Below are 60,948 nucleotides of genomic sequence, written 5' to 3'. Positions count from 1 at the left end.
CGGATACCGGAAGGTTCACTCTTTTTTCCCTCTTGGGTAAGCTAGTTGGGTTGTATAATAAAGTTTAATTGTTAAGAAACAGAGCCTACAGTGACCAAGTCTTTTTCATATGGATCCTATGGAGATATTTAAGATTGGAAGCACCAGCTGGGTGGTGGTGCACACCTTTAATCCCAGCACTGGGGAGGCAGAGGCAGGCGGATCTCTAAGTTCTAGGGAAACCTCATCTATAGAGTGAGTTCCAGGACAGCCAGGAAACAGAGAAACCCTGTCTTAAAAACCAAACCAAACCAAACTATAATCAATAATTTACTAATCTTAGTTTTTAGATAAGGTGCTTAAAACCACAGGACACATTTAATTTAATATATTGGGCCAAACATACCTTTCTCTGAAGGTGTACCAATATTATTAAGAAGCTTAAAAACATTTGTCTGTGGGCTGGAGAGGTAGTTCTGTGCGTAAAGTGACCTCTGCACAAGATGAGGACATGAGTTCATATTCCCAGCATCAATGGTATGGTAGTAAATGTATGTAACCCTACTGTGTGTGTGGGTGGCAATAAGGCAGATCAGTGGAGTTTGCTGGTCAGGCAGATCAAACTCTTGTGTCCTGGCTTTAGTGACAGAACCTGGCTCAAAAAAAAAAAAAAAAAAAAAAAAAAAAGTGGAGGGGACACCTGAAGTCAGCTTCTGGCTTCCACAAGCACACACACAAATATCTGAGAAAACATTCAATTACAGGAACCTTTTTAGACCATTAGCTGCACAAGGAGTGCACAGTGGTTTTATGTTTTCTGCAAATCCAAGTCTCTCTATCTCTCTGTGCTTTTTCTTCACATTGTACCTTGGAATCGAAAAGCAAATATGAAGCTAGGAGTGGCAGCGGATGCTTGTGATCCCTATATTTGTGAGGCTGGATAATTGTGAGTTCAAGGCCAATTTAGCCTATACAGCAAGATAAAAAGGAGAGGAGGGCTAGAGGGAGGGGGAAAAGGGGTGGCGGGGAAGAGAGAGGTTAGGGGGAAGGAACTATTGCTTAAGAAACAATTCTCGGGCTGGAGAGATGGCTCAGAGGTTAAGAGCACTGGCTGCTCTTCCAGAAGTCCTGAGTTCAATTCCCAGCAACCACATGGTGGCTCACTATCATCTATAATGTGATCTAATGTCCTCTTCTGGCATGCAAGGTGTTCATGTAGATGGAGCACTGTATACATAATAAATAAAATAAAATCTTTTAAAAAAAAAAAAGAAACAATTCTCTTGGCTGGATTTTTTTTTTTCATGACAGGGTTTCTCTGTGTAGCCTTGGCTGTCCTAGACTCACTTTGTAGACCAAGCTGGCCTCGAACTCACAGCAATCCGCCTGCCTCTGCCTCCCACGTGCTGGGATTAAAGGCCTGCGCCACCATGCCCAGCTCCTTGGCTGGATGGATATTTGGAAAGTAATCCAGCCACGGTTTCTGGTAATAGAACAGAAACCCAGCCTAGACACCGGAGGTCAGCAGGCACAAGATGGCAGGTATGTGACTCTTGAGTCTCGCTAACTGCATTTCAAAGCCACATTGCAAAGTATATTAGCTCATATTTTCCTTTTTGTATTAGGAGTGCCTTTTGCTATTCATCCAGGAGGTCTTAAGGTACAGAAGTGACATCCTAGTAAGGAGGCCGTCCCAGAGGGCAATCTGAACTTCTGCTTAGGATATTTACTCTTGCAGCCTTCCTTCCTCCTGATTTGTCATTCAGGAGGCTGAGAGGAGACACGGTGAGGCTTCTTGGATGGAACGAACAACCAAGAGCTGGGATACCACCTTCTGTGAAAAGGTTTGCTATCAAATTTTCTTTTCATTTGCTTATGCTGTGATGTGATTTCTTCCTGTGCTTCCTAAATGCAAATAACACCTCCATGAGCAGTTTGTGATTATAGAGTAGTTTGAATGTGAGGGTAAATTTTTTTCTAGGTGTGCTTCTCAGGCATAGAATAAAATTTGCTAGGCTTTTTAACCTCTCAGTTGGCCCCAAATTCTTCAGATCCTATCAGATGTATCTTTGCTTTTTGTTTATGTGATATATTTTGAGGTCTTGGAGCTGTGGTTAGGCAGTTTTCTGTATCCTTTGTCTTCAGAAATGAAATATGCATGTTATGCACGCCTGTTGTTTGCACATCTCCCTTTTACTTAAAAAAAGATGGAAGCTCTGGTTTGTTACAGAAGAACTTTATTGGAACTCAAAGAGCTGACGTTCTCTCTACTATAGTTTCTTTTAAGCATGTTGGACCAGCACTTCTAGAAAGTTGAACTCTATTTAGTAAGATATAGTCTTTGTTTTTATACTCAACAGGGAGATTTCAGGGAATATACCAGAATGAGAGAATATAAAGTATATCCTCATCTCTAGCCTTGAATTTTGTGTGTGTGTGTGTTATATTCAATGCACGTTAGGAACAAAAACTCTTATTAAGGAAAGAGGGCAAGCTGAGATTCTTTAGCATCTAGAATGTTTGTGGGTAAGAAATATTTCTCATTTGTGGGTCACTGTCATAAATGAAAATATCTTTAGTATGAAATTAACAAAAAGACGAATTAGCTTTAAACCAACATTAATGTAAAGAATCTCTGACGCTGTCAAATGAAAAGAATGTTCCAACAAACAAACCTAGGAAGGTGTGCATAGCAGGCCAAGGAAAAATATGTCACTTTCTAGTTGTAGCCGAGTAGCAAGCAGGAAGTTGAGACACAGGAACTCCTCCTGGCCCTACAATTTGGAAACATTAGGCTTCTTCCTGCTATAAATGATCAAAGAAACATCCGGCTAAGTCTCCCAGAGCTGAACGACTTTAAGGGTGCTGGGTCTAACTTCTGTCAGCTTAAGGAAACATGACAACCAGGGGCTAACTTGTGGCCTTCCTTGGTGAACAGGGTGCTATTTTCCATCGCCTTTCGAGTGGTCCAGCAGCAGCAGCTTCCAACAAAGGCAGCACTTTCACTTAGGAGGGCTTTGTAATTGTGTGACAGCAGCTCTTCGGGCTGGGGAATGCTGAGGCCAGGAGCCTTTCCCCTAGATTCTCTGCTTTGCAGCTACTGGGTAGCTTCTGGGGTAGGGAGTCAGGCTTATCGGCCCCAGAGATTATTAGCTAGATAGTCAAGACCGCAGTAAGGGCAGCGCTGGTCTGTCGGATAAATCTGGGTCCGAGTGTGTGTGTACTTGGAAAAGAAAGGGATCACTTTTCTTCTTCCTCGAGTCAACCTGAACGATTAGGTCAAAGTCCCACCGCCAGGATGTAGTGGAGGGGCCCACAGGCAGCTACTAAGGCAAGGAAAGACCGGAAGTCCTGCAGGCCCCACCTCGGAGCGGCGAGACTCCAGTTAACCCCTTTCGCAAGACTCCCCCAAATCTTCCGCCATTACACGCCCGACGGCCACCGCAGGAAACGTGCACGCCCTTTCTCCCGCCTCCCCAGCCGGCCTGTCCCCACTCATTGGGCAGGGAGAACGCCCCTCCTGCGTCCTGTACGTGCTCCGGGTGGAAACCGGAGCTGGAGCAGGCGTTGGCGTTCCGGGACGGGAAGGGCCCCGCGGGGGGACGTGAGAAGGCCGCACGCCCGCCGCTCCTCCCACCCCCCCGCCTCGGCCCCGAAGGGGGCTGCTCGGGCGAGTTGGCGGCGATGGCTCGAGCTCGGGCGGCGGCGGCGGCGGCGGCTGGAGGCGGCGGCGGCTCCTCCTCCTGCTCCTGGGCCCGGCGGTGATCCGAACTGGCGGCCGCGGCCCCCCGATGAGACTGTTGGCGGGCTGGCTGTGCCTGAGCCTGGCGTCCGTGTGGCTGGCGCGGAGGATGTGGACGCTGCGGAGCCCGCTCTCCCGCTCCCTGTACGTGAACATGACGAGCGGCCCCGGCGGGCCGGCGGCGGCCGCGGGCGGCGGGAAGGACACGCACCAGGTACTGGGCCGCGGAGCCCTGCGGAACGGGGGCGTGGCGCTCGGCCTTCCCGCGCTCGGCCGGGCCCATTGTGCGGGGCGGCGCGCGCGGGCCTCGGCCCCCCGGGCCTCTCACAAACTTTTCCCGGCCGGGGCGCGCTGGCCCCGCGGCGCCTTTTGTTCCGCGGCGCGGGCGGGGGGTGGGGGGCGGCCTTCGCTGCCGGGGCTCCCCAGACCCCAGCGTGGGCGCCCAGGAGCCCCGCATTGTTCCCGGGCGTCCGCGCCCGGCCCTGGAGCAACTTTGGGGGTGGGCCGCACAACTGGCACTGGAGCCCGAGCCAGAAAACAGCCCCCAGCCATCACCTGGGGCCAACCTCCCTCTCCGCACCCCCGAGGAACAAAACCGAAAGCCGGTCTCTCTTTTTGTCTAGCCGAATCTCCGAAAATACAAAGGGGTATAAAGAAATGTAACCGGGCCTTGTGAACGGTTCGGCTGACATTTTCCCGAAGCACTTAACAACAACAAAAAAAATGTGTTTGACAGGTCTGGGCTCCAAGCCTAGGAACCCTCCTCCCCTTCTGCCTAAGAGACGTGTCCTTTAAACTTGCGTTTAGTTAGCTGGCCAGAAAGGTTGGCATGAGGAGGAAGATGATGCAAGCTTTAAAGGGAGAGGTTTTTTAAAGTCTGAACTGTGCAGCTGTGAATTCTTGTTGTAGTTAATGGATTCTACTAGTTGAGTGGTCTTTTTCAGTAGCTGTTTGACCACTTAGAGAAGTATGCGTGGTTCAGCTGTTGAATTAAGAGGGAGGCATTTCATATTTGACCGTAAGTAGTTGGTGGTTAACCTTGCAGTCACTGAAGAGAAGCCTTTGAATTTAGACGAACTTTGGGTTTCTAAAAAGCAGAGTTTAAGACATCTTGCTTTTACAGAGAGAGAAGTAAGGGGTTACTCCTCATGCTATTTTGGACCTCACCTTTTCATGTATAAAAGTAACATTAAGTTTTTATTTGCTAATTACTGGCATGTGTTGCTTTTTTATGATGTTGGGGTGGAACTCAGGTCCTGGAAACTGTTCTGTTGTTGATACTCAGGTCCCCTTTTCTACTTTGGAAGGATTCCTAGATTTACATAAAAAAAAAATCACCTAAGTGATTGTGATGTTTTAATGGCCACTCACATGGTCTTGTTAGGAGTATACAATCTTAAATTGTATAGCCATATTTATCGCCATGGTGTTTTTTTTTTTTTTTTTTTTTTTTTGTTTTTTTTTTTTTTGCTGGCTCAGTGTCATAGAGACAACTCTGAAGTGCTGTACTGTTGATTATACAGGTATCAGAGTGCCTCATGCCCATGTGGAGCAGGGACTTGAAAGTGCCGCCTTTAACAAGGAGTGGATAGGAAAAAAAAATTATTCCCTCTGATGAGGAATTATGGCTGGGTCTTCCAGTTGTTGGTATTTATAATAACACTTGTGATTGCTGCAGTGGCTTGATTTAAATGCTCATAAAAGTGGTGCTTATGGGATGGCTCAGTGGTTAAGAGAATGTGCTGTTCAGTTTCCAGCGCCCACATCAGACGGCTCACAGCCCTGTAACTCCAGCTCCAGCAGGATTGGAGATCTCTGGCCTTCTTGAGCACACACGCGCAATCACACAGAATGTTTTAAAATAGAGTTAAAATTGTAAAAACCTGAAAAACTGGGGGCTGGAAAGATGGCTCAGCAGTTAAGAGCACTTGGCTGATCTTCCAGAGGACCGGAGTTCAATTCCCAGCACCCACGTACCTGCGCACAGCTGCCTGTAATGCCAGTTCCAGGGGATCTCACACAGACAGACATGCAGGCAAAACACCAATGCACATAAAATAAAATAAATATAAAAAAAACAACAAAAAACCCCCTGAAAAACTGCCTTCTGTAGAGCCCAGGGAGAATGAGAGCAGTGGACACTATCTTAGCATTTCCTAGTAGAGAGCATTTTCTAATTGTATACATTCATTTATTTCTATGGTGTTGAGGATCAAACCCAGGACTTGTACATACTAGGCAAGTAATGTATACCACTGAGCCACATCCATAGCGTGTGTGTGTGTGTGTGTGTGTGTGTGTGTGTGTGTGTGTGTATGTATTTAATTTTGATACAGGGCATTGTAGCTCTGGCTGGCCTAGTCTTTCTTTGTAGTCCAGGCTGGCTTTGAACTCAAAGCAATCTTTCTGCCTCAGCTCCCAGAATGCTAGGATTACAGGTGTTCCACTACCATGCCTGGTTTGCCCCTCTTCCTTTTTCTTCTTTTTCTTTCTTTTTTTGCTTTTTGAGATTGGGTTTAACCCTGGTTGTCCTGGAACTGTAGACAAGGCTAGCCTTGAATTCAGAGTATGTGCTGGGATTAAAGGCCTGCGCCATCACTACCACCACCTGGCTGACCTTAGTTTGTTTTTTTGTTTTTTGTTTTTTTGAGACAAGGTTTATGTAGCTCAGGATGACCTTAAATTCACAATACTCCTACCCTAGCCTCCTGAGTACTGGGATTATTGTAAGTGTGCATTACTGTACCCCTCCAGACATTATTTTTGAGGTGAATACATCTGTGCTATGAGAATAAAAAGGTGAAAATGACCAGGAAGAAAGTGTATGTGCCTAGAAACCACCATGAGTGAACACAGAGTGGGAGACTGTCCTCTTTGTACCCCGGCAGGGTGTATGGTTTATTTCTTTTATATTCCAGAATCCTGGTTTGCTGCATAACTTTGTTGCTTGTGAAGTAACTTTAATGGCTTCCCCCCTTCAAATTAATAGTTTTATAGAGGTTTTCTGGTGTTTATGTGGTTGTGTGGGTTCCGTGGCCAGCCACATCTGGTTCTTCTGGTGTTCATGTGGCTGTGTGGGTTCCGTGGCCAGCCACATCTGGTTCTTCTGGAGTTGCATGAGTGAAGAGTTATGGGCTAAATCATACTTAGCACAGGTTTTCTTGGTAGTGTTTTATGCAGGATTTATGGTGCAGGCTTCTTTGGTTAAGAGAAAGATCTGGGGTAAATTTTTTCTCATTAAAAATTGCTGTTTAGTAGTTTGAGCTGGAGATGCAAGGCCCCACTGGTTTAGCTAGAACACAAAGTGCCTCCGTCCAGTGTACTCCAGAGCTGGGTTATGCTGTACATTGACGAGAAGGAAGGGTTTCTTTTGGAGACGGACGTGACCAGCAGATTCAGCTGTTCTCATTGACCTGGGTAGCCTGTGAAATAAGAATAGTCTTATGGTTTTAAATCATTAGCAATGGGGGTGGAAACTAATATTTTGTAGCTTGAGAATTTCACATATGAAATTCAAATGTCAGAGGCTTCAAATCACGTTTTGTTAAAACAGCCACCATGTTGGTTTGGCTATAGACTGTGAGTGTATCCAGAGTAAAAGACACAGAGTTGAATAATCACTGTCCAGCAGTATTTTTTCTGGTCTTTTATAAGTAAATACCTTAAAAAGTCTGGTTTTTTCCCCTCTCAACAGAAACATCCCAGCTTAGTTCATCAACAGTATATTCTCAGGCATTGGCTGGGAAGGTGGACAGACTCACTGGGAGAAATAGAGTTAGATGTCACTCACTGTCAGCGCACTCAGACAGAAGAAGAAAGCAAAACCCCTCTGGCTGTCTCTTTTTGGTGCATTCTACCTAGTGCTTAAAGTTAAAGAGCTATTAGGGAGCTATTGAAAGTTGAATGGCTGCTCAGGGCCCCAGGAACTAGATTCTCAGTAATAACAGTCACTCATAGCCTCGCAATTGATGGATCGAAAGGTTTTTATAAAAAAAGTTGGCACTAAACCATGGCAGTTTTTTCAGGTGAAAAACTTCAGTTTTTTTCATATATAACATTTAATACCTGGAATTATTTGGGGTCACTTAAAATTACAAGTTACATGTATAACTAGTGCTTAATATTTTTACCTTCATATATAAGATCAGAACTGCTGTGCCAGCCGCTACAATAAATTGAAGGTAGAATTGGAATATATATTTCCAAGTGAAAGGATACTTGAATGTCACAGTCAGAGTCAAATGTGCTAAAGGACAGGTTGAGTTTCCTGTCCCTTTATTCCTCATTTACCTTGTGAGGTTGGCAGAAGTGAGGTGTGAGTTAAGCATGCTTCAGAGTGCTGGCGAGCTAGGCAGACAGACTGTAATGGATGGGTGTCTCTCTCTGCCTTCCAGTCTGGAAGCCTTTGCAGCCGAATACTAAAGACTCGGGCGAAGGTTCCTTTCCTATTTGCACCCAGTGCTGAAGCCCTTACACAAGTGCTTGCCTCTGTCCCGTGGAGTTATCAGGTCACTCTTTGGACGAGCCCTAGAGGACTGTTGTTTGGCTCATCAGAAGTTTTGTTGAAATGTTAGGGTTATAACATACTAACCATGAGGGATATTTGGAATGAGGACTGCTATAACAACTTGATCTAATCTACATAAATGGTTCTCCTGTGAATATGAGGGCACTTTTCCTTGTGTGCATTGAAATTGTTACTGGAATCTACAGTTTATGCTGCTGAATGCTCTACAGAAAATGAGCATATAGAAATTGATAGAAAGCCTACAAGAAGACCATTAAGGCTGGCAGACTGGATCCAGGTGGGTCAGCTCAAACTGCTGTACCAACCAAGGACTGTGGGTGCAGTAAACCTAGAACCCCTGTCCAGATCTAGTCAGTGGACAGCACACTCTCCACAGCTGTGTGGAGAGCAGGGACTGACTCAGACATGAACTCTGGTGCCCCATATTTGACCACTTCCCCTTGGTGGGGAGACCTGGTGACACTCAGAGGAAGAGTAAGCAGGCTACCAGGAAGAGACCTGATAGGCTGTAATCTTATGGGGTGGGAGGGGGGGTCGGAGACAAGGTCCCTTTCTGTCACAGATCTAGGGCAGGGGAATAGGATGAAACAGGGAGGGAGTTGGGAAGTAGGAGATAACAATTGAGATATAATCTGAATAAATTACTTAAATTAAAAAAAAAAAGAAATTGATGGAAAGACATAGATTTACTTACAAGTTTTGGCCAGTACTGGAGAGAGAAAAATTCTCAGTCAGTCTTGTCCTTGCCAAGTACTTTAATTTATAGAAAATTTGCACCAAAAGCCAGGAAACATGCATGTATCTATTTAATTATGGGCCTAAATTACCAGAATTGGGTGCTAAGTCCCTCTCCTGGTCCATGGGCCAGGGCTTTGGGGGCTAGCTTTCTTCCTTCACTCATTGTTGATCTATCTTGGAGGAATCCTAATTCCCAGGGCCCGATTACACATCTCAAGTAAAGAGATACTTACTTGTTACAAATTTCTAGAAAGATGGTGAGTGGTTTGTGGATTTACTCCTGAGCTGTCTTTAGGTACAAGAACGTGGCAGTCATGACATTTGAAGACTGATTACATTGCGCTGTGGAATATGGGGATGAAACTTTTGAGTTCTTAACTTTTATTTATTTATTTATTTTTGGTTTTTTGAGACAAGGTCTCTCTGTGTTAGCCTTGGCTGTCCTGGAGTCACTTTGTAGACCAGGCTGGCCTCGAATTCACAGTGATCCGCCTGCCTCTGCCTCCCGAGTGCTGGGATTACAGGCGTGCACCACCACGTCTGGCTGAGTCCTTAACTTTAAGGAATATAGTTCATGGGCTTTTTCTGCTACCTCTTTAATTGGAAAGACTGTGTTGATTCATTAAATTTATAAGCTACCTCTCCTTTATTGGGGTCAGGGGCCCCCAGGAGGAGAATGACTTGGGTGCCCAGACTGGTAGTGTAGCCTTTCCTTGAACTGTTTTTGCCCCCCAGACCAGCCAGCAGTTTCTTTCAGACGAATGAGCAGTTATTAGACTTTTATTGTGTACCTGGTACCTTTGAGTAAGTTACGCTTTATAACCCTTACAACAGCTCTTCTTCACACCCGGTGCCACTTAAATGGAAGATTGAGAGCAGAGAAGAGAGTCAGTTATTGGGTAGAGTTGGGATTTGAATCTAGCTTTGTTTTAGTAAAAGGCCCAAACATTCTCCATTACTTCATATAATTCCTTCTAGAACCATGTGTTCTCTGAAGGTTGTGTGAAAATGGGCTTGCCTTAATAAACTGCATCCACTCCCATGGGCCTCTGTGGAGGTGCTAAAATTAGGGCAGTGTGTATAAACTGGCTGGAGATTTGTGGCTTGTGGTTACACAGTGGTAGGACTGCCAATTGATGCTCAGCCTTTGTCCCGTTCGACCATGCTTTGGTAAAACTTAAAGCCTCAAGACAGGGGCAGAAGTCAGATCACAGGGCTTAGTCCCACCAGACTGCCACTCACTTTAGAGGCGCAAGTTCCAGGCCCCAGGCTGCCGTTGTCTTTCATCAGCTTGGCTATATGTTCAGAGGTTCCTGCAACCTCACCCCCCAAGTTTCATAATTTGCTGTAATGATTCCCAGCTTTAGGCATAATGGATTGAATCACTGATCATGGATGGCCAACTTCAGTCTTAAGCATTTTTCTGTTCTTGGGGTTGTAGGATAGGGCGGAATGTTCCAGCTTCCTAGTCATAACTTTTCCTCCTTCCTGTTCCGGGGATCATCTTATTCATGAACAAAAGACATTTTTCTTAACTAAAAAAAAGATTTACTTATTTTTATTTTATATGTATGAGTATTTTTTTTTCGAGACAGGGTTTCTCTGTGTAGCCATGGCTGTCCTGGACTCACTTTGTAGACCAGGCTGGTCTCAAACTCACAGCGATTTGCCTGCCTCTGCCTCCCGAGTGCTGGATTAAAGGCATGCGCCACCACGCCCGGCCTGTGTGTAAGTATTTTGACTGCATGTATGTCTAGGCACCATGTGCATGCCTAATTCCCAAGGAGGCCAGAAGAAGGCATTGGATACCCTGGAACTGGAGTTACAGAAGGTGATGAGCCACCTTGTAGGTTTAGCTGCTGAGCCATCTCTCTGGTCCCCAGAAAACAGTATTATCACCATGAAGCTTCCCAGAAGTTTTAGGAGTCTGTACCAGGAATATTTATTTTTTTTTATGTCACACTATGTGAAGTCAATAAACTGAGGGTTTTTTGTTGTTGTTGTTTTGTTTTTCTTTTTTCTTTATTCTTTCTTTCCCTTCCTTCCTTCCTTTTTTTTTTTTTTTTTTTTTTTGTAAAGACAAGATTTCTCTATGTAGCCCTGGCTGTCTTGGACTTGCTTTGTAGACCAGGCTGGCTTTGAACTCACAGAGATCTGCCTGACTCTGCCTCCCTGAGTGCTGGGATTAAAGGCATGTGCCACCGTCTGGCTAATAAACTATGTTTTATAATTTTCAAGTTCTTCTGTTATATTTGTATTTTGAAAGAAAAGATTGTTCTTTGTATAGTGTATGTTTGGCTGGTAGAAAGTTCTAAAAAATAATTTTAGAGAAACTTAACTGTGTCCCTTAGCCTTTGACAATCAGCTGTGATTTCATAGAAAATTGCATTTCTTTAACTCTAAAAGTGACCGATGAACCAAGATTATAAAAGTATTAGGAAATGTTTATGTGTCTAATGAAGTTTAATTTGTGTATGTGTATGGTGTGTGCATTCAGTGGGCAGGTGCACGGGCTAGAGCAGGACATTGGGTACATTCATTCCTCTGTTACTCTGTCTTATCCTCTTGAGACAGACAGGCTCTTTCACTGATCCACAGCCTCATGGTTTTGGCTAGGCTGCCTGGAATCCACTTGTTCCCACCTTCTGACCCTAGGATCACATCTCACACAGGCATGCCTGGCTTTTCATGTGTGTGCTTGGGATTTCAGTTGAGATTCTTATGTTTTCAGAGCAAATGCTGTTACCCACGGAGCCATCTTTCCAGCCCATGAAGAAGTTTGGAAAGACAGTATGCCTTCATATCCCATTTCCTTGATTTAGTAATACTGTCAGAAACACCACCATGGTACTGTCACCTACCCAATGCAAGTAACCATAATATTGCTAGCCACTATAGTTTTAAAAGGTGTTTTTGCAGCCTACTGTGCTTAGCATTGGTAGGTTGTTGGGTTTCAAAGTTTACTTGATTAATAAGCTCGCAGACCTTTAAAGGAGAATGATAACGAAATGCCCCTTTAGACACTGCAGCTGAGGAGTTGCACCCTATGTCGTGCTGGCACACAGCCCTTCCACCATGACATTTAATGTGTAGTATTTTGTTCTTGCCAGTGCACCTTTGTCTCTGTAACCTTTGAGGAACATTCATTCAAAGACGTTATCATGTTGGAAAATGCCCATGAACCTATAGGCAGTCACTCAGTGCTGTGAGCTCTGTAGCGCTTAGCCATGTAAGCCTGGTTGTCTGGAGAGCAGTGACTACAGGGCTACCACTAACTGCGCGGAGCTTGTGCACTGTCTCTGGTGGCTTCTGAGCAAGGTTTGTTTATTGAGGGCTCTGCGAGTTGGAACCCAGATCATAGTCTCATTACTACTTGTTTCTTTTGGTTTCAGATTTTATTTTCCCCTCTGGAATTCAAATTCCCTCAACCTAATGAGTCCCTCCTTTAATTTAATCAGTAGCAGTCTTAGACCACAGCTAGGCCAAGACTGGAAACACTACTGGCTAAATCCAGTTCTCATATAGGTTTTCAGGCAGTGGCCGCTGCTCGTTCGTTGGGGACATTCTGTGCCCTTGGGGTGGTGCTACTAGCATCTGATGTGTGAAAGTAATCTATAACAAAGGATTATCAGGCGCAAATGTCAGTGCCAAGATTGAGAAACCCTGGCCCATAGGAATACACTGTCCAGACTGGTTTTTGGTTTTTGTTTTCAAACTTGTCCAGACCAGCTTCATTGGAGCTACTTTGTTTTCAAGCCATACTGGATACAGTGAAGCAAGAAGAACCTTCCCCCCCCCCCCCAAGACAGGGTGTCTCTGTGTAGCCTTGGCTGGCTTCGAACTCACAGTGATCCGCCTGCCTCAGCCTTCCGAGTGCTGGGATTAAAGGCGTACAACACCATGCCTGACTAAGAAAAACCTTAAAACAAAAAAAAAGATGCTCTTGGTATATAGTCCCATGAACGGAATCTAGAACAGCTGCAGGTGCTCTGGGACTCTCAGTTTCCTGTGTGTTCACAATATAGGTGGTTTAACGCACGTGGAGTAGCTCATGACTGTAATTCTAGTACTTGGGAGGCCAAGGTAGGGTGTTGGCCTCTAGTCTGAGCTACATAGTGAGCTCCAGTCCACCCTGTCTACAAACAAACAAACAAACAAACAAACAGGTTTAAGACTTTGTCTAAAAACCAACCAGCCAACCAAGAAGTTAAGTGGTGTAATTGCAACATAAAGATTTGATAGTCTATCTGGTGCTATCTCAGAAAACTGGGAATAGAGCTTCCTTGGGATATACTCAGAAGATGCTCCAGCACACAACAAGAACATATGCTCAACCATGTTCATAGCAGCCTTATTCATAATAGCCAGATCATGGAAACAGCCCAAGTGTCCCTCAGTAGAAGAATGGATAAAGAAACTGTGGCACATTAAACGATGGAATACTACTCAGCTATTAAAAACAAGAAATTCCCAAAATTTGTGGACAAATGGATTGAACTAGAAATGATCATAATGAGTGAGTTAATGCAGAAGCAGAAAGACTCAAATGGTATATACTCACTTATATTTGCACACCATCCCAAGGGGCATGTCCCATGAAAGTCTTCACTTACCAGGAAACTGGGACAGAGGGGAGGACATCCTATTGGGACTCTAGATGAGAGAAGCATGGGAGATTGGCAAAGTAGAAGAATCCAGAGGGTCCCAGAAACCTACAAGTAGAACATTATGATGGTCAGATTTGGACCCAGGGGTCCTGCTCAAACTATAGCACCAGCCAAGGACAATATGTGCAGTAAACTTCAACCCCCTACTCAGATCTACCCACAGGACAGGACATTCTCCATAATTGAGTGGAGAGAGGGGTCTGACTTTCACAGGAACTCTGGTCATAAGGGAGGGGGGAATAAGGGGAAAATGGGAGGGAGGGAGGAATGGGAGGATACAAGGGATGGGATAACCATTGAGATGTAATAATAAATTAATAAAATATATTAAAAAAAGATTTGATAGGAGTCTAGTGGGTGCTCACTGTCTCTCTTCCATGTTTGCTTGTGCATGGTAATGCAGTTTTGTGATCGCTAGGTAGATAGCTTTAACCACTGTTGGCAAAGTTGTGGTTAAGCAAGGCCTTCTAGAAACCCTGGAGTTTGAGAAACAACCCAGTGACAGGATGTCTCTGTGGTTATCCTTGTTAAAGATGGAAGAGTCTACCCATTTAAACTTGCTGTGGGTGAACGCTTTGACAGATACATCATTTGTCTCTGTCTACCAAGCTGAAGGCAGCTATTGTCCCAGTCTTTATGGTTCTTTTAGTCTGTGAGGATAGATACCAAGCATGCAGTTGTTAGAATCGCTATTCAGCTAATACATGTTGCCAAGGAGACATGGGATGTATCAGAGAGGGTTAGTACAGAAAACGCTGTTCCAGCTACTCTGGAAGTTCATGGACATTGAGGGAATGCTGAGGCTAGGCTGTACTAACAAGGAGGGGGAGCATAGCGGGGAGAACAAATGGCATGTGAAATAGCTGTGGGAAACGAGCCCTTAGAGAGCTCAGAACACTGACAGTGAGGGCCCAGTGTCATGGTAGTACATGCTGCGAGGTGAGCCTGTGGACAAGAGAGGACAGTAACCTTGTAAGGCCTTAGAAACCATGGTGAGCTCTGTGATGGTTATTGATGTTATATATTATTAAATTTTACATGCTAAGAGGTTTGCGAGGTCGTATGTGTTTTCAGAGTACTTACTTTCTATAGGATCAAACTGCCCACCTACAAGTAAGTGTGTTTGCTCTGAAAACAGTGCAGATGACTACGAATATGTGTGCATGTTTGTGAATGTGGGTGGCACTCAGCATAACCTTAGATGTCATTCCTCAGGAACTATCCACAAGGTTCTCTTTGAGATGGCCTATCACTGGCCTGGAACTTGCCAGGTAGGCATGGCAAGGCTGGCTGGCCAGCAAGCCCCAGGACTTTATCTGTCTCCATCTTCCAAGCACATAAAGTTAATACCACATGCCTGGTTTCTTCATTTACATGGTTCTGGGCATCGAACTAAGGTTTGTAAGGCAAGCAGAGGTATCCATAGTCTCCATAAAACATTTAAAATGTATAATTTGATAGTTTTAAATATTTTCAGAGTTGTGCAACCATCACTAATGTCTAATTTTGGAAAAAAATTACTTCCTCAAAAAGAACACTATGTCCATTAGAAGCCACTCGCTTCTGTTTTGTTGCCCAAGGCCTAGGCCATATAATGTGCTCTTTGTCTTTTGATTCCCATAGCATGGATGGATGTTATAAGCAGACTAATTACACAGCGGGTGGCCTCTTGTGACTGACTTATCTTACTTTTTGTTGTCAAAGCTCATCATCTGGAGCATCAGCCTGTACTCTGTTCTTTTTATGGTTGAATGGTGCTGTCTTGTATTTATCCACTACACTTTTTACTCATCAGTTGATGGACAGTTGAGTTGTTTCTGCTTTTTGGTAATGATGATTGATGCTGTTGTGGACTTGAGGCTTGTATCACATAACTTGTCAGGAGGGACATGGAAAGAGAAGAGCTTTACTCCTTTTTATTCTGCAGCAAATTCCATTGACTAATAACTTCTAACACTTTTATTTCTGTGAAGAGATAGTACCACCAAGCAACTCTTATAGAATAAAGTATTTAATTGAGGGCTTGCTTACCGTTTCAGAGGTTAGGTCATTATCATGGCAGAGAGTGTGGTGGCACACAGGCAGGTACGTGAGCAGTAGCTGAGAGCTGCATCCTGATCTGCAGGCCGAGAGAGGGGCTCTGGCCTTGGCATGGGCCTTTGAAACCTCAAAACTTACCTCCAGTGACACTCTTCCTCCAACAAGGCCACATCTTCTAATCCTTCAACATAGTGCCACTCCCGGGTGACTAAGCATTCAAATAGATGAGCCTATGGGGGCCATTCTTATTCAAACACCACAAAAACTTCTGTGGCAGCAAAGGTTCAACCACATGGGTTATTATTTATGAATGGAGAAATATGCTATTAAAATTTGGTTTTTCCCCCTTGGAGTTTTAAAGCAATAATAGCAGTTAATGATGCCACTTCTTGCTTACTTCTGAAAGCCAGAATCCATTGCTGTTCTTGTTGTTCATTTACAAAAGGGTGCTGAGAAATTCTTAGCAGTTGGATGACTTCTTGCCCACATTAATAGAATGTTCCTGACTACCTCTTAGCAAGGTATTGGTTTTCAACTCGATTAGTCATTTCAAAGTAAAATAATAACCAAAAGTCAGAGTAACTCAGAGTTGAGAGTTCAGAATGTGCACAAGGTCATGAGTACAATAAAAATGGTTTATGAGCTGTACTGGGGAATAGCTTTGGGCTCTGTAAGTTTTAAGGATTAGTAAATGATTAAGCAAGAACATTGCCAGACCAGGAAGAGAAGTGTAGGCTGTGAATTTAAGCGGCTTTATAGCTTGTCACTATAGGGTAGAGACAACAAGGAGTTTTAGGTAAAGCCCAAACTGTTTTGGTAATAGTGGTTAAATAGTAAGTTAGTACAAAGTAGACAATAATGAGAAAGGTTTGATTTATTCAGTTTGGTATATATAGGGTGTATAAAGGATGAATCATTGACATTTAGTGTGACCTTTTGCATGTTTTTGCTGGCTTACAATTGTTTTTTTAAATGTGTCAGGAAGACTTACTGCACTCAGCATTTAGTGAGCATAGAATGACTGTAAAATTGCTCCATTAGCTGTGCAGGAAGTTAGGGGACACTTACTGCTGGTAAATGTTCAGATTTGTCAGGGTTTAATAAGTCACTTTTGGCTAGTAGACTCCTTGTTTGGAAAAATTAGTATTTTCCTAACAAATAATGCATTACAAGTGTTTCCACTGTGTTTAATGGGCTTGTTGCTATCTATGTTAGAAGAATCATTACTACTACTTTCACAGGGGTCTGATAGTATGCTTTGTGCTGTACTGAGGACTTGCCTGCATTGTACCCTACCGAGGTAAATACTAGTGGCATCACATTTGTCTGCTAAGGAAGGAGAGTCTGAGCTTTCACTTGTCTGAGCTCACATAGGAGCTATAGACCCATTTGCTTATGGGTCTGACACTGAAGCTGCCATGCAATCTACTTTCTCGCTTTTCTGCTACACAAATTCTAGGGAGATGGGAAATGTTTGTTTTGGAAGGCTAGCTAAAGAAAGGAAAGAAGGAAATTATTTATGCATGTGACTGTGTTGCTTGTGTGTACATACATGCATCATGTACATGCTGTGCTCATGGAGGTCAGAAGAAGGCATTGGATCTCCTAAAACTGGAGTTAGAGGTGGCCACGAGCTGCCCTGCTGGTGCCGGGGAACTGCATCTGGGTCCTTTGCAAGGTCAGCCAGTGCTCTTAACCACTGAGCTATGTGTCTAGCCCTGGAAGGTTAATTTTATCTATAGTTGTGGACTTTTGTTTTAACAAATATGTTCTGGCTAGAGCCTATTCCTAAACATTTTTGAGTGAGTCATCGCTTGATCTTCTTGACTGCAGAGGGAACTCAGGTGGCGTCTTCAGTTTCTCTTGCAGTCTCTTGAGAACTGCTCATGGGGTTGCTGCTAAAGCACATCCCAGGATGCCCAAAGGTCTGAAGAAAATAGGGAACTGGATCTGTTTTCCAGAGTATTGATTAATCCTTGCCTACTCTGCTGCTGATTTAGATGGCGGCCTTGAGGTGGTCATTGAGTTGTGTGATGCTGAGTGAGTCTCAGCCAAGGAAGGTCTTCTGCCTTGACTCAAGCGTGACTGAAGCATGGGTCAGGGTTCTAAGACCTGGGCTGATGGTCTGCGGCCGGCTGTGCTACATGACCTGAAAACCCGCTCTCAGTCTTCCTACCCACCTAGAGTATGAGAATGAAGTGAGAGGTCATGCCTGAAGAAGAATTTTGTACTTTGTGGGTCATGTGGGCAGAAGCAAGGATGAGTGGCCTCAGAGTCCTGAGATTATATTTGAAGATCTTAGACTAGATTTTGTCTTTCTGGTTTTTGTTGTTGGATTTCTCAGGTATAACATCAATTATATTTAATCTTTTCTTTTTTTTCTTTCCTAGTGGTATGTGTGCAACAGAGAGAAATTATGTGAATCTCTTCAGTCTGTCTTTGTTCAGAGTTATCTTGATCAAGGAACACAGATCTTCCTAAACAACAGCATTGAGAAATCTGGCTGGCTATTTATCCAACTCTATCATTCCTTTGTATCATCTGTTTTTAGCCTGTTTATGTCTAGAACATCGATCAATGGGTAAGTGAATATTAGAATCCCCACCTCCTCCCCACCCCTTCCATTCTTAGGCTTAAAAAAGGAAAGAGGAAAGAAACCTTGTTCTAGATCTACTTCAGCTACAGCTTTGTGGACTTTGACTTTTAAAATGTATTGTAACTTTGTAAGTAGCCTTATTAGCCTAGATTTCTGTGATGGCAGACTTCACTTAGTGCATTTCTTGCTCCTAATGTATGTGGAACCACCAGGAGATGGCGTTAAAAGGTAGGTTATGAGTAGGTTGGTTCTGAGAGTCTGTGTTTTTTCTCGTTTTGTCTTTTGAGACAGGGTTTCACTGTATAGACCAGGCTGGCCTCAAACTTAGAGACCCACCTGCCTCTTCCCCCACATGCTGGGACTGAAAGAGTCCACTGCTGCACCAGCTGAGGGTCCCCTCCCCAGCTTTTCAAGACAGGGTTAGGCTGGCCTCTAACTTATAGAGATCCATCTGCCTCTGCCTCCCGAGTGCTGGGACCAAAGGTGTGCACCACCACCGCAGCCAAAGGTGTGCGTTTTAAACAGCCTCCTGGCAGTAGGCTACGAACTGTGGTCTTTGGAGTAGCAGACGGTTATGCTGAAGGGGAAGGTCTTTGCCTTAAGCCCACATCCTACTGGTAGATTTTTTCCCCCGGTATCTTATTATTTAGCTCAACAGTAGGGAAACACTGTGTTTTGAAAGATCTGACACTTGTCCTTAACATAATGCCTAGGCTCACCACAAACTTTGTCACCTTAGTGTAGCATTCTCTGCCCACAGACCGGTTTCTTCATATATCCACTTTATGTATATAGACTTTATGTATAAATGCTATTTATCACTTCTTAGTTGAACTTTTAAACATGACTATGGCCCTAGAATGGAGAAAGCTAAATTTTACCAACCAGTCATGATGCTTAACAGGCCTTGTTGTGCCTTCTTTTCTTTTCCCTTGAGGTTTGGATCAAGTGTTTGCTAACCATCTGGATCCCCAGTCTATCATCTGGTCCTTAAATATGTTTTCAGGCTCTGCAAGCCATCCCTCAGGAGTTCTTACTTGATTTTCACCCTTGTTTATATGAGCTTGGCTTATGTTTGCTTCAGCAGACATTTGTTATTTTGTATTGGGAGTTGAATTTATACAACCTAGCCTGATGTTTTGTTCCTAAAATTGAATGTATTGAATTTCTGTCCTATGCCATTTATTCTTTTGATGGAATTCAGATGAGTCACCATTGCAGAGATTCTTTATGGGGATTCTCTATCTCTTGAGTGGTAAAAGGTGGAGTCTTTTCTTTAGAAAGTGCTTACACTCAGTACTTTATATGATTCTGTCAGTTTCAAACTAAATTATTTCCCTTTTCCTTTACCTTTTGGACCCCATTTAAAATTGCTTGTTCCAGAATCTGGTAGTTTGATCAAAGAGGCAATATAATTAGTAAGTACCTTTGGCTTCCTTTATCTTTAACTCTTCTGCCTTCACCTTTCTGTTTCGATGGAGCCTTGATATGTTGTCCAGATTGGCCTTAAACTCCTGTTTTCTTGAGCTCAATGATATATCTCTTGTATACTGTCTGTCTTGCTCATTTTACTTTTTAAAAAAATCTTTTTAAAAAAATACATTTGTTCATATTACATCTTAATTATTATCCCATCTCTTGTATCCTCCCATTCCTCCCTCCCTCGCATTTTCCCCTTACTCCCCTCCCCTATGTCTGTGACTGAGGGGAACCTCCTCCCCTTGTTTATGCTCATAGGCTATCAAGTCTCTTCTTGGTAGCCTGCTATCCTTCTTCTGAGTGCCACCAGGCCTCCCCATGCAGGGGATGTGGTCAAATATGGGGCAGCAGAGTTCGTGTGAAAGTCAGTCTCCACTCTCCACTCAACTGTGGAGAATGTTCTATCCATTGGCTAGATCTGGGTAGGGGTTCAAAGTTTACTGCATGTATTGTCCTTGGCTGGTGCCATAGTTTGAGCAGAACCCCTGGGCCCAGATCTGCCTATAATAATGCTCTTCTTGTCTTTGTGTGTATGTGTTTGTGCTCGTGCACACACATGCATGTATATGTGCCAGTGCCGGAACTGTTTTCTCCTGTCATGTGGACCTGGGCATTGGATTTAGGTAGTCAGGTTTGGCACCTTTGTCCACTGAGCCATCTCACTGCCCCTCCTCCCCTGTTAGATGTAGTGCGCTAGTGTCTCTGTCTTTCTTCCTTCTTGCTTTGTCTCCTGTTCTCAAGTCAGAACTCAAATTTGAACCCACTGATATTTTCCATTATGCAGTGGTACTCTACAATAGAAATAACTACATAGTTATGGTGAAACCCTCCTGAGCCAAGATACTTACCAAATTTCTTCATGGTAGAAAGAAGGCCAAGTAATGAGAGAGTTTTGGTTTTGGTTTTGCTATGTGTTTCTGGCTGCTCTTGAGTTTGTGGCAGCCTTCCTGCCTCTATCTCCTGATTGCTGGCATAACAGGCATGTGCTTCCATCCCTAGTTGAAGAGTATTTCTTTTCTTTTTAAGAAATTGGTGGTACTGGGGATTTTACTGCTTGGTACAGTTGAGTCAAGGACTCTACCACTAAGCTGTATTCATGGAGAGAGATGATAGGGCCAGCACAGTGGGGGCCTTCTCTCTCTCTAGTGTGTTTCCCAGAGGCCTTGACATCATACTAGGACAGGTGTACTTGGTAATCCAGTTGTGTAAGCTAGACATTGTAGGAAGGTTAGCTTTTCAGGTCTTGTTGAACTTCTTGAAGGATGGATTTGGTTCTGCTTAAGTAACTGGGCTTGTGGATTTTGACTCTTTTTGACATTGTCTTTTTTTTTTTTTTAATGGAGCCTCCATTCCTTGTCTATGTTCTTTGCAGATAAGGTGGTATTTCCCTTTTATTTTTAAATGTTTTTCTTAAATGTAGAATTGGCAAGTTAACTTTGTGAGTTCTGCCTTCAGATGACTCTGAACCCCAATAATTTTAGAGTGTCATGTCAGGGTTCTCCACATCCCAAGTATATAGCTTGGGAAATATGTTTTATAGCTGGGAAAGTTTTAGGCAAAATATTTTGTGACTTATTTGGTTCGGTGGCACGAAGTCAGCATCAGGGTCTCTGCTTGTCTGGATGCTGTGTGGATTTGGTGCAGTAATTTCAGCAAGTACAGCCCCTTTTCTCACGTGTGCTTGTTTTCCACCAGCAGTGAAAACAATGGGGATTGCTTATGCCTCCACCAGATATGGCTTCCTTTGGTGAGAAGTGCTTAGCAGCATGCTTCGGGGTCTTCGGGGTCTTCTTGGCTCCTACTCGCAGTCTTTCAGCATTTGTGTGAGGCAGAAGATTTATTGTAAATACATTATTAGATTTTGTTAAACTCTCTTATGGCCTTAGTGGCAAAAGAAGAGAAGGCGTTTATTCCATTAGCTCCATGCCTTTTATTACTGTTGCTGAAGCTGGTCCTACTGCAAGCACCGTGTCGCAAGCATCTTGATGGTCATTGAACAGGAAACCTATTTTACATTCTGATTATTTCCAGGAAGTGACAGGAAGGTGCAGATTTCTCTGCTTCTTGTACCAGTGGTTTTCAGTCTGTTTTCCAGGATCTGAGGAGGAGTTGCCTCAGAAGCTGCTTCAGGCTGCAAAGGAAATCTTAAAAGTGGCTGCCAGCAGCTGCAGGCTCTCAGCCTCACTGCAGTGCTAAAAGCCCCTTGGATTTTGTACTGCTTGAGTTTCACTTCATTTGAAGAAAAGGTTGTTTTGCTTAATAGGGAATTCCTGCCTCAGACAAACCAGGATTTGGGAGCAAGAAGGGAGTACGGAGTGCATGTGGAGGCTGGCTAGGGCCGCGCCTGCTTTTCTGAGGGAGGGCTCCTTTGGTCTTCATTGAACCTCTGTCAGCCTCGTCTTATTGCTTCAGTCAATATTATCAGTTTGAAGTTTTCTTTTCTTTCTTTCTTTCTTTTTTCTTTTCTTTTCTTTCTTTCTTTTTTTTTTTTTTGGACCTTTAATAAGTTATAGGTCTTATCTAACTGTAAAACAAACTAACCTGAGTATGGACCCCACTTCCTTAATGCCAGTTGGCTGATCTCACACGGGAGGTTCTTTTCCTCTTTTAAAACATTTAAAATGTATTTTTAGGGTATCTTAAAGCTCTTTTATACAAAGCTATTATTTCCTGTCACCCATTGTTGAGTCCATCTTTCTGAGAGGCCAGTTTGACTCCTGCCTAGTGCTGTGGTCTGGCTCTGTTAGCCTGGCGTCTCTGCCATTCCTTCCACCTTCTCTTTCTACTCTGACTTCGGTTCTCACTTCTATTATTTAATTTCTCCTGGGCTTCCCCTTCCTTTCCTCTACCATCTCTTTGTATTTTGGGGTATCATTTGCCACTAAAAAGAAATCATATCTTTACATGATGCTTTAGTGAATTTGCTTTTTAGCCGTAAATGATAAGCTATTTTATTTTATTTTTGATAAGCTATTTTAATCACATAATAATTTTATAAAGTCAGAAACTTTTGGTGCTTTTTCATTGTGTATACAAAGAAACCCTTAATATTTGTAGATTTTAACTTTTGTCCTTTTTTCTTTAGGTTGCTAGGAAGAGGATCCATGTTTGTGTTTTCACCAGACCAGTTTCAGAGACTGCTTAAAATTAACCCGGACTGGAAAACCCATAGACTTCTTGATTTAGGTGCTGGAGATGGAGAAGTCACAAAAATCATGAGCCCTCATTTTGAAGAAATTTATGCCACCGAGCTTTCTGAAACAATGATCTGGCAGCTCCAGAAGAAGAAATACAGGTACCAGCTCTAGAGGTGTGCTGGGTGTGCTGGGCATGCTGGGTGTGCTGGGCGTGCTGGGCGTGCTGGGCGTGCTGGGCATTTCCTGGCTTTAGATGGATTTCTTCTTGACAGTGTGTGTATGTGTATTTACATACTTTCCCTCTTCCTTCCTTCCTTCCCTCCCTCCCTCCCTCCCTCCCTCCCTCCCTTCCTCCTTCCTTCCTTTTTGGTGGCACTGGGGATTCTCTGCAGGGCCTTGTGCTTGTTCAGCAAGCACTCTACCTGTACCGAGTCCTAGTGATAAGAATCAGGAACAGTTTTCCATGGTTAAGAATTAAACACAAATCATTGGCAAACCAGAGGAAGGGAATTTCCGGTGGTAGCAGTATTCTGAAGCACAGGACTTGCTATCACAGGGAAGACAGAATGAGTGAGAGACAGCTGGGATCAGGCAGCTATATAGGAGGACATGTGCTCTTGATAGGACCTTGCCATGCCCACATATTTTGTACACTTAAAAACTTTTTTGGTAAAATATATTTTATTCTAAAATTTACCATTTTATTAATTTAAAAATCTATAATTAGGTCAGTGGTAGTGCTGCATTTGTATCATCCGTCTCCACAACTTTTTCATCTTCAGTAACCACCCTCTTGAATAATCATCATCTATTCTTCTTTCTTTCTACCCCATAATCACCATTCTAATCTGTTCCTACTTAATCTCCCTACTTAATTAAAACTCAGCCAGGGTCGGTGAGCGTGGTGGTGGGAGGAGAGAACTGACGCCGCACGTTGTCTTCTGACTCCCACATGCGTGCAGTGGTACAGACATACACATAAATGTCATGAGAACTAAAGACAATGCTTACAGTGGTCTGGGAGGGAGAGTAGCAGCCTCTTCATTTACTTAATGGAAAGACGTTAGAGGCTGGAGGGCACGATGTCGTTCATGCTTAGCTGGGTAGCCTGGCAGGCCTTCTTCAAGGAGTAGTTGTCATGGTGTCCCTCACCTTAAATGGTGAGGGCCAGGGTCCTTCAGCTGAACAACATGTTAGGAGGGCCTCCAAGTTCTAATTTCTGTGCTACATTGTGAACTTGCTCAAGACACTTTTCATCTTGTCATAACAGGAAAAATTCCAGCACCTTACTAGTACAGCTTAAAGAGTGGAACTGGGTTTACAAACGGAACCTTAAGAAATGAAGTGAGGATGAGATTGACCTGCTGTCGGCACAGCTTGAACTCTCCCAATGTTAACACTTTCTAAGTTTTGCTTCAGAGAGTGTTTTTCTGTTTTCTAAAATTCCTAACACAGAAACTGCTTGTCTGTGGCTGCTCTGAGGTGGATTAAGTGAGAGGTCGTCTTAGAGAAGCATGGTGCTTTGTGTCTGGCTTCTCTTCTGTTGCAGACCTAAGAGGATTGGTCTTTATCTAATATGTACTGTTAAAGCGTTATACAAGTATTTCTTTACAGTTTCTTCCATTGTTTCACAATAGAACTGATGACATTTTCTCCTGAAGGCAGTCTGCACAGTAGACTCTGTTCTGAAGCTCCTGATTTCATCACACAGTAGTCTCACAGTGACAAAGGGCTTCTGAGCGCTAAGGCCATCTCTGTTTCAGGAGGTATTTAGTGCAGACAGACACCTGTACAGCACAGGAACTGCCTGCTTTCTTGGTTTGTTATAAACTTGTTCGGAGTAGGCCTTAATTTTACAAAAACACAGATTGAAAAGAAGATACACCTGAGTGGTTTGTATTACTTTTTGTTGCACTCAGACGTTATAAAATACCAACCAGGCATGGTGGAACATACCTGTAATCTCAGTGCTGGGAGGCAGAAGAAGGAGTTGGAGGCCAGCCAAAGCCACACAGCAGGATACCATCTCAAAAACCAAATTTAAAAAGAAAGAAAGGAAGGAAAGAAAGAGAGAAAGGGATGCTATAAGACAAAATATGGACTGGGGATCTAACAGTGCAGTGTCTGGCATGCAAGCGTGAGGATTTAAATGCAGTGCCCGGTACCCATGTGAAAAAGCTAAATGTAGCGGCATGGACTTAGAATCCTAGCACTGGGGAGACAGATCAGGAGAATCCCTAGGGCCCACTGGCCTGCATAGCCTAATTATTGAGTTCCAGGAAAATTGAAAGTGGGTGGCATCTGAGAAACAACACCCAAGATTTAGTTCTGGCCTCTACAGTTGCCTTTTTCCCCTTACTTATCCTTTGTATAATTGCACATATAAATTATAGGTACATAGTTTGAATCTACATTGATTTAGAAAACAAAGCTTAGTTTATTTATTGGCAACTTAGTTTTTGCTTTATATCTTTTCAAGACAAGAGTCTCACTATGTAGCTCTGGCTGTCGTCTAGGAACTCACTACGTAGACCAGGCTGGCCTCAGATTCACAGAGATCCACCTGTGTCTGCCTCCCGAGTCCTGGGAGTAAGGCATCACGACTCCTTGCTCATCTTGTTATTTTTAAAGCTATCTCTAAACGGGAGAAATATTAACCAAGTTCTCTTTTTTTTATTTTTCCAGAGTGCTTGGTATTAATGAATGGCAAAATACAGGGTTCCAGTATGATGTCATCAGCTGCTTAAATCTGCTGGATCGCTGTGATCAACCCCTGACATTGTTAAAAGATATCAGAAGTGTCTTGGAGCCCACACAAGGCAGGGTCATCCTTGCCTTAGTTTTGCCCTTTCATCCCTATGTGGAAAACGGTAAGTATAGGCAGGCCAACTCTTCTCAGAATGCCTACCTATTGGTATTTGTGATGTTATGTTATAAAAAACTAAGCGCAGCCTAGTGCTTCTCTATTTGTGCTGTGTACAGTACATTTGTATCTGTCCTCTCTGGCTTTCAATGGAGCTTGAACCACCTAGTGGCTTATAAGCCAAGTCAAGCAGTAAATTGTATCTTTTAATCTGCTAGTAGATATTTGCTAAATGTCATGGCTGTTTTGTTTTACATTTTGTGATTCTTGTCCCAGACTCTAAAAATGATGAATGTTCACTTTTGAAGATTAAAAATTAATTTTATTATTTTTAGAATTGTCTGTGTGTATAGTTAGTTGTGCATGTGAGCACAGCATCTGCAGAAGCTAGAAGGTAGTACCAGATCCTCTGGGCCTGGAGCCCTGCAGGAGTGCTGGGAGCTGAGCTTGGGTATATGCCCTTCACTTTGAAGCCATTCATTTCTCCAACCCCTGTAGTATGATTTTGTAAATGAATGGTGCTCCTCTTCAGCAATACTGATTGAAGAGTGTACTGGAAGAGATGGGTTCTTTCCTGGCAGTTATGTTCAGTACAACTTCTGACCCTCACTGAACTTAGTGTCACAGTGATTCATACTTTAAGCTGCTGTGGTTGTTAATGTATATTAATATACAACTACTTGTTATATATGTTAATATTTTTAAAATTTTTAGGTTTTTTTTTTTCCCTGAGACAGTCTCATGTAGCCCAGGATGGCCTCAGACTTACTAGGTAGCAAAGCAGAACTTGAAGTTTTGATCCTCCTGTCTCCACCTCTCCAGCGCTAGGATTTATGTGGTGGTAGAGATTGATCTCACAGCTTCCTGCTGTTTGTGGCAAACACTCTACCAGTCGAGCTATTTCTGCAGCTCCTAGTTTTCTAATTGCAATGCCCAATTGGACATTTCCTCAGCTCTCAAGTACTTGCAGATATTTTAAAGGAATTCCTTGATATTTTGTAAGGGTTAGAGTCACTAAATATTATGGAAATCCATATTTTAATGAATAATGTTCCTGTTTTCTGTAATTGTGGAATACTGTGGATTTATGTTACTATGTGTGTGCTTGCTCCTTACATCTCTTCTTTGCCTTCTTTTTCACCCAGAGTCACAGTCCTTCCTTCTTTCTTTCCTTTTTCCTCATTATTTCTCATTTGTTTGTTTGTTTTGGAAACAGGTGCCTGTAGCTTCAGCTGGCTTGGTCATGATCCTTGTGTTTCAGCTTCCCGTGTGCTGGGGCTACAGTGGCACCGAGACAGGCCCTCCCTCCCTCAGTGCTTGTCTGTGCATTTACTAAATAATAAAGGGTTTTGTCATTAGTATGGAAAACAGGAATAGGAAATCTACGCCCTTCACCTGTGTGTGTGGGTGCGTGCACAGAGGAGGTTGACGTGAGTTGTCTGTTGCTCTTCATCTTTACTTGTGAGACAAGGTCTCATTGGACCTGGAACTCCAGCTTTACGGCTGGACTGGTTGGACAGCAAGCCCCAGATAGCTGCCTGTTTGCACCCCTCCCCTTAAATTACAGTTCCACAACCCATCTCTTCTGTGGGTGCTAGGGATCTGAACTCAGGTCTCATGCAAGCATGTTACCTACTGAGTCATCTCTCCAGTTCTTTCCTTTTCTTTATTCTTTTCTTTTTCTTTTTCTTTTCTTTTCTTTTTTTTTTTTTTGAGGCAGGGTCTTAGGAACTTGCTGTGTAACTCAAGATGGCTTGACTCCTGGTCTTTTTCCTTATTCTGCCTCTCAGGAAGTGGGTCACAGGTGCTTACGAACATACCAGGCTTAAAGATAGAAAACTGTAGACATGGGAGGGCAGGGAGGAAATAGATGGAATAAATGCCCTCTCTTTGATCTTACGTCTTTGTACATTACATTCCTATTGTTGAATGGCTTTTTATCCTGCTTTAAATGTGATATATGCATTATATCGTATGTGTGTTACACAGTGAAAAGACCCAGTAAGTGTCCTCTGACCCGACCTTGCTGTAGTGCCATTCTCTGTGATTAAGCTTGGCTCCATCTCTGCATTGTACTCACTACTCATTGCGTTGTAAGGATCTGGCTTCCTGTGTCCTATTGGGCAACCGCATGATAGAACTTTAATGCTACTTCCTGGCATAGCAGGAGGTGGAAAAGCAGGAGGAAGAAACATCAATCTAACCACAAATTTCATTTCCTTGTGTTTCTGACAAGAAGAATTGAAAGGAAGTCAAACTAAACAAGAGAGCAGTCTTCAGTTAGGGCTGAGAACAAGCTCCTTGATTGTGGGTGTCCAGAGCCTCCTGTGGACTCTAAGGAGTGGCCTGTGACACATTACAAACTTGAGACAAAGCTTTGTTGCTAGGGGTGACCTTTATTGACCTGTAACTTCTGCAGATTGTCTGCGCACTCTGTTGCTGCTGTTGCTGCTTCCTCTCTTCAAGTCTCTAATTAGGTCCTGATGATTTCCATGGGAAACTGTGAGGCCAGGAGACCGCAGGGCACCGAGTGGGCTTGTGTGAGGTGCTGAGTGTGCTTAGCCTGATGGCTAATTAATATTTTAACAACAACAAAAACAGTTATAGGTGAGATGGTTATTCAAGGTTTTTTTTGGGGGGGGGCGGACTGTCAGTGTCATGTATTTAAGTACAATTTTGTTGTTTAGACTAACTTGGAAAAAGCAGTCTCCTGGGTTTCTTTTTAGCCTGTTTACTTTGTTCCGTCACCTAGTCTTCCTTAGCGGTTGGTAATCAGGTAAGGCCTATCCAGAGAAAAGGATGTAATTAAGGAGAATTAGGTTGATAAATGAAAATTTAAGCACATGATTTGTTGAAATAATAATTTTATGCAAAATTACTCATGGTAAAATTGTTCAGGCTGTTTGCAAAAGGGTATGTAGTGAAAAATCTTTTTTTCTCCAGTCCCTTTGTATTTTTAGATCACTTTAAATGTGCTTCAAATGTTACTCTACCTGTATGCAGGTAGAAGCCGTTAGGAATACTTTAGATGCCTTTTCTCTTAAATATATCTAGGAACACATCTTAGTACTGCATGTGTCATTACCTGGATGTAAGCATTGGTGTGCTGAGCTGGCTCAGACTGATTCATGGGACCTGACTGTGACATGGAGTGGATGCTCTGAGTGCGCTGTTAAGTAGGATTGTTATTGCTTTAGATCACTGCTTAGTTGATACTTTTTAAAAATTAATTCACTTATTTTCATTTTATGTACAGTGCCTGCATGTTTGAGGGAGGCAGATCCCCTACTATAGGAGTTATAGACAGCTGTGAGCTGCCATGTGGGCGCTGAGAATTGAACCCAGGTCCTCTGGAAGAGCAGTCCATGATCTTAATTGCTCAGCCATGTCTCCAGCCCTGGTATATGTTTTTTGAGACAGGGTTCTCTGTGTAATAGCCCTGGCTATCCTGGACTCTCTTTGTAGACCAGGCTGGACTTGAGCTCCCAGAGATCTGCCTACCTCTGCCTCCTGAGTGCTGAGATTAAAGGCACGCACCACCATGCCCGGCTGGTTGATATGTTTTTGACAACTCTGTTTAAGAGTGTACAAATCTAGGAGTTAATACTGTGTTTTGTATCTGAGTGTTCAGCGTCTCTGGAGATGATCATACTAAAGACACCCTCTTTCGACTGGGAGGCTGGCACTTCAGTCTTCTACCATTTTCATTTAGTGCAGCACTGGGTTGTATTTGTAGACATTAAACATTCTAAATGAAAATTTCATGAATGCTATTATTACTACCTTTTTTTAAAAGCAGTGCTAGAGATTACACCCACAGTCTTATTTGTGCTACACGGGTGCTGTACACTGAAGTATATATCTCCGGCCCTTTAACATTTTTACATTGCTTTATTTGCTTGTTTGTGTGTGTGTTGGGAGATACATATGTGGAGGGCAGAGGCCAACTGTGGGACATGTTTCTCTGCTTCCACCGTGTAGGTCCCAGGAATTGAGGTCGTTAAGCTTGGCTGCAAGCACCTTTACGCTCTGAGCCATCTTACTGGCTCCCACTTTTTAAAAACTGATTTATGTACATGCATTGGGATATATGAGTGCAGGTTTCTGAGAAGCTGGTAGATAAAAACAAGGAAATCCCAAAATTTCTGGACAAATGGATGGGACTAGAGATGATCATACTGAGTGAGTTAACCCAGAAGCAGAAAGACTCGAATGGTATATACTCACTTATAATTGAGCACTGGCCCAAAAGGCATGTCCCATGAAAGTCTTCACTTACCAGGAGATTGGGATAGATGTGAGGACATCCTACTGAGACTCTAGGTAAGAGAAATATAGGAGATGGGGAAATAGAAGGACCCAGAGCATCCTAGAAACCTACAAGAAGAACATTGTGATGGGTGGATTGGGGCCTAGGGGGCTCTGTGCAAATTATTGCACTAACCAAGGACAATACAAGTAGTAAACATTGAACCCCTACTCTGATCTACCCAATGGACAGGACATTCTCCATGGTTATATGGAGAGCGGAGACTGACTTTGACATGAACTCTGGTGCTCCATATTTGACCACCTCCCCTTGGTGGGGAGGCCTGGTGGCACTCAAAGAAAGAATAAGCAGGCTACCAAGATGAGACTTGATAGCCTATGACCATATAGTGGGGGAGGAGGTCCCCCTTGGTCATAGACCTAGGGGAGGGGAATAGGGTGAAAGTGGGAGGGAGGAACGGGAGGATACAAGTGATGGGATAACAATTGAGTTGTAATCTGAATAAATTAATAAAATTAAAAGAAAAAAGAAGCCAGTGGATTCCCAAGGAGCTGTGTTCCATGGGTGCTGAGAAGCACAGTCCTATCCCTGTCAGTGTGGTAACGTCTCTGAACATCTCCCCAGTCTCTCTGCACCGCACCCCCCCATGTCCCTTAGTGTTTATTGAGATAGTGTCTCACGAGGTTGTTCGGGCTAGCCTTGAACTCAGGATATCCTGTCTTAACTTCTGAGGAGATAAGATTAGAGGCACAGTGCTTCATGGACAGCATTAATACTATTGATAAGTAGTTACTTACAGCTGATCTTTATGTTATTCTGCCTTTATATCATTGTCTTGCTGATTTTGTAGAAAGTAATTAGAAATGTTATGCTCTGTTTTATTCCTTGGAATTTTTTTTAAAAAAATAGAGGTTTATTTATTTACCATTGTGCATACAGTGCATTGCCTGCATGTACACTTGCAGGCCAGAAGAGGGCATCAGATCACATTACAGATGATTGTGAGCCACCATGTGGTTGCTGGGAATTGAATTCAGGTCCTCTAGAAGAGCAGTCAGTGCTCTTAACCTCTGAACCATCTCTCTAGCCCTATTCGTTGGAAATTTTAGAATTACTCTTTGAAAGTGTTTAGGCCTGTGCTTTTGAGGAATAGCCTGTTAGTGACTGTCTTACTTTATAAGGTCCTGGTCTGATTAAATTAGACTGTTGCTGCTGCTGCATTGTTATCGTTATTGTGTCCTGCTACATAGTCCTGGTTGGCCGGAAACTTGCTATGTAGCTTGGGCTGGTCTCAAATTTATGTTTGTCATCCTGCCTCTGCCTCCTAAGTGCTAGGATTTATAGGCATGCCCACTATGCCTAGTCAGACATTCAGCCGAAAACTCTCACGCAGATAGAAATAAGCAGGACTCCCAGTCTGTTTTGTGGAAGAGCTTAGTATCAGAGAACTAACCCCTGTTTGAATTTGAAATACGGGTTCACCTGGCCAGAGTGGCTAACAGCAACCTTGGAGGTTGTTATGAGGGTTAAGACATGTATTGAACAGTGACCGACTGTATGGGTCTGGATTTTGGTATTCGATCCATGCTAGATTCATTCTAGTCTGTCCTTTTTTTTTTTTTTTTAACTGTGTTTCTATTTGGGACTTTATTGATCATACTTGTTCATAGTTCCTCAGACAGAAGTATTTGCACCTTTTAGTCTGCCTTAAATTCATAAGGAAAGCATCAGAATCTGAAGGCTTCGTTCTGCACTGTAGCTGACTCAGTGTGCTTTCCATTTCGTGGTGTGCTTTCACAGCTGGATTCCTATTGCTCACGGGGTTGAGATTCCCACAGAGGTGAAAACGGAATCAATGCATTTGAAAATCCCATTGGTGTGTCTTGGCGGGCAAATCAGGGTAGAGAATATAGAGAGAAGACTTCTGGGTGCATTTACCTTTTCTGTGTTAAGCTTCCTCACAATTGTGCCAGGAGGTGGGCCCTTTAAGACGTGATGGGGTTCGTGAGGTGTGTGTCTTTACTAAAGGCCCTAGAGCCTGCACTCCGCCTTCAGCAGTTTGGAGGAGGGACCTAATTAGAACTCAGCGTGGCCATTTTGATTCCATTTCAGCCTCCAGAACTCTGAAAAAGACATTTTTGCTGTTTTAAAACCACAAGGCCTATGATACTTTGTCACAGCAACAGCAGCCTCTTCATTGTCATGGGAGACTCCAGTTGTAATGGGAGGGTACAGTTTAGTCTTTGTTTTTTTTTAAATAATTATTTATTTTTATGTATTTGAGTATTCTATCTGCATGTACACTTGCATGCCAGAAAAGGGCATCAGATCACATTGTAGGTGGTTGAACCACCATGTGGTTGCTGGGAATTGAACTCACAACCTCTAGAAGAACAGACAGTGTTCTTAGCCACTGAGCATCTCTCCAGCCCCAGTTTAGTCTTTTCTAACAGGGAAATTTTTCTGGGTGTTCAGGGTTCAGCCAGGAGTCTTTGGAGAAGTGTCAGTGAAGGGGGTGGCGGGCGAGTGTTTCTCATCTCAGTTGAAATGCAAGAAGTTTAAAAATTGTTGTTCAGTTGTATTCATACAAAGGTATTTGAAGGCCTACTATGTGCTGGGAAGAGCCAGGCAGTGGAAATACAAAGATAAATGAACAACAGTGCAGGTTGTAGCTGTGATAGGCAGTGTCAGGATAGTGTAGTAAGAGACAGGGCACAGTACTGTGGGGCTAGAGAAGGCAACACCACTAACTGGGACTAGGGAGGCTTTGTGTCCATGGCACGGAGCTGCTGTGCTTGTTGTCTTTGTTTTTACACTGCTGGGGTAGAACCCAGGGCCTTGCTCTTTTCTATTGAGCTGTCTTCATAGTATGTTGCAAACTCACAAGAATGCATGTAAAAGCATGAAGATGCAGACTTCATGGGGTTTGGGGCAGAGCAGGTTCATTGTAAGCCAAACACAGAGTGCATAGTAGCCAAGTGCTCAGCGAGTATTGGGTCCTATTGTGTGTGACATCGAAGATACAAGTCCTTCTTCTGAAAATACCTTCCAAATTTTAATTTAAAACCACCTTTGAGGCAGTTCTTGAATTCATTCTTCAGCAAACACATATTAGAATTCAATCCTGATACATTAGAGATTTTCCTGGGAACAATACCAGAACACAAACACTGACAGCAGTAAGTAAGTGGTGCATGCATCCAGTACTCTTCTCTCCTACATGGAGCTAGTACATGTCCCTTTTCTGCCATTTCATGCAGAAGTTCATTTATTTTGCCTAAGCTGCTAGTTTTACAGGGAGGGGTTTGCCTCTTGGAGTTCATAGGAGGTTTGTTTTGGAGTGTGGAGGCAGAAAGATGATGAGTCCATAGGCGACATGAGGCTGTGCATCAGAAAGGGATGGCGCAGTGGTCAAGATGCCCTTTCTTCCCATCACTCACATCGGACAGATCACAACCACCTGTATGTCCAGCATCAGAGGAGCTGGTGTCCTTGCACACATGTGCACAGACACAGACACAGACACATAAATAAAAAATAAAATAAAAATTTCAAACAGCAAACAAGCCAACCAAAATACTGCTGTGTGTGCCACTGTTTTTATTCCTTTTGTGTGTGTAAGTTGCAAACATACATATGCATGTGTATATACTATACATAGAGATCGTGTGTGTGTATACAAATAAAATGAGGTTACCTTCTCCTTCATCCCCAGTTTTTGGGACACATATTATCAGGATTGCACTGATTGGAGCCACCAGTGTCAGACTCTTTCCAGAGAGACTTAGAAGTGTGTGAAGACTGGATTTGTATTTTAAGAAGAGTGTTTAGAAGCCATTGTACTGAGACGATACACTGTGTTCGAGTCAGTGAGCAGTGAATATAAAGTTGGTGCTTTATGTTCAAAGAACAATCCATGTCAGACTCCCTCATCCACCTCCTTTGTTTTCTCCAAGACAGTGAGTGTGTCAATGTGTAACAGCCTGACTATCCAGGAACTGGCTTTGTAGGCCTGCTGGCCTCAGACTCACAGAGATCCCACCCGCCTCTGCCTCCTGAGTACTGGGATTAAAGGCATTTGTCACCATTCCTGGCTTGTGTCACCTCTTACTAAGATAGTGAGGACCTTTGTTACCAGGCCCTAAAAGTGCATGGCCCTGGCCCTCCTTGGGTCTGCAGTTCTTTGGTAGCAGGCTGACATCCAGAGTCAGGTGTGTACACTTGTTCTGAGGCATTTTCTGATTTGCTTTAGGTTTCTCTGTTAATATTCGTCATCTGCTGTCTCTTTTAGTCTTGGTTTGGTTGGTAGTACAACCTAAGCTGCTTTGCATGCCTCAGCAAGAGGCTGCATTGCCCACTGCTCTTTTACAGTATCAGAAGAAATCATTTTTTTTTTTAAATTTATTTATTATGTGTACAGTGCTCTGTCTGCATGTAACACCTGCCTGCCAGAAGAGGGCACCAGATCTCATTATAGATGGTTGTGAGCCACCATCTGGTTGCTGGGAATTGAACTCGTGACCTTTTGAAGATCAGACAATGCTCTTAACCTCTGAACCATCTCTCCAGGCAGAAGAAATTATTTTTACAGCGAGTTTCTCTTACTCAGACCTTGGCCTTCTCCTCACTCCTTTTGTCCCTCTCACTGGGTTCTAGTTGTTTCATCATTTCCACAGCTTAGGAAGATACTTATCCCCCATCAGAACTGAGACTGGGTTGACTTATCCCAGGTGTTGGCATCATTCACCTCGGATGTTGGGGGAACTGACAGGATACACATGATAACGATTTTAAAAGACTGATAAGACGAAGGCTCTTGTTTTTGTTTTTTGGTGGTGGTGTGGTGTGTGTGTGTGTGTGTGTGTGTGTGTGTGTGTGTGTGTGTGTGTTTGTGTTTGTGTGTGTGTTTTAATTAGGCTCCTTAGGCTGTGCCTGGAAGATTAGAGAAAGAGGTCCTCCAGTTGGATTTTCTTGAGGCGTTCATATTTTGTAGTTACTGTTAGTGACAGCTACGTCTGCTCTCCCTTCTGAGCTGGCTGCTGTCCTCTCCACTTGTCTTTTCTTTTGGTGGTGGTGGTTGTTTTTGAGATTTTTCCTATAATCAAAGGTGACCTTGAACTTCTGACCCTCTTTATACCACCTTCACAATGTTGGGATCACAAGCTTGTGTCCCGCTGCTGAGTTTATGTGGTGTTGTGCATCAAACCCAGGGCTTTGTGCCTCCTAGACACGCACTCTGCCAACTGAGCTACATCCCACTCTGTGTGGTGCTGTTTTAATTGGTTTGTGTCCATTCACACTGCCGTAGATGCTGGAGTTGCACTGTCAGTGGTTTAAGTAAAAAGTATGCACATCTATGGTCTTCCAGGGCTGGGGAGTGCTCTTCTGTTTTCGTAGGTGCCGTCTGTTTCCTGTGACAGTAAACAGTGAGCTGTGTTTAAGGTTATGTAACCAGCGCTGTCATCCTACAGCTACATAGGAGCTACTTTGTAACCATACAGATTTGGTCTAGTGTACACTTTGAATCATTTTTTGGGTATGTGTGTTATGTGTGCACACATGTGCATGCACATGTACTTGCATACACACATGAGAGGGCACATGTTCGTGTGTACAGTACACGAGTAGTTTGACTTTCCTTTTTACGTGAGGGCCTTCCCCTCCCACCCTTGGTTTTGGCGTTGTGTAGTCTTTTGAGACAGGCTATCATGTAGCCCCAGACTGACTTTGAACTTGTTGTGTAGTCAAGGACAACACTGAGCTTTGACCCATTGAGTGCTGAGATTACAGATGTACGTGACCATTCATTCTCATCTTGGTTTTGTTCTGAAATAGGGTTCAAGGTCTTGCTGTGCAGCCCAAGCTGGCCTTGAGCCCTAACCTCCCAAGTGCTGGGGTGACTTGTATGCACCGTCGTGGTTTTTCCCGTTATTCTGAAAGTCTGCTTACCATTTTTTCTTTCTTAAAGAACAGTGTCTCACTGTATAAGTCTATCTAGCTTGCAAGTTGCTATGTAGACAGGCTCTGCTTCCCAAGTGCTGGGATCAAGGTGTACGCCACCACACTTGGCTTGATTTATTTATTTATTTATTTATTTATTTATTTATCTATCTATCTATCTATCCTTTAGAGTAGGATGGGAACTAAAATAAACTCTGTCTGGAGGCTGTTGTCAGATCTTTGACGTGGTGCTTTAAAGTTCTTAGTTCTAATCATCTTTCATAGTGCTTACTTTTGCTTTTGTTGAAAAAGCACCCTGGAGCCAGAGGCAGGCGTGTCTGTGAGTCTCAGGCCAGCCTGGTCTACATAGCAAGTTCCCATCCAGCTAGGACTACACAGGGAGACTCTGTTTTAAAAAGTAAGATAAAATAAGCCCTAGCTTTAATAGGAAAAAGTATGAACAGATTTTTGTGTTTATGCTTTTTATGTCACAGGGGATGAATTAACTATGTGGATGATACTCTCTTTTGGTTAAAAAAGGTTAGGTTTTTATATGTAAAACTGATGCTGGGGATGGAACCCAGGCCTTAATGAATATTGGGCAAGTGCTTTGCTGTGGAGCTACACCTGTGGTCCATGGAAAGCTCTTACAGATTGGATAACTCTTCCATTATCTCATATTCAAAGGGTGTGCGTGGGGGAAATCACACTTCATAGTTATCATCCTGTTGTAGTTTTTTCTCTCCTAGTCATCAGTTCTCTGTGTACATTGTCAGAATGCCTAGCATCTGTGCCATGCATTGTGGGACCAGGTCTCCTTAAAGCAACATTCCCTTGGGAAGCCTGACTGGTTGAGAGGCACCATGTCCGGAAGTTGTCCAGACCATTCTGTCTACAGCGCCTTAGCCCCACAGCTAGCAAAATGCTGCATTTGTATTATTAGCAAAGTTGTTTTTCCTTTATTGGTAACAAGTGACTTAAAAAGACACAGGTATGTAGCACTGACTCTAGGCCTACTGCTCACTGGGTGTAGTATGAAGTAGTTCCTAGTCGGTAAAAGCCCCCTTGCCTGTCCTTAAAACAGTTTCACATCACTAATAAGGAGGCCTCTGACTGTTGAAAATGTTTGCCATGCTTTTGGCGGAACAGGTTCTCTGATAAGCACACTTTGAGTGTTTTCTAAAGGAAAAGTTATTATTGACAGCTTTTTGGCAGCATATTCTTTTCAGTGATCGATACTGTTGTATACTTACAGGTTGTTGACTTGCTTCCACATATCTCCTATGGTATAATTCTTGAGCGATTTCCCGAAAGATACGCCGAGCACTCTTCTGCAAAATAAAAGGGAAAATGTATTTTTCAGGAGGATGAGCTCTACCTCATTGCAGGGGGCTCAGCAATGGGACCCCTCCACAGCCACACAATTAGCTCCTGAGCTCTGAGTGCATTCAGTAGAATTTATGGCTGAAAGCTGTCAGATACAGATGGCAGCGTCCTCCCAGATGTTGACTGTGGATCCCTAACAGGGAATAGAAGCCTCCAGGGTAGAAGTTACTGTGTTGTTTTCTGGGCCTCCTAACACAGTTTATGTTCGAACTGGTTCCCACCCACAGCGGTATGAAAACACAAGTTCTAGCAGTACCTTTTGAGAGTCTTCTTTGGTGTCTCTGCTTCTTGGGCTGTTGGGTTTTAACTGCCAGGAATAAGACAATCTGTGAGCATTTTGTGATCTTATGCCAAGAGAGGGATGAGCTGGCACAGGGTTGGAGTGACACACATGAGGTAACTTCATAACATCTTAGGTGGTTTTGTTTAAAACTTCAGTAGATGCTTATTTATAACATATAAATAAATCCTAGTAAGTATTTATACCTCAACTTTTTAACATATATATAGACTCTTTTGGAATATTAAGATCTTGAATATTTTAAGGCAACTTCTAGTGTCTTCATTAACTATTTCTGCTCTTAAAGATTGTTCTTCAGGTTTTCCTAACTAATAGAAACCTCTCCCCTCCCCAGTCCTCACCCTTGCAGTAGAAAGCCAATACAGGGGCTTAATTCCCCAGTCTGGGCTTTAAAGAAGAAACACTGAATGTTGTCTCTTGTTAATAGTCTCAGTGGTGAAGGCTCAAGGTGACTTCAGCCTCTGACGTGGAGGCCCCTGAAGTTGTGAGCCAGGTAGTTGCTGGGCCAACTGTTTCTGAGGCAGACAAATGAAAATACCCTCTTTCTGGTAACATTCAAGATGAGAATATTAGACTTACTTTGAAGAAGACTATGAAGATCACACACACCCCGGTGGTGTAGACAGAGAGCAGTGTTAAGAGCACTATCAGGAGACTGTGCACATGCCTTCCGAGAAGACTTTCTTCATGGAAACAGAAAGGAACAGTCACTGTAGACGCATGTTCCTGCAGATGTCTATGAGAGTCACTTAAGCTACATTAGAGGTGGAGCCTGAACTTGCTGTGCTCACCCATCCCAAAAACGTCTCCCTGGGGCCCCATGAGTAGAAGGTGCTCAAGAATGTGATAGAGTCAGCTCAATGGGCTTTAAATGTGTTAGCCAGAAATGCTTCTCCATAACACTAAAACATAAAAAAATTAAGTTGAAGAGCCAAGCATGGTGGCTCACACCATGACACTTGCAAAGCAGAAGCAGATGGGCTCTGAGTTTGGGGCTACCCTACTTTACATAGTACGTTCCAGGACAGTGAGGCTATCTCAGACAGACAAACTGAGTTGAATATGTTGTGGTGCTAAGACTGACCTATGTTTTGATTTTTTCCCCCCCTTTCTTATGGTACCATACTGCTGATTGAACCTAGTGCCTCACACATGCTTAAGCCTACCTTCTGCCACTGAGCTACATCCAGCCCAAGAATTACTTTTTAGAAACATTACTTAAACACACAGGCATTTACATTTTATTTGGTTAGAAGTGATGAACGAGAGTCACGAACTCTGCTGGCTCAGTGCAGATATTTTCTTGTGTATTTGTTGGTGTGGCTGTTAAAAGCTAACTGGTGCTGTCTGGTAGAAACTGGAGGAGGCTGTCTGTTGAGGAGTGGAGAGCCAGCTCCTTGCTTTAACGGTGGTTGCTCTGTGTGACACGTGCTTCCACTAGTGAAGCTCTCCAAGGAGAGATACTGAAACTATTTTCATATTCTGAATTCTCCTTTTGGGCAGGAATACCTGTGTTCAAAGAGGCGATTAAGTACCATGTGTGCTTTTCAGTACTGATTATGTAAAACATGAGGAACAGTTATATAAAATTATTTTCCATTAACCTATAGTTCTAGCTAAATATCCCATATGGACTCAGTTTATATAATGCACATTTTTTTGTTTGTAAAACATCGCAACATTTTGCTCAGATCTATAAACTCTTATCTTACAAGCACAAATTATAATATAAATCTGGCAGTATAGTATGTTAGCCGGGGCATTATCTTGACACAAGCTGCCAGTTTCCAGAACCTCCTTGACTGCCTCCATCTAGTATCCACAGGCACGGAGGCAATGGTGGACCTTCCCAGTTTTCTCTCCATCTGCAGACTTATTCCTGAAAGCTGAGCAGCCACTCCTCTTTATGCTACAGTGTCCTGTGTGTTTTACAGCTTTCTTAGAAACTGGCTAGCCATTCCATCACCTAACATCACTCTGTAAGTGTAGCAGAAATGACCAATAAATTGGACTCAGAAAAAATGAGGAGAATTAAACACAAATTTGAAAGGAAGCCAACAGTAGATTCTTGGCCATTTGTCATTATGCCTGGATTTCAGGGAAGAACAGCTGTCGACTCTGGCTTCCTGAAGAGATCCCTGACCATCCCTCACTCAAACGCAGGATTCAGCCCTACATAACCCCAGCGGTTTCACCAAGCTTTTCCCTTGAGTAGTCTAAGATAAAGACATTCAAACAGACTGCGATAGCACATGCCTGTGGCGCCAGCTCCTTGGGAAGCTGAGGGAAGAGGAGAGCTTGGAGCAAGAGTTCAAAGCCAGCCTAGAACAATAGATGGCAAGACTTGATTTCTTTTAAAGGAAAAAAGACTGAACAACATAAGCAACAACAAAAATTCAGAAGAAGGCTTCATACAATCATGAAACTAATATACATCTTAACAAAAATGTGATGTAGCTCTTTGGACTGACCTCTTACCACCAGTGTCGTCCCGTTTCCGGTCTGTTTAGCTCTCGGTGTCACTTCCTGAGAAAATGCTATTCCACAGATGTAAATTGCACTGTCATTTGGAGATACCCTATTGACAGTGAGGAAGACTTGGTTCTGGTCCAGGATTTCTTTCACTGTGAACTTGTCTGCCTCATGTCTGCATCCATCCAAGCACAGAGCCTCAGGCTGGTGAGTCCCACAGCGAAACCACAGGCTTCTTGGTTGCTTTGAAGAACATTCAGTTGTGGAAAAGGTACACTCCATGGTGACAGACTCAGAAGTGTAGTCCACCTCTAGGTAGCCTGGCTGCCGTACAGAGACTGTACAGGCGCCCACCACGCCTGTGAGGAAGCACATACATGTTGAGGGCTTTGCTGTTGGTGCTGTTTGTCACTGTTGGGCCAGGGACCAGTCAGTCTGTTTTTTGTCCTGTTCCCATTGAAAGCAAGACTGTAAAGACAACGGGGCCCTTACCTGTGCTAACCCATTGCTGCTGTCTTTCCTCATGGTCCTTGGCATGCCATTTGGCTAAGTGAGGATAACCGCAGAGGTTCTTGTGGGATCAGTGTGGTTGTTAGAGGTAGTGTACCTGAAGCCAGAAGGACACTCAGTGCTGACGAGCATTCCCTTGGTTTCAGGCCACCCTTGTAATCTTGAATTTCCTCATGTGCACCCGTTGCTGTGGGTGTGATTGAGCACATGAGCACATGAGCACTGGCAGATGTTTTGCCTTTTGGCCTGGGCTGCCTAGAGATGAATCTGTGTCCATTTGGGAATTAGGATGACAGGAAGGATGTATCTATGAAAAAATAGAGCCCTGGCTCAGCTCATGGCTTCCCTGACTGCTGTAGAGCTGAGGCCAGGGAGGGAGTCCGCTGTGCGTTAGTTACTCTACAGTAACAAAGAACACAGACTGGAGTTGGAATCTATTTCTGTGATTGTAGTTCTGAGTGCTGCATGAGTTCCTGTCATGGTGGGGATGTTGCTCCCTCGAGCAGTTATTGTAGAGTCAAATGTGATGTTACCAAGGCCACAGTATTGCTGCCCCTGCCATTACTGTTCTCCATCTGTGGAGGGGCTTCAGGCTTGAGTTTGCGTCTTGACCTTCTAGCCCCAGATAGGGTGCTGAAAAGTCATTCAGGTGCTTCTTAATAGGAAGTCCCCATAAGCCCTTTGGAGCAAGGGGCACCATATGCAACGTAGTATTGGGTGAAGCAGAGGCGAATTTATGTGAGTTTTCAGTTCAACTTCTGTCTAGTTGTATAGGCCATATGGTCTCAAAATAATGGTCTAAGTGGTTTTACTCACCCTACTGCTCCTGTGAATGGAGGGAAATATCCTCTGGGTGGTGGCGCACGCCTTTAATCCCAGCACTTGGGAGGCAGAGGCAGGTGGGTGGATCTTTATGAGTTGAGGCCAGCCTGGTCTACAAAGTGAGTCCAGGACAGCCAGGGCTACACAGAGAAACCCTGTCTTTTTTTTTTTTTTTTAAATCCAAGTCCACTGTTGGTTATATTAATTTAGCAGTAGTTCTAAACCTTCCTAATGTTGCAAGCCTCATGTTGTGGTGACCCCAACCATAAAGTTATTTCACTGCTACTTCATAACTGTAATTTTGCTTCTTTTGTGAATCAACTGTAAATAAGCAGGATACCTGATAATTGACCCCAAAGGGTTGTGACTCACAAGTTGAGAACCACTGATTAGGGGCTATGGCCCTTTTTCACTAAACATTTTCTTCTACAGGTTCCCACCCAGAGCAGCAAAGGCAGTAAAGTTAGTCACCGCATTTGTGGGAGTCTGTTCTTGTATTTCTTTTTGAGTATTGTGTGCTTTGAGGTAAGCTGAGGCTTTGTGCTGACTCGCTGAGAGGAGTCAGTCAGCGAGGATTACCACCTGGCTTCCTGTGTACCAGGAGGCCCAGCCCCAGGGAGTGGGCTCAGGCTAGCCTGCGGACTGCAGCCCTGCTCTGCCCAGGCAGTCACCTTAGAAGTCCAGAGGCTGCTGTACAGATTTGAAATGTGCTGTCCTGTCGTTCCAACCCAGCAGACAGAGCCCCAGTCTCATGTGGCTTTCAGGTGAAGATTGTAGAAGTAAAGCCAACTTTTAACACTTGCAACTTAGGAGTTTCCTCTCACAGTCTCGGGGGGGGGGGGGGGGGGAGGGAGAAACCAAGCAGGCCAGGGAGGGGACGGTGCTGCACCCTCCCCCTCCAGTTGAGCAACACTAGTGAAAAAGAGAAGTCTGGATAGTATCTCACCAGAGCCCTCTCCTGTGAAGTTTTTCTTTTAGGAATTTTTAGGTTCTTTTCATTTTTTGTTTTAAATCAGTTTCCACTGAAAATGTTGAAAGTTTAGCTTGGTGGAGGAAATAAAATCAACCTACTCCTTTTTGAAAACTTAGAAAATAAGTAAGAACTTAGTTTTGGATACTTTAAGCTTATTTTGTGTCTGCTGTGTCTGTCTGTCTGCCTGCTGTTCTAGTGTGGCCATGCGGGCATGAGTGTGCAGGAGTGTGTGTAGGCCAGGGGACCACCTCAGCTGTGGTTTTTTAACCACAGAGTTATTTAACTTTTGTTTTTCCACAGAGGGTCTCAGTGGCTGAGTAGGCTGGGCTGGCTAGTGAGCCTGAGGATCTGTCCAGCTCTGCCTCGTCATCACTCAGATTTAAGCGTGTGCCGCCAGGCCTGACTTTTTTCACATGGGTTTTAGAAATCACATGTAGGTCCCTCTGCTTACGCAGCAAGGACTTTACTGAGTTAATCTCCCTAGCTCCAATATTACTTTTATTGTTGTTGTTGTTGTTTTTAAGACAGGGTTTCTCTGTGTAGCCCTGGCTATCCTGAAACTTGCTCTGTAGACCAGGCTAGCCTGGAATTTAGAGATTTGCCTGCCTATGCCTCCTGAGTGCTGGGATTAAAGTTACACACCACTGCCCTGCCCAACATTTATTATTATGGAAAATGTCAAACAGATGCAGCAGATCCCAGCACCGCCTGGGCTTACTCAGTCTTGTCCATCTCTCTGCACTGTGACATCTGTTCACTCCTTTATTATTATATCTGCCAACATTTCATAATAGATCTGGAAAGATAAAATTTTTCTTTAACTCTAGCTAAAACAGTGAACAAAAGTAGTGTCTATTCATTGCAGACAATAGAATAGTATAAGACAGCACCGCTTTTCTTTAGCCAGAAGGGCCACTGTTAACGTTTTGATATAACTCATCCCTCCTCCCTTTCCCCGCCTCCCCTTCCTCCGCTATTCTCCTGTCCGTTTCTTGTGTGTGCTGGAGACTGGACCAGAGCCTTGTGTATGCTAGGCAAGTGGCCCACCACTAGGCTAGCTCTGCCTTGTATTTCTTTACAGATGAGAAAAAAAAATTAATTTAAACAACTTTTGGCTTTATTTCTGCCCTGCAATCTTGTGAGTAAAACTGAGATTATTTAAACTGTGATGAAAGAAATAACTGTTATAGCTCTAGAATAAGTACAAGGCAGAATTGAAGGTTAGTTACATTATTGGGTGGCTTTTCTCTACAAGTTACAGCAGCGTTAAAACTAAGTTCTTTTCACCCTTCAGAAACACTGTCCTATGGGAGTTTCAAGCAAATACTGCGCAGAGTGCAGTAGTCCAGAGCTTGCCTGTGTGGGGACAGACTCTTGGTGACTAGCACGTGCGGTCCTGAACAGGTTCTGTTTGGTGAGATGTGCTCAAAGCCGCGCAGCAACGAAGGGGACGGGGGCTAGTGCGAAACTCTTCTTCAGCTGTGCATCCACCCACCCCCTGAGACAGGGTTTCTCTGTGTAGCCTTGGCTGTCCTAGACGCACACAGTAGACCAGGCTGGCCTCGAACTCACAGTGATTCACCTACCTCTGCCTCCTGAGTGCTGGGATTAAAGGTGTGCGCCACCACACCCGGCCAGTGGTGCTTTATTACCTAGTTCTATGTGGAAGAAGAAAACCACTGCCTTACTGTAGTGCCGCGTGTCTTGGACTATCTGTTAAGAGCTTAAAGTGTACATACATTAGGTGGGAAGCAGCAATTCATGTAATGAAATAGAGAAAAGGATAAAAAAACCGACCCTTCTTACCGATGTGAAATAGGATCAGGCTGATTTCTAGCCGGAGGCCGATCTTGCTCCTGCTCACAGGGCTCATCTCTCTGTGCATGTGCTGGGTGTGCCCTCGGGAGGGTGGCCTTCCTTTCCTTTTTCAGAAAGGAAGAAGTAAAGAGAGGAACTTGGATTAAGCAAGCGCAAACAGGAACTTTTAGAAATTGTGTAAACATGATTTGTAGTAAGTTTTACCATTTAAAGTTGAGATTTCAGTCTGGAGCATGTTTCTAAGTATGTGTGTCTATTAGAAATTGTAAGCATTTCATGTTCTCTGTGGAAGCGTGCTTTACTCCCAGCTGTGTTCCACAAAGTCATGTGGTCCTCAGACAGTACCTGACATTTTCAGAGTGTTCTTGTTGGTATGGTTTGCTGTTGAATGCCTCTCAACCTGAGCAGCAGTGGGAGACCGTGTTTCCTGTAGGCCTGGGAAAAAACCAGTGACCAAAAGTACACAGCTGCTGTTGAACATGTGCGCCTGACTTGAACTCAAAGACTCCTTCTGCTGACTGCTCCCAGCCCCTGCTAGTCAGATGGTTCTTTGTAAGTAGCAGGAACTGACTCAGGCTGATCCAGCAAAAAGACTTGTTACCAGGATTTGAAATGGCTCCTGGAGTTGTAGAAGGCCTGGAAACCATGTGAACTCAAAGTCAGGAGGAACTTGAGTCCTGCTGTGACACTGGTCTGATGCTGGGCAGTAGGTGCTGCAGGTCTCTCACTAGCACCCGCTCATCAGTCCACATCCCTAGTCCCTTGATGTCAGTGCCTCATTTCCTTCTGGGTCACCAGCTTCTTGTCCCAGTCTTGGCAACAGACTAAGGTGCTACACCAGTTTGCTGTTGCAAGCAAGGCCAGAAAAGCATCCCCTCCCACCAAGAATTAACTTTCCTGTCCAGGAGAGAATGCAGTCCTGGCCACCGAAAAGAGTGTGCAGTTCTGGCCACGGAAAAGAGAATGCAGCCTTTCCCCTGTTCCCTGTGTACTGTCACCTGCTGGTGGTAGATCTCCTTAGCATCAGAACCTTCACTCTGTGTTTAGTGGCATGTCACCACAGCCTCTAGGAGCACCCCACATCCAAATGTGCTCTTGGTTTCGTCTGTGTGCAGTCAGAGTAGGGAGCATGAGGTTGCCTGCTTCCCACACCCCAGGCTCCTAATACACATAAATTTGGAAGTGATTGGCAGATGACTTAGAGAGTGGGTCAGCTTCTCCTGTAGAGCGTGTGTATTTCTGTGAATTAAAATTCCCCATGAGCCTATTATTTTCATCTAGGCAACTCTAGACAGGAGCCTAAGTGTTTTTATGCATGTGATTCTTGTACTGTCCAAAACCTTCTTTGAAATACTAGTGGTTACTCTTGACAGCATATTTCATTATTTACTGGCTATTTTTCTGAGTCTCAAAAGAGGCTCTATCAGTGTAGGCCATGGATGCGGGTAGCATGGGAGCATCGCTTTGGACAAGTTCTGTCGCTCCTTCCAGGATGTGCCTACCTGCCTTGAAGAGTGTGGAGAACCGTTCAGACACGGCGCGTCTCACATCGGTACCTGGAACTCTAGCTCTCCCTCTCCTTTCCTCTTTTAGTGAGTCATTTGTTCAAGGATCTAACTTAATGTTTTTATTTGTTCTAGTAGGTGGCAAGTGGGAGAAACCATCAGAAATTTTGGAAATCAAGGGACAGAATTGGGAAGAACAAGTAAATAGCCTGCCCGAGGTGTTCAGGAAAGCTGGCTTTGCCATCGAAGCTTTCACTAGACTGCCGTACCTGTGTGAAGGCGACATGTACAATGACTACTACGTTCTGGACGACGCTGTTTTTGTTCTCAGACCAGTATAAACATGTGGAGGCCTATGTCTTCAGAGTCACTCCTGGAATCTGCCCCCCAGAAGAGGGGATGCGTCCAGTGATGTGGGGGGAGGGGACCTCCGGGGACTGCCATTCTCAGTATCATGTAGGAATTTAAAAAGCCAAAATACTAATTCTTTCTTTGTAGTGTGTAAAGGAGTGTTTTTAAAACAAAACCCAACTCTTTGTGTATTTTTAATCAACCAACTCGTTACTCAGAGTCACGCTCCAATGCAGGTCACTCTCCAATTATGATGGAAGATATTTTTTATACTTAATTGCTTAGGACTCACTTCCAGACAAAGCAATAGTCATGATGTCATGGAGCCGATAAATGGATTGTTTTTAATAAATGAAGACTGGCAATAAAGCTGTTCATTCAGTTCCAGATATTGGTTATAAGGTAGAGCCACTGATAACTCTTTCATGTTTAGAAACTCTTTCTGTTACTATTCAAAAAAATGTTTTTAATCATGCTAATAAACGTTTTTGGAGATGACTCTCACCCTCCTTGCGTTCTGTGCAGCTTTGCCTTCAGGAATGCCCAGTAGGAGGAGCATGGTCTGCACCATGCAGGCAGAGCAGGGTAGGCAGGCTCCGGCTTGGCCGTGGTGGAGAACGCAGCTTGTGGAGAACCCCAGACAGTTTGACACCTCTAAAATGACCAGCCTTATTCGGATACAGTATTCCAAGAAGCACCTTCCTCAGTGTTGCGAAACACCTGCTTCTGGCCAGCCTCTCCCACAGCTTTGTTTTCCTAGACTTCCTCATGTCCTAAGGATCGAAGCAGTCCATTGCATTGACTGACAAGATGCAGCCTGACGTGTTTATTCAACTTCTTCATATGCTTTCTTCCCAGAATCTGGCTTATCTTCAGATCCTTAACTGAGAATAAGGATGTTTACTGAAGGCCATATAAAATACATGCTAGAATCCAGGGTACCTCCAATAAACCCAGAAACATGGTGATAGGGGAGACCTCATTAGCAACATGAGTAATTGTGGACATTAACCCAGAACATAAAAGTTCCAGTAGTCAGAGCAGTGACATTGTGAGTGACGTAGTCACAGTGTGTTATCCAGGTGCTCATCAACTGTTCACCTGGCAGAAGCGACAGGGTGTTCATTAGGAGCAGCATCCCCCCCAGCTCCACCTCAGCGGCCCTCAACTGTTGCTGTGTAGTCATACAATGGGTTTATGGTTGATTGACAGTTGTTCGTGGTGTGTTATATTTTTTTCTAGGACTTGAGGTAAGTGAAGTATAGATAGAGTCCTAGATAGTGAACATAGGAGTGGAGCAGCCCTAATACACTTCTTTTGCGGTGGAGACTTGCTTCTTTACCTAGCTGGCATCGTTAGGGGCTGCTCTTTAATCCTGTCAAACCCGGGAAGGCTGCTCAGAGGCAGGTGGCTTCAAAGGAGCTCCTGTCTTTGAAGTTGAGGTCTGTTGAGGAAAGACTGTAGAAAAGCATAGAAAGCACTGGTGTATATGTATTTTAAAGAAAATTTCTCAGGAAAATTGGAGGTTCTCTGAAGACCAGTTTATTTAAAATGCTATTTTGTGGCTTGGAAACCAGATGCCGATGGATTTCCTAGCTCGTCTGGGAAGTCTTGCTGTGTTGTGACTGCTGGCCACCAGGTGGCGGTGTTGCTTACTGCATGACAGTGGTCCACCTGCATGGAATCATGCTTTTCTCTCCAAGTAAAATAATGCTGCCTTGTGTGCACCGTGCCTGGTGTAAGTGCTCCAGACCCAGTGAAGGTTGTGTTTGAAAAACCAAGAAGAGCCCCATCTGTGGTCAGGCAGGTTTGCCAGTTGACCCTAAAGGTAAGTGGAGAAAGAAAACTTGCACTTGGGATTCCTGGTTCCCTGCACCTGCCTTCAAAACCCCTGGAGTGTTGAGAGCATTGATTACAGAGAAGGGAGGGGGAGAGGACACAATGTCCCCAGTCAGTTCCCCTTTGGGCAAGGTCATTACAAGTGATACTGTATTTTCCCCCATCCTGTTTGAATTGTCAGCAGGTTTTGTTTTGTTTTTTGTTGTTGGTTTTTTTTTTTTTTTTTTTTGCTTGTTTTGTATAGCCAACTTATAATAGTAAGCTGGACTGGGAAATAAATGAACACTTGATGTTTCCAGCCTCTCTGTGAAGCTCTGTCTTGAGAATATGTCATTAGGATTGTATAGAAGTCAGGCTTGGCACCCCACAAGCTTGGAGTCCATGTATCAACGCTATAATGGGTCGGCAGGTAGCTGAGTTGTTTGTTGAGCAGGCATGAGGACTGGAGTTTAGGTCCCTGGGTAGTTGTGGAGACCTTGAAATTCCAGCATCTGGGAGCCAGACATCCCTGGAGCAAAGTGGCTATCCAGGTTAACTGCAACAGCGAGCCACAGGTTCACTGAAAGCTCCTGTCTCAGTATATAGAGTGGAATGCGACTGAAGAAGCTACCAGAAGTCTGCCTTGGACCTCAGCACACACACCCACAAATGTACCCAAATATAGACATGCGTGTGCACACACAATACAACATAATGGAAGAAGTTCATATTACATCTGCCCGAAGACATACTTCTGATGCAGACAGGAGTAAAACACCCTGGAATTAAACAGTATGTTGCATGGGATTCTAAGGTAAATGAGACACTGGCTACGAGGCTGCGACAGGCTTGCAGCTGCACACATCTGCATTTCGCTTTATTAGTTCAGTCTGTTCTTCTAGGTAGGAACTCTAAAATTCTAGTAGTGTCTTAATTTTCATTTTAAAGGTAAACTGACGGGGCTAATTCTAGGTTTGTAAAAATGAGAGTTTTATCTGATTAAACAGTCATCTAGTTGGCCCTAGTGCTGCTGTTCGGTGGACCCATTCCATGTTCAAGGCTGTTGGGGTTTCACTACTTTTTCTTATGGTCTTTTTCCTTTCCTCAGTTTCTATTCAGGATGTCCCACCCCATCAGCTAGTTTTTTTTTTTCAAAGAATTGTTTTTATTTCATGCTTATGAGTGCTTTGCCTGCATGTTTATGTGTGCTGGCATGTGCACCCGGTGCTGGTGGAGGGCAGAAGAGGGTTCCAGGTCTTCTAGAACTGGAGTTCTGCTCTACTGTGAGCGGTCATGTAGGTGCTGGGAACTGAGCCCAGGTCCTCTCAAGAGCCGCCAGTGCTCACTCAAATAGAATGTCATTTGATTTTCTTCTTTTCCATTTTTTTTAAAAATGCAGTCAAATACATGTAACAGATTAACCGCCAGCCATTTTGTTAGGTGTAGCCATTACAGTGTGATCTCTTCTCTCATTTGGCTCTAGAACACTTCTAGAACCCTACTTATTAAATAGCCAACTCTGTTTCTAGATTAACCACCAGCCATTTTGTTAGGTGTAGCCATTACAGTGTGATCTCTTCTCTCCTTTGGCTCTAGAACACTTCTAGAGCCCTACTTATTAAATAGCCAACTCTGTTTCTAGGTTCTTTGCATATATAGAATCATAAAGTTTTTGTTGCTGTTGTTGGTGGTGAGTTTTTTGTTTTGTGTGTGTATGGTGTGTGTGACTGGCTTATTTCACTTAGCATATACGAAGTTGCAGCCATATTTATACCATGTTTCAGAATTTCCTTTTTAAGACAATACTATCCCCTTGTATGGACATACCACATTCCACGTATGCATTTCTCTACCGATAGATACTCGGAGTGCTTCCATATTTCAACTGTTGTGAACCATGCTGTATAAATGCTTCAAGACTCCCTTCAGGTTTTAGGAGCAGAGACCAGAAGTGGAACTGCTGGATCCTGTTGAAATTCATTCTAGTTTTAGGTTTTTTAAAGAAACTACAGTGAGGAAACCATTTTATATTCCCACCAACAGTGCACAAGAGTCCCAATTTCTCCACGCTATTGCCATTATTTATTTAGATAGGAGCCACCTAATGTGTATGAGGCGACACTCTTTGGTTCTCACTCCCTAGTGATCAATGCATCATACTTTCATAGTTCAACTTGGGGCATTTGGCTTCATTTTCTGGTAAAGTGCTCTTTGTAAATATCTTCTGGTACCCCAAACAAGAGATTCCTTTCTCTCTATGAAATCTTAGACTTCGCTGGAAAATTGGGAGAATATTATTACATAACTAGAATTTAAGAGTCCCTCTGGGTTTGAAAGTCACTATGTTCCATTCAGATGGATTAATGCTTTCATTATAAAGTCATTTTAAAGTTACTTTGAATACCTGCAAAACAGTGACATAACACTGGCTGTCTGCGTTTCAGTTCTAGAACATAAGAACAGATAGAATGCCCACATGCTGTTAGCAGACACCTTGATTAGGATTTGATATAATAGTGATTTAATTTTGAGATGGGGGTCTTGCTACGTTGCCAAGCTGGTCTCAAACGGAAGAGTACGCAGTGATCCTGGTTCAGCTTCTTGAGCAGAGGGACTGCCGCTTTGTGCCACTGCCTTGGCTGGAACATTGTGTGTAAGTGTCTGTGAGTCCCCAGCCCTCCCCCAGGGGTGGGTTTGAAGTGGCCAGGACCATGAGACTGTTCTTAAACTCAGATTCAGTCCCTCAGCACTTGTATCTGACACTCTGATGGCTGTTACAAAGCCACTGGTCACAGAGCCCTGTTGAGCTTTTTGCATTCCAAATGCCACACTTGAGAAAAGAAAAAACAGGCAAAAAGAAGACAACGAAAATGCACCTCACCTGTGTGGTCTGTAGCTGCTGTGCACTGCTGTTGACTGTTCTGGTTGGTTGTCCAGGCAGGGCTCCCAGTGCACGTGTGTGTGTGTATGTGTGTGTGTGTGTGTGTGTGTGTATGCGCTCGCGCTGCTTCACGTGGGAGTAGATGCTTTTATTTCTCTAGGAGAGGTCATGCAAAGCTCACAGGCACCTGGCTTCTATTCAGAAGCTGCAAAAGATGCAAAATGTTTCCTATCATTCAGGGCTTGAGAACAAATTGAACCAAGGCCTGGAGGACAAAAGGACGATTTTGAGCATGTTGGACAAAAAGAATATAAAAATTAATTGGTGGGCATCAGAACACCTCAGCGGGACCTTTCTGAATAAAATGTTTAATATTGTTGTGACAAAATGATATAAAATTTAGAATGATTGAGATGTTTCATTAAATGGGAGAATTGCAAGAAAGCCTCTTGGGTCCGTGATTATATTTTCGCTGAGTAAGATGAAAAACAGGTATGTACAATCTCACTGACACAAACCCATTATTTTAGTTTATTTTTTTAAACCCATTATTTTAATGTATTTGTATCTTATTTTAATAAAAGCACATATATTAGTAATTGCCTTTTTTTGTTTTGTTTTAGAGATGAGAGAATTTTTTTGTGTTTTTATTATATGGTTTTTCTTAAAAGATAGTCTTTCCATGTGTGGGTGGGGCCCATGTGCTAAGCTCATTCTCTACCCATGAGCTACACTGTCAGCCCAAGGCTATTGTGCAGTCAGCTAGCCACAGGCTTGTTGCTGAACACCTAGGATGGTTCTCTCCCTGCTATCTCTGATATGTGTGCATCTATTGTAGCCTGGCTAGTAAGAATGGCTTCTTTTTTCTGCAAAGTTCCCACCATGTTTTTTTTTTAATGCATGATGTGTTGTCTAGTCTTATGTCTATTTGATAAACAAACTAGAGTTATCTGAAAAGAAGGAGCCTCAGTTGAAAATCCAGAAGATCCAGCTATAAGGCAGTTCCTTAATTAGTGATTGATGGGAGCGGCCCAGCACACTGGGAGTGGTGCCGTCCTGAGCTGGTGGTCCTGGGCTCCTCCTGGCACAGGAGACAACTTCCTGAACAGAACTCCAACAGCCCAGGCCTTAAGGTCAACAATTAATAAATGGGACCTCAGGAGGCTGAGAAGCTTCTGTAAGACAGGAGACACTGTCAACAGAACAAAGCGACTGCCTACAGATTGGGAAAAGATCTTCACCAACCCTTCATCTGACAAAGGTCTAATATCCAAAATATATAAAGAACTCAAGAAATTAAACACCACCAAACCAAATAACCTAATTGAGAAATGGTTCTCAGAACTAAACAGAATTCTCAACAGAGGAATATCAAAAGGCTGAGAAACACTTAAATGCTCAACCTCCTTAGTCATCAGGGAAATGCAAATCAAAACGACTCTGAGATTCCATCTTACACCCATCAGAATGGCTAAGATCAAAAATTCAAGTGGCACCACATGCTGGTGAGGATGTGGAGAAAGAGGAGCACTCCTTCATTGCTGGTGGGAATGCAAACTTGTACAACCACTATGGAAATCTACCTGGCACTATCTCAGAAAACTGGGAATAAGACTTCCTCAAGACCCAGCTATTCCACTCCTTGGAATATACCCAGAAGATGTGCCAGGACACAACAAGAACATTTGCTCAACCATGTTCATAGCAGCCTTATTCCTAATAGCCAGAACCTGGAAACAGCCTAAGTGCCCCTCAGTAGAAGAATGGATAAAGAAACTGGTACATTTACACTATGGAATACTACTCAGCTATTAAAAACAAGGAATTCCCGAAATTTGTGGATAAATGGATTGAGCTAGAGATGATCATAATGAGTGAGTTAACCCAGAAGCAGAAAGAATCAAGTGGTATATACTCACTTATATCTGGACACTAGTGTAAGGCGCGGCCGCACCTGATAATGGCGGCGACTGTTACCACTTGGCGGCGACCGTTAACGCTCCCGCGCATGCGCAGACCTAAGCCCTCTCAATGCACCCCTCCTGAACAGGGGTATGCAAATGAAGCACTCCAACACAGCCCTCTCGACTGCGGACATGCTAATGAGGCATGCTAATGAGGCATCCAAATGCAACCAATGGGACTTTGACACGCCACTTGTACAGACAGTATTTAAACGACATGCTCGTGGGCATTCGGGGTCTTTCGCTTCAGCTTCAAGGGTGCTCCCAATAAAGCGCGATTGAGAAGAACCCTGGTGTCTGCGTCGTTCCTGCCAGCGGGAGGGCGTGACACACTAGCCCAAGGGGCATGTCCCATGACAGTCTTCACCAGGAAAGTGGGACAGAGGGGAGGACATCCAATTGGGACTCTAGGTGAGAGAAGCATGGGAGAATGGGGGAATAGAAGGATCCAGAGTGTCCTAGATACCTACAAGAAGAACATTATGGTGGGCAGATCTGGACTCGGGTCCTGCTCAAACTATGGCACCAGCCAAGGACAATACGTGCAGTAAACTTCGAACTCCTACCCAGATCTAGCCAATGGACAGGATATTCTTTACAGTTGAGTGGAGAGTGGGGTCTGACCTTCACACGAACGCTGGTGCCCCATGTTTGACCACGCCCCCTGGATGAGGAGGCCTGGTGGCACTCAGAGGAAGCATAGCAGGTTACCAAAAAGAGAGTTGATACCCTATGAGCATATACAGGGGGAGGAGGTCCCCCTCAGTCACAGTCATAGGGGAGGGGAGTAAGGGGAAAATGGGGGGGGGGAGGAATTCGAGAATACGAGGGATGGGATAACAATTGAGATGTAATATGAATAAATTAATAATATATATATATATATATTTTTTTTTTAAAAGAATGCAGTCTGAGCAAGCCAGGAGGAGCAAGCCGGTGAGAGGCACCCTCCACGGTCTCTCTACCTGCCCTGTTTGAGTTCCTGTCCTGACTTCCTTTGATAATGCGCAGTGATATAGAAGCATAAGCCAAATAGACTTGTTTTTAGTCATGTGTTTCATTGCAGCAATAGAAACCGTAAGACACATGGCTATCATGTAAAGAGCCTTTCTCACCCGGCTTCTGCAACTACAGACACGTCCCAGTCTCATCTCATCCTGCACCCCAGGATTCCATCTCCTTCATGCATTGCTCTGCCTACCTTACAGTTTGTAAATATGTTTACAAAACCTTTTTTTTTTTTTTTTTACTTTGAAATAGGATTCGCTACGCAGTCCTGGATGGCTCAGAATTTGGTTTGAAGGTTAGGCTGGCCTGAAACTCACAGACATCTGTGTTCACCACACCTGTCTAAGATGGGGCTTTTAAGGAGCCTGCTACAAGGAGCATGTCTTTAAATAGCCTGACTGCCAAGTATCCAGAGGCCATATAACTCCAACTGTAATTTGGCTTTTTTTGTTTTTTGAGACTGGGTCTTGTAGCCCATGCCGCCCTCAAATACATCCAGTCTCAGATTCCCACATCCTGCAGTGACAGGTGTGCCGTCACTCCACCCAGCTCGCTCGACTTTTAGTTTTGAATGGTGTCTTTGAATCTGGAGCCAAGTAAATTCCCTGCATTGTCATTGGCTGCTGTCTTCAGTGAAGCTAACCGCCCCTGTCTGGCTGCTGGGCAATCTGGCCTTGGCAGGGAAGCGGGTGGAGGAGCTGCGTGGGCAAGCCGAGCTGTCCTGAGAGGTGTGGCCCTGGCCCCACTGCCACCAGACACAACAGTGGAGCCTGAAGCACAGCAGGTGAGGACCTGAGGGCCAGGCACTGGGGACTGGGGGAGTGAACAGACGGAAGGATAGTGTGGGTCCTATCCTTATGGGCTCCTTGGTATTCATAGGATGGTGGGAGGGTGTGTGTGTGTGTGTGTGTGTGTGTGTGTGTGTGTGTGTGTGTGTGTGTGCGCGCGCGCGCGCGCGCGCGCTGACACATCTCAGAAAGGCATCAGAACCTGCTTAATAACAGTCACATCAGCAACAGAGATACACTGTTGTAAGAACACCTGCAGCAACAATAGCATTAGTCACACATAACAGCTACTGCTATTTGAGTTCGGAGGGCTGGGCTGGGAGTTTTGGGAATGTTAAAGGTGACATGACAAGGTGATAGTTAATGCTTGCCTGGCTCTTGTAAGGAAATGTGAAAAGATGGGCCCAGTACACACTGGGTATATAATTTATTTTGCACTGGGCAGTGAATGCAATCCCCACACACATGCTAGATGAGCAAGCTCTCCCCATGAGCTATCCCAACCCTCCCATGATACATTTATGAATACCTAAAAGTATGATTTCATGTCATCCTCATATGTAAAGATGGAAAAGGCCAGAGAGGTTAAGGAATTTGCTCAATTGTACACAGCTAGAAATTGGTAGTCCAAGTTGAAGTTGTCCTATTCCTGGGTTGTGTCTGGTACCTTGGTTTGAAATCTGGGATTGTTGAGCGTGTTAGCATTTGCAGTTCCTTAGCTCAGACTTGGCTCTGTCACCTAAGAGCTGCATAGCTTTGGTCTGTTGACTTGACTTCTGAGGAACAGCTTTCTCATTTGTGAAGTAGGCACATTGGTGGGGTTTGCCTCAAAGTTTCTGCAAGAATTTAGTGTGGTGATGCATGTACAGGGCATATCCCTGGCTGTCTCTGAGGGCAGTATTTCTGAGGGCCATGAATCTTGGGGGTACTGCCTCTGGGTTTTAGAGTATGCACTGCCATTTGCTTGCTGTGTGAGCTTTTCAAGTGCATGAACTTGCCAGTGAAACACAGCAGAGTGAATGCGGCTGATAGAGTAAACAGCGAGGAAGTTAATATGAAGGATCCCTGGTGAGGAGGGCACACAGGAAGTGCCACCCCTGGTGAGGATGGCATACAGGAAGTGCCACCCCTGGTGAGGACGGCATACAGGAAGTGCCACCTTTCCTCTCCTTCCTTGCATTACAGAAGTCGGAGCCTTTCATTGATAGTCAAGGCAGGTGTGACTGAGAGTTTGTGTTCTGGGCAGAGGGGAATAGGTACTTAGGCTCCTGTATCCCCTCCCTACAAGCTCACCATCCCCTGATTTTGGCATCCCTAAAGTAGGAGGTCCCAATATCAAGTACTGAAATAAAATGTCTTTGCTTGTTTTGTTTTGGTTTTTGAGAGAGGGTTTCACTATGTAGCCCAGGTAGACTAGCCTTGAACTGGCAGTGATCCTCCTACCTCTGACACCCTCCAAAATACTAGGATTGGATTATAGGCACATGGCCACATATTGCACTCAACTATGAAATAATATGCCCCCGTGTGTGTGTGTGTGTGTGTGTGTGTGTGTGTGTGTGTGTGTGTGTGTAAACCCTCCCGGTTGGTGTCCATGAGCCCATTTGTGGTGCTCATGCCACAGACTTTAAATAGAGCTGCCTCACAACAGTGGAGAACTGTTGGTAGATGTCTGGGTGGCATGTCCCAGCCTGAAGGAAACTCTTAGCATCACTTCTCTAAGTGCCTGGTCCACAGCCTGAGCAGCCTGAGTGGCCCGAGCAGCCTCTTTCTGTCTGAACTGTGACTGGCAGGTTTTGAGTTGCTATGGTGGAAGCCCCTCAGTTCCACTTGGCAGGACAGCTGGTCACTCCCTCAGGCCACCTCTGTCTCTATAATGACCGCTGGTGTCTTCATCAAGGTCCTACCAGGTGGTTTGGTGGCGAAGGGGCAGGGCCACTGAGACAGCTATCAGCTGTCCTCCACCAAATGGCCCATGCCTTGCCCAGTCCTTTCAGTCTTTTGACCAGCCCTCTAAAAGAGAGTCCCCCAAAGGAATTTTAGTTAAAACCAAATCCTCAATTGGCAGTGGGCTGGGGTTTCACTGGACTGAAGACATTCTGTGGCCAGAAAGAGGATCGTTTATTTCGTAATCGTAAACCTCTCACAGAGGTAACAGGATAAGTGTAGCCATGAGCACAAGAAGCCTCATTGTCTGGGAAACCAGAGAACCGTGGCTGAAGCTGATGGCCCCGAGGCGTGTGACCAAGGAGAAAAGGGAAGGAGGTCAAAGGTTTCCCAACCACCCAAATCCAGGAAGTGATTGTTAGAGCTGAACATAGCAGCTTCCAGGGGCAGGTGGCAGGCAGAATGTTCTAGAATACCATGGGCTCTGGGTGTTCGGATCCTGTCAGAATGCAGGGTTTTGGTGTCTGGAGGTTTTGAAAGCATTCTGGCCTGCCTTTACCCTGGAAAGTCAAATGATCACAACTGCTTTTTTATGTTTGCTGAGGAGGTTCCCTGAGGGATGGCACACTAATGTAATAAGTTAAGAGATACTGATGAGAGTTGGACTAAGGAGTGTTGGGGTGCCTGTAATTTCTAGATACCACCAACCTCGCATGAGGTTTTCTTTAGCACCAGAAGTTCCTGTTAATACTGAAAGAGGGGGTGCTCTTGCTTCCTTAGTGCTGGAAAAACTGAGGGAAGTTCCCTTTTAAGGTTCTTAGTCTCATAAACAGTTTATACCCTGATTCAGAAGGAAGGTCAAAAACAATTTTATTGGAGTTTAAGAGAAAGAAATAAAGAGGGCAGGTGATAGTCCCAGCAGCCACGGGAGTGGGGTCAGGGGGGTGGTGGGGGGTGAGGAGGGGTGGGGGAAACAGAGCTCAATGCCCCAGGGCTGCTGTGGTCTCTAATAGCAGCCCTTCACCGGGCCTTCTTTCATGCTGTGTTCATTAGATGAGGCCAGCATGAGGAAGTCTCCCTCTGCAAACCAGCTTCTTTCATGTTAGTCCAGTCCTAATTCCCACTCATATTATCACCTCGCTAGGGTGTGGCCTGCCTGGGGTCAGTAGAAGCAAAGTGCAATTCATGGTCTTTATCCTACTTGATCCCTGAGCATCCTTGCTAGTCTTCCTCATGGTCACCTCTCTCACCTGAGGTCTCCCCACTCTATGACCTTTCAGTTTTCTTTCCTGCTTCCTCCACATCTGCCCAACAAGCTCTTTTAACTTAAAAACAAATAGCCAGAACCCAAACAACAACAACAACAACAACAACAACAACAGAAGTGTTTACTACAGCGGAGATAGAGAAAATGTCAAGCATTTACACAAAGAAATGTGGGCGTGCATTGCTCAGTGGTAGAAACAGTGTATGGCACTGCAGCATTGCAGATTAAAACCATTGTGCGTGCTTATGTAGTCCAGATATGACAGGCCAGTCCTGCCATGTGGTCACTGACAATCAGAGCTGGCAAAAATGTATGTATGAGGTTTCTGTTGCAGAGACACAATGTTTCACAGTAAGCAACTTAAAATTCCATTTATGTATTGATTTTTTGTGTGTGAAAGTGTGGGTGTGAAAATTTCATATGTGGAGTGTTTATGTTGTCAAGAAATATTTTTTCTCCTCCTCTTCTTCTTCTTCCTCCTCCCCTCCCCTCTCCTCCTTGTCCTCCTCCTCTTCCTCCTCTTCCTCATCTTCCTCGTCCTCCTCCCCATCCTCCTCTTCTCCTTCTCCTCCTCCTTGTTGTTGTTGTTGTTGTTGTTGTTGTTGTTGTTGTTGTTGTTGTTGTTGTTGTTCTTCTTCTTCTTCTTCTTCTTCTTCTTCTTCTTCTTCTTCTTCTTCTTCTTCTTCTTCTTCTTCTCACTTAAACAATCCTTTGTGGTTACCACCAATATGTCCAAACACTTGACTCAATCAGCTTATAAAGCAAAAGGCCTATATCAACTCACAGGGTTGGCGGCTTCTCCATGACAGGTCGGTGCCTGCGGTGCGACTGCCCATCGTGTCTGCAATGTTTAGTAGAGCAGAACTGTTCACCTCATCAGCCAGAAAGCAGGGGAGGAAGAGGGAGGCTCCAGGATGCCACAGTCTCCTCCCAATCCCCTTTGAGCACTCTCCTGCCATTGACCCAACCAAAAAACCTTCCACAAGGTGCCACCTCTCAAAGGCTCCATCACCTCCTGAGAGTGCTATCCTGGGGAGCAAGCCTTTAACATGAGCTTTGGGGGGACATCGGTTATCCAAACCACAGTTCCATTCTGCACCCATGAGCTCTATAAATCAGGCAGCCATTTGAGTTGACCAAAGGTGTAATCTGCTAACCCCTCCATTAAACTGTCAGATGGCTCAGCAGAGGCCCTTGCTGCAAGGCCTGACCTGATGACTTGAGTGCTATCCCTAGCATCTGTGTGGCGGAAGGAGAGAACTAATGCCTACAAGTTGTCCTCTGACCTCCACATCAACCCTATGGCATGCTCCTCAAGAGAAATAAAATTATTTTAAAAGATGAGGGCTCCTTAGAAAATGTAAAAACACAGTTTTCATGATCAGATTTAAGAATACTAGTAATTATTCTTTGAAATATGCACACACTCAAGGCTTAGATTTCTCCAGTTGTTTGTCTTTTTTTTTTTTTTTTTTTTTAGATAAAGTCTGGTAGAGAGCCCAGGTTGGCCTTGAAGGAAGACTTGAACTTTGACCCCCATGTCTCTGCCATCCAAGCAGGTGTGTGTCAGCATGCTTGACTTATGTGGTGCTGGGAATTTAGCCCATGGCTTTGTGCATGCTAGGCAACTGGACTGCATTCATAGCCCTAATTATTTTCTTAATGTTGTGCTGGAATCAGAATTCAAAGAAAGCACTATGAGTGATGGCTGTATCTCTTGAGCCTTCCATTTTTATTCACTGGAGGCGCTAGATTGTTTGCCCCAACATTTTCCTGTCTTGGCTTTGCTGTTGGCATTCGGGTAAGCCAACAAGTTGATGACAGAGTCTCACCCTCCTCTAGATCCACCATGTGTTGCTCCTTAAACATCTCCTTCCTCTCTGTGCTTGTTTCTCTGTGATCTCATCTAGTTCTTGCGTTTAAAAATGTTCTGGCTGCTGTGTGTGGATAGTGTCTGTCTGAACTGCTCCCTCAAACCGCAGACTCAAATCCTGCCTTTCCCAATGCTATCCGTACCATGCACTCAACAGACCTCTCAAAATTAGACTGCCCAAAATGGAGTTTCAGTGATCCTTCCACAAATTGATGCCCCCAAGGCTCCTACTTCTTCTTTTTTTTTTTTTTTTAACATGCTCAGACCCAAATCCTTGGCATCATTTATAGCTTCTCTCTTTTATTCTGTACACCCGAATGTTTTGGCTTCATCTTCGAATACCTCTGGACCTAACCAAGTTTCCTGACTCTCACTGCCTGGGATAGAGTCCTCTGTACACGTGTCATCTAGGCTGTTTCCTGGATACAGCCACTGTTCCATCCAAGGAGTTCCACAAGTTCAGGATCCAGTTAAACATAAACGCCAGAGTGCTGGGCAACAGCAGGATGCTCATGCGGATCCAGTGTTGATGGTGCAGCAGGCGCCAGAGGCCCCAACCAGACCGGTGACTCACTACCACGAGCATCTGCAAGTAAAGAAGTGTGGGCTGTGGGACCCACTGTGACACAGCACAGCGTTCATGGCGAGATTTTATTTTTTGGGGAAAAGGAGGTTACAAGGTGTGGGTACAAGGGGACGAGGATGAGTAGGATTGGAGTGCATAGTGTAAAATTCACAGAGAACCAATAGAAGGTTAAAAAAAAAAGATGTTCCTGTCTGTGCTCATGCCCTTCCAGGGGCTGCCAAGTGTAAGTGCTGACCTCACCTGAGAGGCCAGCCACGCCCACCAAGTGTAAGTGCTGACCTCACCTGAGAGGCCAGCCACACCCACCAAGTGTAAGTGCTGACCTCACCTGAGAGGCCAGCCACACCCACCAAGTGTAAGTGCTGACCTCACCTGAGAGGCCAGCCACCTCCAGCTTCATCGCTTTCCTTTCTCATCCTTGCATGGCTTATGGGAGAACTTGCAAATAAATTATGCTCCCAACTCCAAAGGCCTTTGTGTTTCTTTTCTTTCCCCAGATAGTCCTGTAATTCATTCCTTCCTGTCCTCAGAGCTTCCCTGCATGTTTGACCATGGCTCCCCTTCCTCCCCTGCATCTCTTTCCTCCATGGCATCCATCCCTCCTTGACGTAAACAGAGTTGCTCCATTGCCTATTTGTTTTCTTCCTGTCTCCCCAACACATCAGCAAGGACAAGGCTCTGCAAGCTGCTGAATCCTCAGAATGTAGAATAATGCCTGGCCCCTGGTGCTGATCAATAAACATTTGATAGATGAACACA

At 44.2% G+C, this 60,948-nt stretch overlaps 2 protein-coding genes across 6 annotated transcripts; one reads left to right on the top strand and one right to left on the bottom strand.

Moving 5' to 3' along the window:
* The first annotated feature begins 3,383 nt into the window (after positions 1–3,383).
* On the top strand, positions 3,384–46,615 carry METTL9 (methyltransferase 9, His-X-His N1(pi)-histidine). 5 transcript variants are annotated; one of them, XM_084772123.1, is made up of 5 exons: positions 3,524–3,935; positions 18,085–18,275; positions 22,855–23,064; positions 25,592–25,776; positions 45,905–46,615. In XM_084772123.1, exons 1-5 carry the CDS (start codon positions 3,771–3,773, stop codon positions 46,105–46,107), a joined length of 954 nt encoding a protein of 317 aa, XP_084628249.1. In that variant the 5' UTR covers positions 3,524–3,770; the 3' UTR covers positions 46,108–46,615. The 5 variants fall into 5 exon arrangements, with proteins under 5 accessions (XP_084628252.1, XP_084628251.1, XP_084628249.1 ...); XM_084772122.1 differs by having other exon boundaries at positions 3,528–3,935; positions 45,902–46,615; XM_084772125.1 differs by lacking the exon at positions 25,592–25,776 and having other exon boundaries at positions 3,517–3,935; positions 45,902–46,079.
* Positions 34,877–45,884, bottom strand: IGSF6 (immunoglobulin superfamily member 6). Its single transcript, XM_084772127.1, has 6 exons — positions 44,250–45,884; positions 40,138–40,497; positions 38,246–38,349; positions 37,622–37,672; positions 37,233–37,310; positions 34,877–35,450 (listed from the first exon to the last, which is right to left on the bottom strand). The coding sequence occupies exons 1-6, from the start codon at positions 44,326–44,328 to the stop codon at positions 35,394–35,396; spliced, it is 729 nt and encodes a 242-aa protein (XP_084628253.1). The 5' UTR covers positions 44,329–45,884; the 3' UTR covers positions 34,877–35,393.
* Positions 46,616–60,948: the final 14,333 nt, after the last annotated feature.

The sequence above is a fragment of the Acomys minous genome, assembly GCF_964271855.1.
Source record: "Acomys minous genome assembly, chromosome: 2".
NCBI classification, from domain to species: domain Eukaryota; kingdom Metazoa; phylum Chordata; class Mammalia; order Rodentia; family Muridae; genus Acomys; species Acomys minous.
Note: the sequence above shows the minus strand (reverse complement) of the source record. Positions and strands in the feature narration are given on the sequence as shown.

What these genes read in the sequence shown, in the direction of transcription:
- IGSF6 (XM_084772127.1), bottom strand. Translation starts at nt 44,328, where the DNA reads ATGCACAGAGAGATGAGCCCTGTGAGCAGGAGCAAGATCGGCCTCCGG. An exon ending in TCTTCATAGTCTTCTTCAAA is followed by an intron (nt 37,673 to 38,245) that starts GTAAGTCTAATA and finishes TATTCCTGGCAG; the next exon opens with TTAAAACCCAACAGCCCAAG. An exon ending in CCAAAGAAGACTCTCAAAAG is followed by an intron (nt 37,311 to 37,621) that starts GTACTGCTAGAA and finishes TTTATTTTGCAG; the next exon opens with AAGAGTGCTCGGCGTATCTT.
- METTL9 (XM_084772122.1), top strand. Translation starts at nt 3,771, where the DNA reads ATGAGACTGTTGGCGGGCTGGCTGTGCCTGAGCCTGGCGTCCGTGTGG. An exon ending in CTCCAGAAGAAGAAATACAG is followed by an intron (nt 23,065 to 25,591) that starts GTACCAGCTCTA and finishes TTATTTTTCCAG; the next exon opens with AGTGCTTGGTATTAATGAAT. An exon ending in TCATCCCTATGTGGAAAACG is followed by an intron (nt 25,777 to 45,901) that starts GTAAGTATAGGC and finishes TATTTGTTCTAG; the next exon opens with TAGGTGGCAAGTGGGAGAAA.